This window comes from Saccopteryx leptura, chromosome 1, assembly GCF_036850995.1.
Source record: "Saccopteryx leptura isolate mSacLep1 chromosome 1, mSacLep1_pri_phased_curated, whole genome shotgun sequence".
Classification (NCBI taxonomy): domain Eukaryota; kingdom Metazoa; phylum Chordata; class Mammalia; order Chiroptera; family Emballonuridae; genus Saccopteryx; species Saccopteryx leptura.
This window is the reverse complement of record NC_089503.1, coordinates 176412451-176473398: the sequence shown is the minus strand read 5'-3', so window position 1 is coordinate 176473398 and position 60948 is coordinate 176412451. Positions and strand designations below refer to the sequence as shown.

Genomic DNA, 60948 nt, shown 5'->3' with positions numbered 1-60948 from the left:
GGTAAGCCTGGTGTTTTGAACTGGCGACCTCAGAGTTCCAGGTCTACTCCCTACCCACTGCACCACCACAGGTCAGGCTTTCTTTCTTTTTTTTTTATGTAATGGACATTTTAGTCTTTAAAAGGGCAAAATGAAATAATGATGGTTCTGGACTTTTGTGTCAGGCAGTTAAAAATGTTATGATTAGTTGTGTGATATTTGTGAGTTCTGTTTTCAAAATGTCAATTGTGGCCCTGGCCAGGTTGCTCATTTGCTTAGGGTCCCCCCCCCCACACACACAGGCCCAGTTTGCAGCTTCCACCCCCAGTCAGGGCACACACAAGAGGCAACCAAAAATTGCAAGACTGAGTGAAACAACAAATGCTTCCCTTCCCCCTCCCTTCTCTCTCCTTTCTTCTTTCGGTCTCTTTAAAAATCAATAAAAGTTAAACTCTTGGCAATAGCTCTGGAGCAACTTCCGGAGTGGGGGTGTTGCGGGTTCCATTCCTGGTCAGGGCACATACAGGAGCAGAGGTTCCTGTCTTCTCTCTCTCTCTCTCTCTCTCTCTCTCTCCCTAAAAAAAAAAAAAAAAAAAAAAAAAGTCATTTATGATTTCTTTCTCTTTCTAAATACTCACTTTCCTAACTTTTTGGTTGTAATTATTTTCCTTCATGCGGGCTCCAATTCTGTGAGCTTGCGTCCGGCAACTTCAGGATCTGCCAGTTTACAATCTCAGAGAAGCCACTGAATTTCTCTGCTGTATCAGTTTCTTTTTTTTCAAATGAAGTCTTTGCCCTGCATTTCCTGAGTTGCTGGAAAGACTATGTGGAAACTGAGTTGGGCAAGAGTTCTGCTAACCAAACTCCACAGATAGGAAGAGCATGGCGCTTGCCTTTACAATCACCCTCCCTGCAGACAACACGCAGGGCTGGTCCGCCCCGCCCCGCGCGACACCGAAACCGCGGGACAGAGCGGAATGGCGCGGGCGGCGAGGAGGGCGTAGCACGAGACCCCCAGGAGTTCGAGTTCCTCCTGAGCTAGGGGTGTGTGGCGCGTGGTTGCGGAGGCGACAAGACTGACGGCACAGTAAGGGCGGGGCAGCAGGATTCGGCCCCTTTCCGGGAGCCCTGAAGCCCTCTTAACACCGGAAGTTCCGGTTTCGGTAATGGAGGTCAGAGGTTAGCAGGAAGTCGATACGTGGCCGCCGCCTGTCCCCGCTGAGGAGGCGCAGCAGCCGGAGATGGCGACGGTGCTGAGCGCAGAGCGACTCGAGGTCTCTGTGGACGGCCTCACGCTAAGCCCGGACCCGGAGGAGCGGCCGGGTGCGGAGGGCGCCCCGCTGCTGCCTCCGCCGCTGCCGCCTCCTTCGCCTCCCGGGGCCGGCCGAGGCCTGGGCGCCGCCGGGAAGCAGCTGGAGCCCGGAGAGGCGGTGGCTGGGGGCGCGGCGGAGGAGGCGCGGTGGCTGGAGCAGCGCTGGGGCTTCGGCCTGGAGGAGCTTTACAGCCTGGCGCTGCGCTTCTTTAAAGGTGAGCCCAACGGGCCCCGCCGCCCCTACCCGGCCCGGGCTGCGGTCCCCAAGAAGGGCTGGACCCGTCTCACCCTCGCGGTGCCGGGCCGGGGCCACCGTAGTAGTGCTGCGTCCTTGGGGGCACCCGAAGTTTGTCACTACCTGCTTGGCCGCTGGGTCACGCCCCTGAGAGGCCTGGAACCTTGGTTTAGACGTCCGAGTCCCGCCTCCCTGAGGTTACCGGGGCATTTTACCTGATTTACTTTCTCGGGTTTCTGTGAGCCAGGATGGAAGAATGAGGCTTCTCTCTCCCAGAGGATCCCATTCTGGATTTTTTTTTTAAAACTATCGCATTCCTTTTTCTGTTTATTGTAGCTGGGCATATTACAACCCACCCATTTTTACTCTTTTGTTGGTTGTGGAAGAAGTCTTTCCGTAGGTTCCTACATGCCCTTTCCAGTTGTTCTGGGGAACTGTGCACTGGAATAGGGTTTGATCACCGGGCAGTATTGATGTGGCAGGAAGTATTAAGCTAACACGTTCCCTCTGGCTTGTCAAACTCTAAAGAGAAGGGATGCCTGCTATGTCCTTAGTAACTTCTAGGTGAGCATTTTACCTTGTAAAGTATGTGACGAGTGAATTCTCTAAGGTTTAAAAGTGCCCTCTGTGCTTCTCGCAGAATTGTAAAATATTTGTCTTAGAGCAAGATTGTGGTCTGTGGGTTTTTTTAATTGGGTGATTCACTTAAATGGTGGTGATACCAGTCACATGACCTTGTCAGTGGGAAAGACTGATGAGAAGCCCGTTAGTTTGATTCTTAGAGATATTTAGATCTCGTGTTGACTGGATGGGCAAGGAGAGACATCAGCAAGTGGTTGCTAGGTTCCCTATACATTCGAAAACGGCATATTTATGACGTTTTCCCCAGAGGGAGTATCTTTTGGAGTACATATTTTACTAGCTGAAGTTGAGTAGTTCAGTGTAGTGGTACAGCCAAAGGTTACTTGCTTTTTCTCAAAATAAACTTTTAATTGTGCACACGAATGAAATCCTCTTTAATAAATTTTCCAGAACAGTTTTGATTATTCCATATTCATTGCACTTGGTGTTAAAAAGTTTACCCTTGAGCCTGACCAGGTGGTGGCGCAGTGGATAGAGCATCGGATGACCCAGCTTCAAAACCCCAGGGTCTCAGGCTTGAGCATGGCCTCACCAGCTAGAGCGCAGGGTCGCTGGTTTGAGCGTGGGATCATAGATGTGACCCCATGGTCCCTGGCTTGAGCAAGGGGTCACTTGCTCTGCTGTAGCTCCACCCACCCCCATCAAGGCACATATGAGAAAGCAATCACTGAACAACTAAGGACCTACAAGGAAGAATTGATGCTTCTCGTCTTTCTTCCTTCCTGTCTGTTCCTCTCTCTCGCTCTCTGTCTCTGTCAAAAAAAAAAAAAAGTGTACCCTTGAAATAGTCAATTGTCATTGCCCTCTGTGCTCTACCAAGCTTATGAAAGTGGAAATGGATAATGGGTTTTGGATCGCTTGACCCCTGAATTTAGTGTTTCCTGTAGTGGTGATATATTATCACATATAAAATTCTGGTGGTTTCTGCATAGTTCTTCTAACTATATTTTACCTTGTTTTTATTCTTAGAACTTATTTTTCTGGATTCAGTAAGGTTAAAGTATCTTGTAGCAGAAGTATATAGGAATAGAAAAGAGCCAACTTTTTTTTTTTTTTTTTTGTATTTTTCTGAAGTGAGAAGCAGGGAGGCAGAGACAGACTCCCACATGCACCCGACTGGGATCCACCCGGCAAGCCCACTAGGGGGTGATGCTCTGCCCATCTGGGCCGTTGCTCCATTGCAATCGGAGCCATTCTAGCGCCTGAGGTGGAGGCCATGGAGCCGTCCTCAGTGTCAGGGCCAACTTTGCTCCAGTGGAGCCTTGGCTGCAGGAGGGGAATAGAGAGATAGAGGGTGGAGAAGCAGAGAAGCAGATGGGTACTTCTCCTGTGTGCCTGGCCAGGAATCGAACTCAGCACTTCCACACACCGGGCTGACACTACTGCTGAGCCGACCCACCAGGGTGAAAAGAACCAACTTCTAATCCTAGCTTTTAAAATAAAATGGATGATTTCATCTTCTGAGCTTGTTCGTGTGTGTGTGTGTGTATGTGAGAGAGAGAGAGAGAGTGTATGTGTGTGTGTGAGACAGAGACAAGAAGGGAGAGAGATGAGAAGCATCAGTTCTTCATTGCGGCACCTTAATGTTCATTGATTGCTTTCTCATATGTGCCTTGACTGGGGGATTACAGCAGACTGAGTAACCCTTTGCTCGAGCCAGCGACCTTGGGTCCAAGCTGGTGAACTTTGCTCAAACCAGATGAGACCGTGCTCAAGCTGGCAGCCTCGGGGTCTTGAACAAGAGTCCTCCAGGTCCCAGTCTGACGCTCTATCCACTGCGCCACCACCCCTGAGCCTGTCTTATTTGAATATCTTTGATAGATTAAAACACTATAATGTGCAGTAACCTTAGCATTGATTTGGAATCAGGAAGCCCTGGGTTCCATTTATTCTGTAAACTCCTAGACAATTACCTTTTCTCTTCCAGAGTATGTTTCTATCCATGCATATATATGGAGCTGTATTAAATGAAATTTGATGCCTCGGATTTAAGGTTTAGTGATCTAAACCTAATACTGTTTTGCTGATGGTAGGACTCCTAGGGGAACCTGTAATTTGAGAGCCTACTTATCAGTCATCTTAGAGGAAAAAGCTACATTATGGGAAGTGGGTGACTAATGTGTTGCTACCTTTGTTTTAATGTGTGAATTTTTCCAGTGAGTATTCCAGTGAGGCATTTTTATCAGTCTTGTAAGGACTTCTAATAGATCACTATTTTGTGGTTTTGTACTGGTGTCTCACAAGAATTAGAAATAGCACTATACTTTATCTTCTACTGTGGAATAACTATGAATCTTAAAAGATTGGATATCTTTTTCCATTGGAAATAACTTGAATTGGGAATTAGGTATCGTGGTTCTCATTCCATTCCTGTCACGGTGATAGGCCAGTGACTGGAACCGATTATATCAACTACCTACACTTTTGTTCTTATGAAGATAAAAGTAAAATAATAGATGAACTGTAGGCAAATGTAGGTTAACATTTCACCACTTAAACTTCAGACATTACTGAGGCCTTATGGATAAAGTTCCATATTAAGTTACCACTATAAATGAATCCTATATTCCCTTTTGCTATTAAGGAATTTAGAGGCCAAAGGAGGAGTTCAATACCCAGTGACAACTGCAGTGCACTATGGAGGATCCAGGGAGCAAATGCCATTGGGGGGGGGGGGGGTGCCAATAGCCATGCCTGTGAAGGGCAAGGCATGTGTGTTTGGGAAATGGCAGAGAGGAAGTAGTTTGGAGAGAGCTAGAGAGGAGAGTTGTCAGAACCGGGGACTGATTTGAATGTCATTGTAAGTAGCCTTTTTTTTATTGCACAGTGAGGAACCATTGAAGGTGTTTAAAGGAAGGAACAAAGTTGCCCAATTCTAGTTTAGCAAGACTAAGCTGGTTTTCTTATCTCTGTGTAAAGCAGTACTAAATTGGTTGGCTTTATTATAGCCTTCATACATTTTGGATGGAGTTAACTTGGGGAGTTGTATTTTCGTTTTTAGAATTCTTAGGGGTGATTTTTTTCTCTTCTCTAACACTTTATTACCTCATCACATTAAGCTGGTAGAAGGTTAATTTAAAATTAATTTAAAATTGCAGACTAATAATTGCCACCAGTTATTGAGCAGATGTTCACTAAAAGGCAGGTACTATTTTGAGAGCTGTATATTCACTATTTTGTTTAATCCTCCACAAACCCTTCAGGAGGGTATTATCCTGATTTCTTAGTTGAGGAACTTGCCCCAGGCCACTCAGTTATTATTAGTAAGAGGCTGGGTCGGTTCTCAGGCTTTATGATTCCAAAGACAGTTCTTTCCACAACCAGAGATGAACAGCAATTAGGAACCCTGGTTTCTGGTGGTGGTCTGAGGAAAATATTCTATTTTATTATTTATTGATTTTAGAGAAAGAAGAGAGAGAAAGGGTAGGGCAAGGAGTAGGAAGCAGCAACTCACAGTTGCTTCTCATATGTGCCTCAAACCAGCGACCCTAGTGTTCCAGGTCAGTGCTTTATGCATTGCATTACCAAAGGTCAGTCTGAAGACAATATTTTAAAGTTATTACTCTCTTGCCTTATCACATCTTGGGACTTTTTTTTTCCTTTTATTGAATTTATTGGAATGACATTGGTTAACAGAACTATATAAGTTTCAAGTATACGACTCAACAAAACATCATCTGCACCCTGCATCATGTGCCCTTCACCCAAAGTAAAGTCTTTCTCCATCCCTGTTTATCCCCCTTTTGCTTTTTTCTACCTCCCCCAATCCCCTTACCCTCTGGCTGCCACCATACTGTTTGTATATGTATGTGTTTGTTGTTGTACATATATATTTTTTCCTTAATCCTTTCGCCTTTATTTTTTTATTTTTTTGGAGAGAGACACACACACACACATACAGACAAGGGAGAGATCCCACAATGATCCCAACTCAAGCCGGCCCTTCCGCGCTCAAGCTGGTGACCTCCGGGTTTTAAACCTGGGATCTTCGTGTCCTAGATCGATACTCAATCTATTTTGCCACCACCTGTCAGGCAATCCTTTCACCTTTTTTCATCCAGTCTCGCAACACCCCTTCCTGGAATTTATTTACTATATTTGCTTGGTCCTGGTGGTGTAGCTCGGTTGGTTCGAGTATCATCCCAAAGTGCAGAGGTTGCTGATTCGATCCCTGGTCAGGTCCCATACAGGAACAGATTGATATTTCTGTCTCGCTACCCCTCCACCCCCCACGCCCATAAAATCTTAAAAAATAAACTTTTGAATACTCACAACTGTAAACCTACTTTTGCCCACCCGTGTGTGTGTCGGGGTGTGGGTGTGTTTTTAAAGATTTTATTTATTGATTTTTATGCCTGACCAGGTGGTGGCACAGTGGATAGAGTGTTGGCCTGGGACACAGAGGACCCAAGTTCAAAGCCCAGAGGTTGTCAGCTTGAGCGAGGGGTCAAGGCACATATAAGAAAGCAATCAATGAACAACTAAGGTGCTGCAACAAAGAATTGATGCTTCTCATCTCTCTCCCTTCCTGTCTGTCTGTCCGTATCTGTCTCTCTCTCTCTGTCTCTCACCAAAAAAAAGCTATTGGTTTATAGAGAAAGTGGAAGGGAGAGGGAGAGAGAGAATGCGAGAAGCATCAATTCATGATTGCTTCACTTTAGTTATTCATTGATTGTTTCTCTATGTGCCTTGACTGGGCAAGCCCAGGGTTTCAAACCAGTGTTCCAGGTCGACACTATCTACTGTGCTACCACAGGTCAAGCTCTCGTGCGCGCGCGCTCTCTCTCTCTCTCTCTCTTTCTCTTTCTTTCTCTTTCTCTCTTTCTATATATATATATTACACACACACACACACACACACATATTTTTATAAGTGAGAGAAGGGGTGGCAGAGAGACAGAATCCTGCATGCACCCCAACCGGGATTCACCAGCAAGCCCACTAATGCTCTCCCCATCTGGGACCGTTGCTCCACTGAAACCAGAGCCATTTTTTAACGCCTGAGGTAGAGGCCATGGAGCCATCCTCAGCACCTGAGGCCAACTCACTTGAGCCAATCAAGCCATGGCTGCGGGAGGAGAATAGAGAGAGAAGGTGGAGGGTGGAGAAGTAGATGGTCACTTCTCCTGTGTGCCCTGACTGGGAATCAACCAGGGACTTCCACACACTGGGCTGATGCTCTACCACTGAGCCAACCAGCCAGGGCTGACTCAAACTATTTTTTAATGTAAGTGGTTTTAATTAACATTTGCCTGAGGCCTCTCCTTCATTTACTACACATGCAGAAAATACACAAATTTTAAGTCTATAGCTTGATAAATTTTCACAAAGCAAACATATACTGGTGACCAACACACAGGAGGAGATAATGTTTACTTTTATCAGTTAACTAAAATGAGGGCTACCCTGGCTCAGTATTTAGGAAGTTGAGCTCTGTAGTCAACATTACCTGGGGTACTTACTCTAGTTTTTCCACTCAGTTGTTTAAATTCTGTGCCTTCCTTTACTCAAAAGGTTTTAAGAATTATAGGAAACTATATATATAAACTCATAGCACAATATCTGGCAATTGGTATTCTGTGGCTGGAGAGATTACTGAAACTTATTACTGAGTGTGTTGACTTAATGGGGGAAAAAGTCAACTTTTATTAAGCACTTTGTACATGCTAGGCAGTTTCCAGTGTTTTATATTCATTGACTAAAATATTGCATTGTTTTATAAGTAGTGTAAGAATATATCAATCAGGTTTTTTCTCAACCCAATATAGGAGAGATGTGGTTTTAATTTTAATATTTCTAAAAGATGAGCTTTATTCAAAGTACATTCTCTGTGAGACAACGGCATGATAAGGGCCATGAAAGAAATGGATTTGGTTAGACTGCTATGATAGAAATATGGTATCCAGGATGGGGGTAGGGGAGATGGTCTTGCTCTCCTCTGCACAAATCAGGCAATCCCTGGCTGCTCCTTTCAGTTTGCAGCATCATCCTTTAGGGTTAAAGACAAAATGGAACTCATTCAGGAGAGAGCAATTTGTACAGTGTGGGAATTCAAATCCCTGCCCTCATTACCATAAAGGCTGCTCTTTAGCCAGTGTGTGCTCTATAGGCACTATATCAAGACTTTGGAGTGTGTTATTTCCAGCCCTCGCTAGAACCCCAAGGACAAGTTAGTATATCTCCCTTTTATTGATAACAACACTGAGGCTGGGGAAGGTTACCTAATTTGTCTTTGTTATATAGTTAGTAAATAGCGGAGCTGGAATTTAGTATGTAGGATTGATAAGGCTGTGGATGTTTGGCCTAGAGAACTAGAAAACTCAGAACATGATAGGTATTTTGTAGCCTTTTTGAAGTCTAATCTGTTAGTGTGTTTTATTTAATGCTGAGGATTTAGGAATAAATCCTGTAGATGGAGATGAGAGAGATCAACTCAGAAAAAAAAAGTGAAAATTACACTTACTTGATCAGTGGTTCCCAACCCCCGGGCCGCAGACCGGTACTGGGCTGTGGGCCATTTGGTACTGGTCCACAGAGAAAGAATAAATAACTTACATTATTTCTGTTTTATTTATATTTGAGTCTGAAGGATGTTTTATTTTTAAAAAATGACCAGATTCCCTCTGTTACTTCCGACTAAGACTCACTCTTGACACTTGTCTCGGTCACGTGATACATTTATCCGTCCCACCCTAAAGACTGGTCCGTGAAAATATTTTCCTTTTTTTTTTTTTCCATTTTTCTGAAGCTGGAAACAGGGAGAGACAGTCAGACAGACTCCCGCATGTGCCCGACCGGGATCCACCCGGCACGCCCACCAGGGGGCGATGCTCTGCCCATCCTGGGCGTCGCCATGTTGCGACCAGAGCCACTCTAGCGCCTGAGGCAGAGGCCACAGAGCCATCCCCAGTGCCCGGGCCATCTTTGCTCCAATGGAGCCTCGGCTGCAGGAGGGGAAGAGAGAGAGACAGAGAGGAAAGCGCGGCGGAGGGGTGGAGAAGCAAATGGGCGCTTCTCCTGTGTGCCCTGGCCGGGAATCGAACCCGGGTCCTCCGCACGCTAGGCCAACGCTCTACCACTGAGCAAACCGGCTAGGGTGAAAATATTTTCTGACGTTAAACTGGTCCGTGGCCCAAAAAAGGTTGGGGACCACTGTATTTGATGATGGAATAGACTGCTTTGGAGCAATGAATTACCATCACCAGAAAGTGTTCAAGCACAGACGAGCAGTTACTAGGTGGATATGCTTTGATTCTTTTTATCTACTACAGATTTTTTTTCTTTGTGATTACCATGAGGTTTATATAAAATATTTTATAGTTTTGCTAGTTGAAGTTCATAACTTCTGCAGCATGCAAAACTCTATACTTGTACTTCTCCCTCCTCAAAGTTTAGGTTACTGACATTACAGTTTACAACTTTATATTGTATATCCAATGACATTACTGGAGGCCAAGCAGATATGTAGGACAGATTTGAGCTTTGATTGTGCAATTCAGTCACCTGTCTTTAATATCCTTTCCAAACCATATATTTTATGGCTTTAATTTCAGCAAATAAAGGCTAGAAAGGACATTAAAATAATTTGTTACATCTCTCTACCTTTACCTCCAGACAGAAGGGGAAAATACTATTTTTCCATGAACTTTATCAATTGAAGTGTGAAACTAGTAACTTTGTGTATGATTAATTTCAGGTGTAAGGAACTTAATTTTAATCTTTCAGACCTTTGGACTTGGTAACTGATTATAATGCTGCTATCAAATTATTTATGCTGTCATATTAGAACTGTAAAGTTAAATAAATATTAAGTTAACATAATTGAAGTTATTTATAGGGTTTTTTTTGGTGTTTTTGTTTTGTTTTGCGCAACAGAGACAGAGAGGGCCAGATAGGGACAAACAGGAAGGGAGAGAAATGAGAAGCATCAAGTCTGTTGCGGCACCTTAGTTGTTCATTGATTGCTTTCTCATATGTACCTTGACCAGGGGGCCTACAGAAGAGTGAGTGACCCTTGCTTAAGCCAGCGACCTTGGGTTCAAGCCAGTGACCCCGTGCTCAAGCTGGTGAGCCCATGCTCAAGACACAACCTTGGAGTTTCAAACCTGGGTCCTCTGCGTCCCAGTTCAACGCTCTTATCCACTGTGCCACTGCCTGGTCAGGCTAGAAGCCATTTATACTTTTAATTGCTTGGGAAAATGTGTTTTATGTATTGTTTTGGTTTCTATTGCTCCTATAACAAATTACCAGTGGCTTACTTAAAACAAAGGACACCTCTTCTAACAACTGTTGGGGTCAGAAGTTCAAAAGCGGTCCCATAATATAGACATATATAGACAAGCAATCCTAAGAGAGAAATTCATAGCATTACAGGCCTACCTAAGAAACAAGGAAAATCTCAAACTATCTAACTTTATTACTTAAAGGAACCAGGAAAAAAAAAAAAACAACAAAGCCCGAACTGAGTAGAAAAAAGGTAATAAAGATCAGAACACAAATAAACAAAATGTAAAACACAATGCTTCACCTGACCAGTGGTTGCTCAGTGGATAGAGGTCACTGGGTTGAGCAGGGGGTCACTGGCTTGGCTTGAGGCTCCCCTCTGCTCCCTCTTGGTCAGGGTGCATTTGACAGTCAATCAGTGAACAACTAAAGTGATGTAGCTACAAATTGATACTTCTTAATTTCTCTCCCATCCTGTCTCTCTCTCTCTCTCTCTCTCTCTCTCTCTCTCTCTCTCAAAAAAACACATAATAATAATAAACAAGGTTTCTTAGACTGAAAACCAAAGCTCCCGTTTTTATCTAGATTCAGCTTTTAAAGAACCTAGAACCTGGCCCTGGCCAATTGGCTCAGTGGTGGAGTGTCGGCCTGGCGTGCAGGAGTCCCAGGTTCTATTCCCGGCCAGGGCACACAGGAGAAGCGCCCATCTGCTTCTCCACCCCTCCCCCTCTCCTTCCTCTCTGTCTCTCTCTTCCCCTCCCGCAGCCAAGGCTCCATGGGAGCAAAGTTGGCCCAGGCGCTGAGGATGGCTCTGTGGCCTCTGCCTCAGGCGCTATAGTGGCTCTGGTTGCGGCAGAGCAACGCCCCAGATGGGCAGAGCATCGCCCCCCTGGTGGGTGTGTAGGGTGGATCCCGGCGGGCGCATGCGGGAGTCTGTCTGTCTGACTGCCTCCCCATTTCCAACTTCAGGAAAAAAAAAAAAAGAACCTAGAACCTTGAATTTCTGAACCTTTCACTAAATTGGCTTCCTTACTCTTTTTAGTGGGGTTTCATTGAGGATCAGAGGTAATTGTGTATGTTCAATCCACCATGTTTAACTGGAAGTTGTATATGTGTGTGTGTTTTCTTTTTATTATATTTTAATTTTTTTGAATATTTGGTTATTCTTGACTACTTCCTCTAGTCCAGGGTCAGCAAACTTGTCCTGTAAAACGGCCAGACAGTAAATATTTTAGGCCTTAAGAACTGCATATGCTCTGTTCACAGCCTTTGTTTTTATTTATTTGGGTTTGCTTTTTAGTGGTTTTACAACTCTTAAGTAACATAAAACCATTCTTAGATCATAGGCCTCGAAAAGATAGCTCTAGCCTGACCTGTGGTGGCGCAGTGGATAAAGTGTCGACCTGGAAATGCTGAGGTCGCTGGTTCGAAACCCTGGGCTTGCCTGGTCAAGGCACATATGGGAGTTGATGCTTCCAGCTCCTCCCCCCTTCTCTCTCTCTCTCTCCCTATCTGTCTCTCTCTCCTCTTTAAAAATGAATAAATAAAAAAAAAAAAAAAAAAAAATTAAAAAGAAAAGATAGCTCTAGGCAGAGTTGGTCCAGTTTGCCAGCTTTAGTCTGTCCCCTTTAAGTAAAACAGATTTTTAACCTGACTTGTATTGGTCTTCAATTTTATGGAAAATAAATTTTTTTTTAAAAAGGTTGCTGGACAGATGCCAACAAGTGAGTTCTTTCAGTCAGTTTAGTTGAGAATGGCTTTATAGTCAGACACTCTTCTGGATTGTAGGGATAGTCACTTTCTATTTATCATTGATGTCTTTTTACACACGTGTTCCTGAAAAATAGCTCTGCAGCTTCTTTCCAAGCCTAATTTATGTTTGTCTTTTAGGTTGCTATAGAAAGCAGAATTATAAAATTGATTGAATTGAATAACTTTGTGATAATTAACTCCATGAGTACAGGAACCTAGGATGATGCCTGTATTATTCCTTTCTGTCAGGACTGAAAGAGAACTCTCTTTTGGAATAGAGTCCTGTTTAAAGAATTTGGAGTATTAGCAAGGCTTTTTTTTCCCTTCTATTTATGCAATTAATAATAGCTGCAACTTTTTTCTTGCTATGTTTAATGCTTGTGAAACTAGAAATAATTTAGAATAAAATTATTCTCATCTAACTAAAAGAATTGAACAGAACAAACCCTGTGTGATGTGTAAACCAGAACCGTCTGAAAATTAAGAGAAGTGACATTTTTGTAATACCATAATAGTCTGCCTAGTGATGCAGATTGTGAAGTTTTCATTTTCTGTTTTATTTTTAATTTTTATTTATTTTTAGGGGCGGGGAGATATCAACCTGTTGTTCTACTACTCATTAATGCATTCATTAATGCTGATTCTTGCATGTGCCCCAACCAGGGACTGAACCCACAGTGTTGGTGTATCAGGATGACAGTCTAACCACCTGAGCTGCTGAGCCAGGTCTGTGTTTCGTGGTGTTTTTTTGTTTTGTTTTTAAGTTTAGAATGTCAACACAATGAGGGCTGCCCTGTACTAAAGGTGGTTGGTATCATTAGCACACATATTCCTGGGTATTTTATATTCCTCAGGAGAGACTTATTAACTTTGTTTCAAAGGCTGAAAGATAAGTTACCTAGAAGTTTTTTAAAAAGTACATATGCATATTGAAGAAAATTTGGAAAAATAAAAAATGAATTTAAAAAATCTATAATTTGGTATTTGAGAAATAATGTTTAATATTAATGTTTTGCTATTTTCCTTTTCTCTTTAATGTGAGAAAATTTGATCCCCAAATAGAATATAATGATTAATTTGAAGATTCAGTAATAGGATTTAAAGGAAGGATTATAGAGCAATTCTTAAGACTAACAAGTACGTAAATGATTCTGTGGAAATGCCAGTAGAATTCACAAGAATGGATGTACTGTTTTGTTCATTTTAACAGAAATTGACCTGTAACATCAGTGTTGTCTTTAGTGAGATTTATTAGTTGTGCTTTTGTGATGAGTGTCTGTGAACAAAGTATGATGCCAAGTGTTGGTGTTCATGGTGGTGAACAGATTTGACAGCTTGGATCATAACTAACACTTAGATATATTTTCTTCTTTTGAAAAATTCTTTATGGATTGGCAGTATATTCTTAGTTCTGTCAGGTGTAAAAAGGGCAGATGATAAAATGATACCCTAAAATCCTGATTTTTTTTTTTTTTTTTTTCTGTATTTTTCTGAAGCCGGAAACGGGGAGGCAGTCAGACAGACTCCCGCATGCGCCCGCCCAGGATCCACCTGGCATGCCCACCAGGGGGCAATGCTCTGCCTATCTGGGGCATCGCTCTGTTGCAACCAAAGCCATTCTATCGCCTGAGGCAGAGGCCACAGAGCCATCCTCAGCACCCGGGTCAACTTTGCTGCAATGGAGCCTTGGCTGCGGGAGGGGAAGAGAGAGACAGAGAGGAAGGAGAGGGGGAGGGGTGGAGAAGCAGATGGGTGCTTCTCCTGTGTGCCCTGGCCGGGAATCGAACCCGGGACTCCTGCACGCCATGCCGACGCTCTACCACTGAGCCAACCGACCAGGGCCTAATGTTGTTTGATCAGTAGCAAAGACAGGTGGGGATCCACCGGTCACTGGATTGTTTCAATTTTTATTAAATAAAAAGGTCAGTGCCACACTTTTGTCTTTTTAAAAAAAATACTATTTTTGAGTTTGTTCTTGTTGAAAAAATATTCAGATAAATAACCCAGCATCAACCTGGAATGCTGAGGTCACAGGTTCAAAACCCAGGGCTTGCCCGGTCAAGGCACATATGACAAGCAAGCAAGGAACAACTAAAGTGAAGCAACTATGAGTTGATAGTTCTCACTCTCCCCTTCTCTGTAAAATCAGTAAGTAAAGTCTTCCAAAAAAAAAAAAAAGATTCAGATAAATAGAAATATATATATAAATGGGAAACTACTCTTCAGTCCCCACCCGCTGATTTGCCAATCACTTCCCCAGAGGCAGTACCTCTTAACAGTTCAGTTCTACACATTTTCCTTTGAAAATATTGAAATATTGCAACTAAGGTTTAAATTCTCTTTGATAACCACTCCTAATCATAGCCTTCTCCCATTTTCTCATTTTCATTTATTTAGTGTGACTCTTTTTAGACCCTTTTCTTTGCTTTTATATTTATGTAAATGTATCTATCAAATATATATTTACTGCACGTTGTATTTCATCAGTTAGACTTAGTTTTATTTTATATACTATTAAGAAAGGAAAACTGTCAATTATAACCGTAAAATATCATAGATTGTAATACCCAGTCTGATTGTAGAGATGTAAAATTGATGAAATACGTTTTGTGTACTATGATTATATTTTATTTTCTGCAGCTTGCCTTTTTCACTTAGCAATATTTCCTTTACGTGTTTCATTTATGCCACAGTCGGAATATACCGGTTTATTTAGCTACTCCTTTGGTGATGAACTTCTTAAGTTCACAGTAACAAGCAAACAGTACCCCTTTGGTGATGAACTTCTTAAGTTCACAGTAACAAGCAAACAGTACCACAGTGACTATCCCTATGTCTGCCTCCTTCTGTGTATTTGTAAGTGCTTATCAAGGGGAGATAATGAGAATTGGAATTACTGGATCATAGAGCATGCACATTTATAGTTTTGAAATATATTGCCAAATTGCCCTCTATGATAACTATAACAGTTCATACTTTCAACACTAATATGTGAGAGTGGGTGCTTCAGATAATTGTTATTTAACTTTTTTTTTTTAACCTTTCGGACAGCAGATGGGGGTCTTGGTATTTAATGGTTTCAGTTTCCAATTCCTTGATTAGTGAGGTTGAGTATCTTGGAATAGTTTTCTCAGTTTCCTGAGTTATAACCTTTAACCCATATTCTTCTGTCAACGTCAGTGATTTTATTTTGATGATTGTGTGTACATGCATGAAATTTGTAAGCGGTATATACTACTTCTCTCTTTTTTTTTTTTTTTTTTTTTTTTGAAATTTGAAATTAGCCCTGGCCTGATAGCTTGCTTGCTTAGAGTATCGTTCTAGGTCACACAGGTTGCTGGTTCAATCCCGGTCAGGGCACATACAGGAATAGATTGATGTTCCTGTCTCACTCTCACCCCCTAAAAATATAATAAATAAAAATTAAGCCTGACCTGTGGTGGCACAGTGGATAAAGCGTTGGCCTGGAATGTTGAGGTCACCAGTTTGAAACCCTGGGCTTCCTTGGTCAAGGCACATATGGGAGTTGATGCTTCCTGCTCTTCCCCCCTTTTTCTCTCTCTCTCTCTCTCTTTCTCACTCTCCTGTCTCTAAAAATGAATAAATAAAATCTAAAAAAATAAAGAAAAAATAAGTTGAAATTAACCAACCAGTAATTAATGCTACCTAACTTATCAAAGAAGCAGAACTATTCTCTAGGGATTTCCCATTTTATTAGTACCCGGTTTCACACTACATTTGAATGTTGGTGGTAGTTAACGCTTTACAAGTCAAACTAGCAGAGCTAACCATAACATGAAGAAAGGAAAGGATCGAATAGTTATTACTAATAATAATACCTATTACCTCTGAAGTACCTGTGGACTCCTTTATTTATTTATTTATTTATTTATTTATTTATTTTTTTGTGGCACAGAGAGTCAGAGAGAGGGACAGACAGGAAGGGAGAGAGATGAGAAACATCAATCTTTGTTGCAGCTCCTTAGTTCATTGATTGATTTCTCATATGAGCCTTGAGGGAGGGGGGGCTACAGCAGACTGAGTGACCCCTTGCTCGAGCCAGCGACCTTGGGCTCAAGCTGGTGAGCCTTGTTCAAACCAGATGAGCCCGTGCTCAAGGTGGCAATCTCGGGGTCTGGAACCTGGGTCCTTCACGTCCCAGTCCGGCGCTCTATCCATTGTGTCACCACCTGGTCAGGCGACTCCTTACTTTATTGATGAATAACTTTTCAAAGTGTGTGTATGATCATATTAAAAGTGATTGATAAAAAATTATTTTTTTAAAAAAACTTAAAAAGTGATCGTTGAACGTGTTTAATGGGTATAAAAGATGTCAGTGGTACACCTGTGTGTGTGTGCCTGACTGTAGCTTAACAGATTGGTTTCTCTGTAGTAGTTTTAAACTAAATATTGGTACTTAACTTCATTTTTTAAAAAATTTTTCATTGATTTAGAGTGAGAGAGAGAAAGAGAAACATCAACTTGTTCCACTTAGTTTTTCCACTTAGTTGTGTACTCATTGGTTGCTTCTTGTATGTGCCCTGGCTAGGGATGGAACCAGCAATCTCAGTACACTGTGACAGTGCTCTATCCACTGAGTAACCTGGCCAGTGCTCCTCCCGGTGTGCCAAGGTCATGGGTTTCATTTTTGGTCAGGGCACGTATGAGAAGTAATCGATGAGTACACAACTAAATGGAACAACTAAGTTCATTTAGTTCATTTAGTTGAACTTTCCTCCTTCTCCCTCTCTCCCCCTCTTTCCTCTCTTTCCCCTCTTTCCCTCTCTTTCCCCCTCTCTCCTTTCTTCCCCTGCTCCTCCCCCTCCCCCCTCTCATTTCTTCCCTCTCTTCCTTTCTCCCCCTCCTTTCTCTCAATCAATGGGGGAAATTTTCAATCAAAATAAAGGCTATTAAAATTTAGTATTTGAAAAAACTCTCACTACAGTAGTGTTTCTGTCACAGGCAGTTTGTGACATACCTTATAGCAAAACTTCAGCATACAGTGCTGAAAATTATATATTATTCCAGTACTAATTAATTTTTTTGTTTTTCTTTTCTAACAGAAAAAGATGGCAAAGCGTTTCATCCAACTTATGAAGAAAAATTGAAGCTCGTAGCACTGCATAAGCAGGTTCTTATGGGTCCGTATAATCCAGACACTTGTCCTGAGGTTGGATTCTTTGATGTGTTGGGGAATGACAGGAGGTAAAAACAGTGTTTTGTTGTATAATTAATGTAATGAGAAATGTGTGGAAAATGGTACAAAGTAAATTGATTAAGAAGTAAATAGCTGGTTCATTAGTTTAGAAGTGAGACAAACGTTTTTGCTTACTGCTTCTGGAGCCTTCCGATGTTTATTTGTTTTTGGCTTGGGGATGTTTATAGCTAAATATTGTGGAAGGAGTTTATTCATCTGATTATGAACTAAGACAAGTGTAGCTTCATTTGAGTCTTCTTAATACCATAAAAGCAGCTATTTAAAATATGTAGTAATTGATTCCCTTATTGGCGCATATAGAGAGCTTTGACAAAAAAGAATATGTTGACTATTTTATTCACTGAAAGCTAAAGTATAAGTAAAACAGAACTTACCTACATTTTCGCTCTATAGAAATTATCAGCAATTGGTTAAATTTTAGTTTGTGAAGTAAGTTTGGACAGTACGTGGTATACCTAATTTAGTAAGTCAGTACATGGCGTTGACACTGAAGTTTTGAGCCTTTTGATTATATATAGTACAGTAATTCTTCATTTTAGTTATGATTGAGAATTGTTCATATTTAGGTTTCAGTGAAATCAAATTCTCATTTTCTTAAGAAAATAGGTAACTTTTCTTGTTATTCCTTACAGGAGAGAATGGGCAGCCCTGGGAAGTATGTCTAAAGAGGATGCCATGGTAGAGTTTGTCAAGCTTCTGAATAGGTGTTGCCATCTCTTTTCAACATATGTTGTATCCCACAAAATAGAGAAGGAAGAGCAAGAAAAAAAAAGGTGAAGTTTGAGGACACAGAACACTTTTATCCTTTTACAGCCCAGTATACTGATGCTTTTGCTTTATGGAGTGTTCTAGATCAGGTATCTAACTTCCCTAGGATCCCCAGTGATGACAATTGCTCAGATTCCCTGATGTGGGCAGATATTTATGAGTTTTGGGGGAGGGGAGCTTGCTGCCTCTGTCTGGCTATACCACCCATCCATTATGGCAGCATTCCTTTTGTGTCGTTACTCTAAATTTAGAGCAAGCACCATACATTTAACCACCCTCTCCTCCTAACCTCTGGTCTGAGACACCCTTTGCTGCTGTCTCCCTCAAGTTTCTAGAATATTCATACTCTGTATCATGGTTATCAATTACACTACATAGTAGGCCTTATATAGATATTCCATATTGGTATTGGCCTCCAGGTGCCTTATTCCTTATTTCCAGAGGCTGGAGGGGGAGCTGCTGAATGCGCTGTTTATATTTATGGGATTCTCTGTCATGGTTTTGAACACAGCAGAATTACAGTTAGCATCTTATTTATCTAGAGGTTTTATTTTCTCTTTTCTTTTTTTCCTGTCTTTCTTGCCTATCTTTTCTTTTTTTTCTTTTCTTTGTGTCTTGTGAGAGGAGGGGAGATAGAGAGACAGACGCCTGCATGCACCTTGACCAGAATCAATCTGTCAACTCCCATCTGGAGCCAATGCTCTGCCCATCTGGGGCCGCTGGCAATCAAACTATTTTTAGTGCCTAATGAGGAGGCTCAGCAGAGCCATCCTCAGCATCTGGGGCCAATGCGCTTGAATCGATTGAATCATGTCTGCGGGAGGGGAAGGGGGAAGGGAAAGTGGTGGAGAAGTAGGTGGTCACTTCTCCTGTGTGCCATGACTGGGAATCGAACCTGGGACTTCCACACACCTGATTGACACTCTCCTGATGAGCCAACTGGCCAGGGCCTGGTGGTTATATTTTCAGTAACTTTGACTAAATTTTCTATGTAATAAAAATGATGCTATAAAACCAATTTTTCCCCCAGATTATATTACACTTACTTTAGAAACAGTTGATTATCTGAAATCTCACCTTAACCGGATTGGAAATAATAGATGAAAGAGAAAAATAGCCTGATATGAGGGAGAAGCCAGAAGCCATGAAAAGTAGACACAAGAATTAAAGAAGTGTGGCAGTCAGGGGCCATTTAATGTAAGGGTAAACTTCTCCATCACTGTATTATGACACATATTTTTTATGTTTGTAGTTGTAATAACTCCTAAGTCATCAAAAGACAGGGCACTAGATATAATTTATTCCTGTTTAAGAGGATAGGAAGTAGCTTAATATATTTTCAAAAGTTATTTTTAAAGTTCCTTTTTATTTTTTTATTTGAATTTTAAAATTTTTATTTATTGATTTTAGCAAGAGAGGAAGGGAGGGAGAGAGATAGGAACAACTATCTTTTCCTGCATGTGCCCTGACCAGGGATCAAACTGGCAACCCCTGTGCTTTGAGACAAGTCTCTAACTAACTGAACTATTCAGTCAGGGCTTCAAGTTCCTTTTTAATGATAAATGGAATATATAAATTACTATTCAACATATAAAACTGAATTTTTAAAAAAAAAATATACTTCTGTCGTGAGATGAAGTTTATATAGAATTCTTTTAAAGCAGTTAAAGACTAGACTTCCTCTATCCTAAAGCTGAAGCTCTGGCTTGTGGAACATCTTGCCCTGTGTACTAGCTGTGAAACATTAAAAGTAGGTCATGGTATTACTATATTTTGAACCTTGGCTGTTATCAAGTGTGTTGTTAATTACTCAATGAGAGTTTGCGGGGAAAAGGAGGGTAACCCACAAGCTCATGGTAGGACCAAGAAATAGTGTCTTCAACTGGCTGGATAGCTCGGTTGGGTAGAGCATTGTCTCCAAGCACAGGTGTTGCCGGTTCAATCCAGGTCAGGGCACATACAAGAACAGATTGATGTGGTCCTGGCTGGTTGGCTCAGTGGTAGAGCATCAGCCTGGTGTGCGGGGGACCCGGGTTCGATTCCCGGCCAGGGCACATAGGAGAAGCGCCCATTTGCTTCTCCACCCCCCCCCTTCCTCTCTGTCTCTCTCTTCCCCTCCCACAGCCAAGGCTCCATTGGAGCAAAGATGGCCTGGGCGCTGGGGATGGCTCCTTGGCCTCTGCCCCAGGCGCTAGAGTGGCTCTGGTCTCGGCAGAGCGACGCCCCGGAGGTCGGGCGCATGCGGGAGTCTGTCTGACTGTCTCTCCCCGTTTCCAGCTTCAGAGAAATACCAAAAAAAAAAAAAAAAAAAGAACAGATTGATGTTTTTGTCTGTCTCTTTCTCTGTCTGTCCGTCCCCCATTCTCTCTCTGAAATCAATTTATAAAAAGAAAAAATAGCCTGGCCTGTGGTGGCACAGTGGATCAAGCGTCGACCTGGAATGCTGAGGTCACTGGTTCAAAATCCTGGGCTTGCCTGGTCAAGGCACATTTGGGAGTTGATGCTTCCTGCTCCCCTCCCCCCTTCTCTCTCTCTCTCTCTCTCCCCCCTCTAAAATGAATGAATGAATAAATAAATAAATATATAAATAAAAATAAAAATCTTCTAAAAAAAAGAAAAGAAATAGTGTCTTTTCTGATAATCCTCAGAAACCTCTTTCATCCTAGCTCCAGCCTCCCTGGACTCTGCACTGCACTTTGGCATGAATGGCAGCTGTTTCTAGAGCCAAGTCTCTCCTCCCTTAGGTAGGGGGGTGAGGGGTGAGACCTTGAAAAGGGCTGCACCCTGATTTCCAAGTATGCTTTTCTTTATTACACTAAAAGGTTCACAGTTATTTTTAATTTCAGAAATAATACATAAATGTATACAGTATAAATTATTGCCATATATGAAGCACAAACTGAAAACCTTCCTTCCCACCTTTCCTTTAATCTCAATCTTCTCTCCATAGGTCATTGACACGTGTAAGATGTGTTTTTCCAGACCTTTTTCTGTGTCTTTACCTGCTTTTTACATTAAATATGTTTAATGTCTTGACATATTAGACCATTTCTAGCTTTCTCTTATGACTGCATGGCATTTCAGCGTGGATCATTCATTTCTCTATGAATCTGTTGACTGCTTATTCTTTCCAGCACAGTGTTAAGCCCGGAGAATGTAGTGGTGTGAGATAGGCTGTTTCTGCCCTTAAGTAGCATGTACTTTCATGGGAAAGGCAGATGTATTGCTGAATTTATCACACAACTTTAATTGCAATTACAGCAAGTAGCGTGAAGGAAAAGCTTGTGGTGCTGTGAGCATATATTAGAAGGAAACCTTAGGGCATGGGTGCATCAGCATGATTGGAGTTGTATCTTACTGATGGACACCTTTTTCTATTGCTGTGCAACAGTAATTCTTGCCCTGATCTTGTATATTGTATGATTAACTCTATATGATAAGTATACATTTGAGATTTTGATAATAGTATCACATGGTTCTCAGAAAAAAGTTATGTCAGTTTTCACTGTGAAATGAAGCCTTGAGTGATTTTTAAGCAGGATTCTTTGTATAGGACTCATTCACTCTGTCCTGTGTTTGTAGGAAGGAAGAGGAGGAGCGAAGGCGGCGTGAAGAGGAAGAGAGAGAACGCCTGCAAAAGGAGGAAGAGAAACGCAGGAGAGAAGAAGAAGAAAGGCTCAGACAGGAGGAAGAGGAGAGGAGGCGACTAGAAGAAGAGAGACTTCGATTGGAGCAGCAAAAGTGAGCTTGTCCTGTGGCTTATGTGTATGAGTGGGAAGTGTGCTGCCACACTGCTGGGACCTGATTCTTGACCACATGTGCCTTAGAATAACTTCTGATTTGTGTAACTGGGAGGTAGACCAACAGTAGCTACTCTCCATTTATACTAATAATATGTTACCAAAGAGGACCTCATCTTAAGCATCGCCGGGTTGCAAAGAGAATATGAGTGTACTGGAAGAGTTTGGGACTCGCTCCCAGAGCGCAGGGACTAGAACAGTTCCTGAGGTAGCTTGTGTGCTCCCTGCCTCCAAGTCCACGTGATCTCTTGTCTTTGCTTCTCAGCTTATGTCTCAGTCTCCGTCTTCCTGTTCTCTGCAAAATGTCGCTGTCACTTTGGCATACATGGGCTAGTCCAGCCTGGATTTAGGTGCCTTTTGTTTTCATGCATCTGACCAAGACTGGTTGGAATCTGAGAGACCTGGTTTCAGAATCCCTGGCCAGGGAATCTAGTTGGTTTAGCCCATGTTGGGTGTCCTCTAGTACAGGACTTAGGAGCTAAAACTGTTTCTTAGTAAGGGCTGGGAGAGCAACTGTGTCAGAAGCTACTGGTTTTTCAAGAGGGAGCTACAGATATAAGGAGGAAGGGACTGACACCCATAAAACACAGTGAGAAGAGGTACTGGGGTCCTAGGGGTGGTATGGCAAATGGATTAAACCAGAGAACATTAGAGTCCTTGGATTTCTCCTCATTTATTTCTGAGTTGTTCCTCAGAAAAGCTTCCAACCAGCCCAGGACCTCATTTTGCTTTGGAGAGAGATTATGACTACTACCCTCACGGGGAGCGGGTGTCATGCTCTGTTCAGGAATCTGTGAGACTTTGCGTTGTTATTTATCTATTAATAGATGGCTTTGAGATCTCCTAAGTTGGTTATATAACTTAAGCATGTGGTTCCTCGGTGACAAAAAATAGGGTTGTAATAGTTTACAGAAATTAGTATCTTTAAACCAAGCATGCCAGATATTATTTTCAATGTTCCTTTTTAAGGCTGGCTTTAAATTAAATGCCAAGGACCCTCAAATTTTCACTAGCTTTATTTATACTTACCAGGGCCACCTATAACATCTTTTAGCTCTTCTGCCTCTTACTGCTTTTCATGTGTTCGGTAGGGAAGCTATGGCCCACAGCTGACTGCCTGAGATGGCAGTCCATCCTCTTACAGCATCATGGTTAGAATACTTGGGCTAGAGCCAGTCCGCCTAGGCTAAGTCCTGACTCTGCCATCTATTGGTAGGGTGATCTCGGGCATGTTACTAACGCTGCCATTCCTCCTTTGTAAACCCCAGCCTCCAAGGGTGGGTCAGTACATGGAAGTGCCCTGGGCTCTGCCTGAAACAGTGAGGGCTCATAAATGTTCACAACTGTGATTATGATGATGATGATGAGTTTATTCTCTTTCCATCCCAACTTGCCCTGGAAGCCCTAAATAAAAAAATTGAGACCAAGTTTATTTTCTTAAATCTGGGCCTGGGACACATGCTCATTGGTATACATTACTAGCTTAGTCATTTGAATGTACTGGGATGACATTGGTTCGCAAAACCACACAGATTTCAAGACAGCACCATCTGCACACTGCATTGTGTTAATACCTAGCTTAGTCATTTTTAAGAGTTATAAACTATAAGAATAAGTAACAAGGACATTTTATTTTGTCATGACCAATCTCCTGTAGTCAGACTAGTATATATGTTTTAATGTTTTTAGGCAGCAGATAATGGCAGCGTTAAACTCGCAGACTGCCGTGCAGTTCCAGCAGTACGCAGCCCAGCAGTATCCAGGGAACTACGAACAGCAGCAGATTCTCATCCGCCAGTTGCAGGAGCAGCACTATCAGCAGTATATGCAGCAGTTGTACCAAGTCCAGCTTGCACAGCAACAGGTATGATAGACAATTCAGCAGTCAGCCTTAGAGAGGGTTTTTAGTTTCACTGGAACCCAAGTTCTTTTTTAACAGTTGCTAATGAATTTTGCATTAGCCTCTCAGGTATAAAGTAACTTTTAGGTGACCTTTATTAAGGGAGACTTTAGTGTTGCACTGACAATTATGAAAGAAAATATAGGATCCTGAAACAGTAGATGAAATGGCCGCTATTATATTTTCCTAGGTATATTTGGGAATTGTGTGGACCAAGTGTCATTCCAGTGAGTCTGAAGTAGATTGTCATAGTGGTCCAGGAACTAGGAGGACTTGGGTAACTGGCATTTGTTCAAGGATGTCCTTCAGGCAGTGTAGTGTCATAGGCCCAGACAGGTTAGACTGTCGGCTGGTTCTGCAGTGCTGGCTTGGGTCCATCTTGACTTTCGTGTTAAGTACAGTAGCTAGACAGTGTTTCCCTACGACACATTGGTGGTCCTCTTCCACCTCCTCCACATTGGTGGTCCTACCCCCAAATAGTTTGCTTCCATATGTGAATAGGTAGTTTAGGGGAAAGAACGTGGGACCAGTATCAGAAAACACTTGGATTCTATCTTGGCTTTGCCATTGTTTTGTTTGACCTCGGACAAGTTACCTACTGCTCTGATTTTTCTGCCTTTCGCCCAGTCAGTAAGAGTGGGTTAGGAAATTCTGGTACCTGTTCTGTTAACTTCACAGGACCATCAGAAGAATAAAATAAGGAAATAACTACTCTGTGGAAGTGTTTTATACATTTCAAAGGTAACTGATAATACCTTTTTTTTATATCTTACAGAGGCATAAAATGCTTCTCTAAACTTAATCTAGCTAAGTTACTTATTAGGTAATTTTCACTTTTAAAGCGGTTACCACTTGTCAAAAAATCTGAGTGAAGAAAAGTGTCATCTTGCCCTGGCCAGTTGGCTCAGTGGTAGAGCCTGGTGTGTGGATGTCCCGGGTTTGATTCCCAGTCAGGGCACACAGAAGAAACTACAATCTGCTTCTCCACCCCTCTCCCTCCCTTTCTCTCTCTCCCCCTCCTGCAGCCATGGCTCAACTGGTTCCAGCAAGCTGGTTATGGGCGCTGAGGATGGCTCCATGACCTCTGCCTCAAGTGCTAAAAAAAAATGGCACAGTTGCTGAGAGCAATGGAGCAATGGTCCCAGATGAGCACACCTAGTGGGTTGCTGGGTGGATCCCGGTTAGGGAGCGTGCGGGAATCTGTCTCTGCCTCCTCTCCTCTCACAAACAAACAAACAAACAAATAAATAAGAAAAGTGTCATTTATTAGTTGCTCAACATTTCTTGTTAGATGAAGTAATCTTGTTGTTTTTCCAAGCTCTTTATAAATTCCTTGAAAATTAAGGCTCTTACCTTTTCCCCTGAGTCTTTAACATTAGTGATCAGTTCAAAAGCATTGCTGGGTTTGTGTGACCAAAGAGAAGAAGAAATGGATCAGGATGTCACCTCAGAGCTTATTCAAGTTAATGGGGTATTTTTGAGGGATTTCTTTCCTGTCGTTTAAAGCCTGTTTCTACATTAACATATCACTCCCTTTTTTCTGCTTTTTTGATGGACATTGACATGATTTTTTAAAATAAGATAGCTCTAGTACATTGTCCTGTCCATTGGTTGCTATCACTTAATGAGAACAAAGTTGCCTGACCTATGGTGGCACGGTGGATAAAGCGTTGACCTGGAAAGATGAAGTTGCCAGTTTGAAACCCTGGGCTTGCCTCGTCAAGGCACATGGGAGTTGATGCTTCCTGCTCCTCCCTCCTCTCTCTCTCTTCTCTCTGAAATGAATAAATAAAATCTTTAAAAATAAATAAATAAAAATTAAATGAGAACAAAGTCAAGTAGGGCAAAGCCAAGAAGCTTTGAAACATAACTGGAAAGCCATAGTTTAGATTACAGTGCATAGCCTGGGTTTGTCAAGTTGATTGGTTGTCTCTGGAGAGAGAGAAGAAAAGGGACGTCAGCCCTGTTAAGTGTTACTTTTTATATAAATACTGAACAAAATGACAAAATGGGAACGTCTTGTTAATTTGGGGGTGTAGTTACATAAGTGTTTGTTACATTGTTCCTATACCTTTCTGTGCTTTTAAAAACTTCCCAAAATACAAAAGAGAGATTATATATGTGAATAATTACTATCTATTACCTGTAATTGATGCATATTCATGGGCAGTGTAGTCCCAGGGAAAGGAGTTTCTGCTAGGGAATTTCAAGAAAGACTTAGTGGGGAGGGACTCTTATTAGACCAGTTCATCGATAGAAATGCTTTTTTTGCTCTCCTGTCATACAGTGAATGTTCTGAGTGTGCTGACTTTTTTGGGTTGTGTGCACTTTTTTTGGAAACTGGTACTCTTTATAGAAAACACACGTGGAAATCTAGGCCTCAGAAGAAGGTATTTTACAATCTTAAGTGTGTTACTAGCCTGCACTACAGCAGAGAGAGGTGTTGCTGTTTAAGTAATTAGTTTGTAAATAAGTTAAATGAAGTGTGTATACAGATATGCCAAAATATGTCATTATCACTAAACCATGAGATTACAAAGGTTTTTTTCCACGGTTTTTTTTTTTGTTTTTTTTTTTGTATTTTTCTGAAGCTGGAAACAGGGAGGCAGTCAGACAGACTCCCGCATGCGCCCGACCGGGATCCACCCGGCCCAGCGCCCGGGCCATCTTTTGCTCCAATGGAGCCTCGGCTGCGGGAGGGGAAGAGAGAGACAGAGAGGAAGGAGAGGGGGAGGGGTGGAGAAGCAGATGGGCGCTTCTCCTGTGTGCCCTGGCCGGGAATCGAACCCGGGACTTCCGCACGCCAGGCCGACGCTCTACCACTGAGCCAACCAGCCAGGGCCAATATTTTTTAACTATTGTAAGCATATCCTCATTTATATTTAAAGAGTAATGCTTACATGCCCAACTATGCATCAGCACTAGAATGGATAAATGAATTTTGTATTTTCACAATGGAATATTCTATAGCAATGCAAACCAATAAAATGCAATTAATTGTGACCTTGTAGATGAAACGTCACAAAAATAATGTTGAGTGAAAGAAGCCAAACATCAAAAAGAGCATATATTATACAACTCAATGTATGTGAAGGTCAAAAGTAGACAAAAACGCCTGACCAGGTGGTGGCGCAGTGGATAGAGCGTCGGACTGGGATGCGGAAGGACCCAGGTTCGAGACCCCGAGGTCACCAGCTTGAGCGCGGGCTCATCTGGCTTGAGCAAGAGCTCGCCAGCTTGGACCCAAGGTCCCTGGCTCCAGCAGGGGGTTACTCGGTTTGCTGAAGGCCCACGGTCAAGGCACATGAGAGAAAGCAATCAATGAACAACTAAGAAGTCGCAACAAACTGATGATTGATGCTTCTCATCTCTCTCCATTCCTGTCTGTCTGTCCCTGTCTATCTCTGCCTCTGTAAAAAAAAAAAAAAAAGATTTCCTTCTTTAAAAAGTAGACAAAGGCCCTGGCTGGTTGGCTCAGTGGTAGAGCATCAGCCTGGCGTGCGGAAGTCCCGGGTTCGATTCCCGGCCAGGGCACACAGGAGAAGCGCCCATCTGCTTCTCCACCCCTCCCCCTCTCCTTCCTCTCTGTCTCTCTCTTCCCCTCCCGCAGCCAGGCTCCATTGGAGCAAAGATGGCCGGGGCGCTGGGAATGGCTCCTTGGCCTCTGCCCCAGACGCTAGAGTGGCTCTGGTTGCAACAGAGCATCGCCCCCTGGTGGGCAGAGCGTCGCCCCCTGGTGGGTGTGCCGGGTGGATCCCGGTCGGGCGCATGCGGGAGTCTGTCTGACTGTCTCTCCCGGTTTCCAGCTTCAGAAAAATATAAAAAAAAAAAAAAAAAAAGGAGACAAAAACGTCTCTGGTGTTACAAGACAGAATTGTTGTTCCCTTGGTGGGGAGGGGCGTGTAGAAAGGACCACCAGGGACAGTTCTGGGATGTAGCTAATGTCTTGATCTGGTTGTTGGTTACATGGGTGTGTTTGATTTATGAAAATTGATCAAGCTGCACATTTGTGATGTGTATACTTTTCTATATGTGTGTTATAATGTCAATTTAAAGTTTTTCCCAGTTAGTAAGGTTACTTTGGTATTTCTAGTAGTAGTTATATCTATCCTCTTGATAAAAGAGAGAGATATCCCAAAATACTTGTCCTTTGGATTTATAATGTATTTACTCTCCCATTTTGACTCAGAGGACATTTTATTTCATGTTTATGAATATACATATTTTAATCATACATATTTTCATTGAGAAAGTATTTTGAGTTCAAGATCCATTTTATAAGCCTATTTAAATTAGACCAAAATATTTTACATGATTCACAGTTTTCAGTTTACTTGTGGTAAGAATTTTTCTTTATACAGTTCACAGTGAGTACTTCATTTGTTAATTTTTATACATATTTGATTTGTTGGTTACTTTGGAGGCCAGTATCAGATTTTACCAATAATAGTTTTTGCCTTTGTGAATTTTCTTCTGTGCCCATTTATTTCTACCAAGTTTCCTTTCCTGATTCAAAATTTGTGTATCTGAATTTTATCAAGAAGATTTTCTTATGTCAATTTTAACAGATGTTACTGGGTTCAGTTTTTACTCTTAATAATTTTATTTTGGGTTGATTATTTCTACCTACTTTAATTTTGCCTCATTAATTTTTCTAGTGATCCTCAGGTAACAAAAATGTGATTCTCAGTCACAGTTTTTCATTCATGTGGATTTTTTCTGTATCACTTTTAGTTGTTGGTTAGATATTGTACTATTAATATTCATTATAGATAGGGTGAAACTGCCAAAGTTTATTAGTAATTTCTTAGTGCTCTAGTAGGGTAAAAACATGGGTCAGCATTCATTCCAGGGCAAATGTCTTATCTGTTAGCCTTCCTGGTCAGCATATCTTTACTTTTTCTTGACTTGTAGGCAGCATTACAAAAACAACAGGAAGTAGCAGTAGCTGGGGCTTCCTTGCCTACATCATCAAAAGTGAATGCAGCTGTACCAAGTGATATGGTGTCGGTTAATGGACAGGCCAAAACCCACACTGACAACTCTGAAAAAGAGCTTGAACCAGAAGCTGCAGAAGAAGTCCTGGAGAATGGACCAAAAGGTATGAAATTCAGATGTTGTAATTCAGACTTCATGAAAAGTCAAAGTCAAGAAGTCAGGTTAACTAACATCTAGGAGCAATTACATATTTGCAAGAGTTGATTGTGTTTTCACTCTTTTAGTCTGAATCTGATGCTTCTGGTAACCCTTAGAATAGTGTAGAAAAGCAAATCAGATGTCTGTTGGACACTTTGAGTTGTCTTATTTATTGGTTGTTGCTGTGTGACAGATTGCACCCAAATCTAGCAGCTTAAAATAGTAAAAACATTTATTACCTTGTGCAGTTTCTGTAGGTCAGAATTCAGGAGCAGCTTGGCTAAACTGCTCATGAGGTTGCAGTTGAGATGTTGGCTGGGACTGTAATCACATGAAGGCTTGACTGGGACCAGAGACTCTGCTTTGGAAAGAGTTCCCTCACCTGACTGGCCAGTTCAGGCTGGCTGTTGGCAGGAGGTCTCAGTTCTTCCCCAGTGAAGCCTCTCCATAGAGCTGCTTGAGTGCCCTCAACACAGTGGCTAGCTTCCTCCAGAGCAGGGATCTGAGAGTGAACAAAGCTGAAGTGGCAGTGTCTTTTATGCCCTAACTTTGGAAGTACCACGTCAGCATTTCTGCTGCATGCTATTGGTCATACATACCAACCCTGATACATTTGGGTGGTGACCTCACAAACACATGTATAACTGGAGGTGAGGATTGCTGGGAACCATCTTGGAGGCTGGCTACCATTTATAACAGTGTGTTTTTTTAGACTAAAATACCATGTTACCCAGATCACTTAGAATTTTCAGAGGTCTACTAGCTTTTCATAGACAACTTACTTGTTCATTCAACAATTGGTTGAAGATTTCTGTGTGCTAGGAGTACAGTGGTGAGGCAGAACAACATGCCTAAATGTAGACTGTGGCTGTGATGAGTACTGTGATGGAGAGAGAGGCACATTGTAGAGTGAGAGCATGTAATATAGGGGCTGTAACCACTCAGAGGTCACCAGAGGCTTTCCTGGGGGTCAGCTGAGCTGTGAAATCTGAAGCAGGGTAAGAGCTCAGTAAGAGGGAAAAGTGCTTCATGATCAGAGATGGTGGCTGCAGAGATCTTTTCTGTCCTTTTTTTTTTTTTTTGTATTTTTCTGAAGCTGGAAACAGGCAGTCAGACAGACTCCCGCATGTGCCCGACCGGGATCCACCCGGCGCGCCCACCAGGGGGCGATGCTTTGCCCATTGGGGCGTCGTTCTGTTGCGACCAGAGCCACTCTAGTGCCTGGGGCAGAGGCCAAGGAGCCATCCCCAGCGCCCGGGCCATCTTTTGCTCCAATGGAGCCTTGGCTGCGGGAGGGGAAGAGAGAGACAGAGAGGAAGGAAAGGGGGAGGGGTGGAGAAGCAGATGGGCGCCTCTCCTGTGTGCCCTGGCCGGGAATCGAACCCGGGACTTCCGCACACCAGGTCGACACTCTACCACTGAGCCAACCGGCCAGGGCCTTCCCTGGCCAAAAATAGTTTCAGGAAAGACCTTGAAATGCTTTGGCTTACACCTCCCCTTTTTTTTTCTTTTCTTATTAACAGCTTATCAATATTTTCTTTCTTTTTTTTTTTTTTTTACAGAGACAGAGAGAGAGTCAGAGAGAGGGATAGATAGGGACAGAGAGACAGGAATGGAGAGAGATGAGAAGCATCAATCATCAGTTTTTCGTTGCAACACCTTAGTTGTTCATTGATTGCTTTCTCATATGTTCCTTGACTGTGGGCCTTCAGTAGACCAAGTAACCCCTTGCTCAAGCCAGCGACCTTGGTTTCAAGCTGGCGACCTCGGGGTCTCGAACCTGGGTCCTCCACATCCCAGTCCGACGCTCTATCCACTGTGCTACCACCCGGTCAGGCGCTTATCAATATTTTCAAGTGAATATTTGTCTAAAGCTCTGTGAGTAACTGGAAAACCCATTGAGTAGTCCAGTGCACGTAGGTACTGCTCAGGAACAAAACTTGATTCCTTTTTACTGAGTCCCTAGCTGTTCCAGTTCTGTCCGAGTTCTTCTGTTTCTTTGAGTTCCTTTAGAATAAACAGCTCCTGGAACTTTGGGGTACTGAGAGGTCAAGACTTTTCCAACAGAGAGTCTGAAGTCAAAGCCCAGCTTTCTTTGTCCACATCCAAAAATGAATTTACTTCTAAGTCCAGATCTTTTTTTTTATATAGATAGAATTAAAAACTGAAAAACTGCCTGACCAGGTGGTGGTACAGTGGATAGAGCGTCAGACTGGGATGCGGAAGGACCCAGGTTCGAGACCCCGAGGTCGCCAGCTTGAGCGCTGGCTCATTTGGCTTGAGCAAAGAGCTCGCCAGCTTGGACCCAAGGTCGCTGGCTCCAGCAGGGGATTACTCGGTCTGATGAAGGCCCGCAGTCAGGGCACATATGAGAAAGCAATCAATGAACAACTAAGAAGTCGCAATGCGCAACGAGAAACTGATGATTGATGCTTCTCATCTCTCTCCGTTCCTGTCTGTCTGTCCCTGTCTATCTCTGCCTCTGTAAAAAAAAAACACACACACAAAAAAAACTGAAAAACCTTCAACTGGGAAGTTTCCAAGGGCATTCTTAAATCCTTATATGTAACTAGAGTGTTGAAAACAAATCACTGGTAAGATATTACAGATCACATGTCTTACTTTAAGTGGTATGATGACCGCTGAACACATGTGATACTGTTCAGTAACTTTGGGGGAGACCTTCACAGGGAGGCTTTTACGTTCCTCTGAGTCCTTGATCTGGGGTAGATCATGTTGCACTTGGTTGCATTAGTGAGGCTGGGTGGGCAGTTCTGCCCAGATGGTGTTGACCGCAGGTGAAGGCTCATCCTCTGTAGTTTTTAATTCCCATTTTCAGAATCTCTTCCAGTAATCGCAGCTCCTTCCATGTGGACACGACCCCAGATCAAAGACTTTAAAGAGAAGATTCGGCAGGATGCAGATTCTGTGATTACAGTGGGCCGAGGGGAAGTGGTCACCGTTCGAGTACCCACCCATGAAGAAGGATCATATCTCTTTTGGGAATTTGCTACAGACAGTTATGACATTGGGTTTGGTGTATATTTTGAATGGACAGACTCTCCAAACACAGCTGTCAGCGTGCATGTCAGTGAGTCCAGCGATGACGACGAGGAGGACGAAGGTAGAGCCATTGGTCCATATTCAGTAGCTGCTGAGTTGTGTGTTGTCAAAAATGGCAGCAGCCCTGGCTGGTTGGCTCAGTGGTAGAGCGTCGGCCTGGCGTGTAGAAGTCCCGGGTTCGATTCCTGGCCAGGGCACACAAGAGAAGCGCCCATCTGCTTCTCCACCCCTCCCCCTCTCCTTCCTCTCTGTCTCTCTCTTCCCCTCCCGCATCCAAGGCTCCACTGGAGCATAGATGGCCCGGGCGCTGGGGATGGCTCCTTGGCCTTTGCCCCAGGCGCTAGAGTGGCTCTGGTCGCAACAGAGGGATGCCCCGGAGGGGCAGAGCATCGCCCCCTGGTGGGCAGAGCGTCGCCCCCTGGTGGGCATGCTGGGTGGATCCCGGTCGGGCGCATGTGGGAGTCTGTCTGACTGTGTCTCCCCGTTTCCGGCTTCAGAAAAATACAGGGGGAAAAAAAAATGGCAGCAGTTCAGCCTGACTAGGCGGTGGTACAGTGGATAGAGCGTCAAACTGGGACACAGAGGACCCAGGTTCAAAATCCCGAGGTCACTGGCTCATCTGGCTTGAGCACAAGCTCACCAGCTTGAGCACAGGGTTGCTGGCTTAAGCCCAAGGTTGCTGGCATGAGCAAGGGATCATAGACATGACCCTATGGTCGCTGGCTTGAGCCCAAGGTTGCTGGCTTGAACAAGGGGTCACTCACTCTGCTGCAAACCCCCAGTCAAGGCACATATGAGAAAGCAATCAATGAACAACTAAGGAGACTAAGGAGCTGCAGTGAAGAATTGATGCTTCTCATCTCTCTCCTTCCTGCCTGCCCCTATCTGTGTCTCTCTCTGTCTCTGTCACACATAAAAAAAGGCGGAAGTTCAGAGGTCATCAGCCTTATGCTTTCTGATGACCACCTCTCGGGCAGGGAAGACTCTCTTCATGAGTGAGGCCTTGGGCTGGATAGTCTATAGAGAGGCCAGCCTCCTGTAGGGGACTGGTGCCTGAAGATGAATATTTTTGAATGCCAAGTTCTGTTTGGCCATTTGTTTTCTGAATACTATTTTACTTCCAGCCTTTTGTGTTTGAAAAGCTAAATGTACAAGGTCATTTTGAAAAAAAAAATTTTTTTTTAATTTATTTATTGATTTTAGAGAGAGAGGAAGAGAGGGAAAGAGATAGCAACATCCATCTGCTCCTTTATGTGTCCTCACTGGGGATCAGACTGGCACCCCTGGCGTATGAGGATGCTGCTCTAACCAACCAAGCTATCCTGCCAGGGCTGAAAAAATTTAAAGGAACAAGCAAGAAATTCTGTCTAGGAAGGGAAGTGTTTGTACATGTGCACAAAGTATTATACTTCTGAAGAGCTTGATAAATAATTGAGAAGAATTCTCTGTCCAGAGGAGATAATGAATTTCTCCTGGCTTGCCTGCTGGAGAGCTTCTAAAAGGAGGTTACTTCCTAGTCTGAGATCTCAGCTGTTTCCATTTCTGGGTTAGTGCTGTTGGGAGGAGCACTGGTAAAAATGGCTGGGGTCCATGGACCTGCCTAGAAGTGAGAACCCTGACATCCTGAACCTAATCTATAATACCTCTCAAATGGAAAATGGCAAGTTGTATCTCTGTGCCATTTCGAACCTTAAAACAATTTGCAGCTAAAAAGTAAAAATCCTCTGTATCAACAGTAACCACAGTGAACATTTATTGCACCCATGAATTGTTTGCTAGGAGCGAGCACAACTTTCTCTTGTTGGAAGATGTAGCTCACAAACTGCATTGGGTGGTCCATATGCATACGCCTCCTATGGAGGTTGCTGAGCCAGCATGTCTTGTCCACAGTGTGGTTTATGGGGATTCTTTTAGCTTGGCAGATGGAAGAGGGGTCCAGTTTTTTTGTTTATTATTTTGGTTGTTCTCCATTAGGTCTGACAGACAGAGGAGTTTGTTTTCTCTGAAGGATTGTGGATGGATGGTAACCTATCCTTCTGTAACTCTCCACTTGTTTTCAGGTCCCAAGTCTTTGCTTAAATTGATGAAAGAAGCATTGTTCATTTGTCCTAATAACCTTTAGTTTTACAGATTTTGAACAAAATTTGGATCTTGAATTAATGGACTTAAGAATCTGTTTCATGGGTATCCTTACAGTCAGTAGTGTACATTTTGAATGACTCTATGTTTCTCATTTGTAGATGAAGGACATTTAATTTTAAGTATTGCTGTAACCAAGCAAATCTGATTTGGGCTTATTTATAAGTGTCATCTACTTTTTTAAATGAACTTTTTATTTTAGAATAGTTTTAGACTTACAGCAAAAGTTGCAAATAGTACATGGAATTCCCATATTACACCCCATCCTCACCCAGTTTCTCCAGTTGTTAATCTCTTATATTGTACTGTGGTATATTGAACCAATATTGATATGTTATAGGTAACTCAGTACATATTCATTCACATTTCCATAGATTTTACCTAATGTTCCAGGATCCCATCCAGGATGCAACATTGTCTACAGTTCATTATCATATCACCTTAAGCTCCTCTAGACTGCTGAGAGTTTGTCAGACTTTCCTTGTTTGAATTCCTTATAGTCACCGTTGACAGTTATTACACAGTTAACTCAGTCACCAGATTCAGTCTGCTATGGTATAACCTGAAAGTTCTTCATCTTCCATGCTGACTATTGCTGTGATCTATTTTCCTTGAGGCTGTTTATATTTAATATGTTAAACTGGGACTTTTAAACTGGATCATAATTTTCTCGTTTTTATAGGTATTTTCCCCCCAACCCTATATCATGACAGTTCAGAAAACTATTGACTGGAGCAGACTTAGAATATTTAAGATACATAGAAAATAATAGTCCTCATAGGTTCCCTTCCTTCCTAAAACAGAGAGGACTGCAGATTATTGAGGATTTCTGTGGTCTTACTCAGGTGAGTGAAATTCTCTCAGGAAGAATTGGGAATTTAACAGATGTAGAAGGAAAAGGTGGGGCATAGAAATAGGAGCAATGATAAGATTTTTAAAAAGCTAAAAAAATAAAAGAAATAAGAGCAATGATCCGAGTACAGAGAGAGATAGGATGCAAACGCCCCTACCACCAAAGTTCACCACTGGGCACCCAGGGCCCAGGCAGGGCTTGGCACATAGCAGTGGCTCAGATGTATGAATGAATGAGTGAACCACTTAACCAACCAATACATGCTCAAATGCACATGAGTCGTAGAGTGGAATAAGTGGATTTTTTTTCAAGTAAATTTTTTTAAGATTTCATTTATTGATTTTAGAGAGAGGAGAGGGAGAAAGAGAACGAATGGGGGGTAGACAGGAAGCATCACCTTGCTTCCTATAAGTGCCTTGACTGGGCAAGCCCAGGGTCTTGAACCAGCAACCTCTGCATTCCAGGTCGATGCTTTATCCACTGCACCACCACAGGTCAGGCCTTCAAATGAATTTCTAATGAACACTTTGTGAAAGAAAGGATGGAGTTTCAGTGCTTGATGCAAATGTGGTTTTCCTGGTCTGTTCATGACTTGTCTCTGTTCTTTCTCACAGAAAACATCAGTAGTGAAGAGAAAGCCAAAAAGAATGCCAACAAGCCTGTGCTGGATGAGATTGTGCCTGTGTACCGACGGGACTGTCATGAAGAAGTGTATGCTGGCAGCCACCAATACCCAGGGAGAGGAGTCTATCTCCTCAAGTTTGACAACTCCTACTCTTTGTGGAGGTCAAAATCAGTCTACTACAGAGTCTATTATACTAGATAAAGATGTTACTACAGTCTGGAGTCTAGGGTTGGGCAGAAGATGGCATTTAATTTGGAAATTTCTTTTGACTTTTGTGGAGCATTGTGGAGTCGGTGTTTACCCTGTTGGTTTTGGTCTGATGATTTGTGAACTCTTGTTTCGGAATCAGGATTTCTTTGAGAATCTTTAGCGTTAATACTTTGGGGTTGAAAGGATTCCTTAGACTCATCCAGCACTTGGGTGCTGACCAGCAGAGTCACTAGTGGTTACTGAAGTTACACGAGCTACGTGTTAAATCTTTAAAGTCAACAAAGTAGACATCCCAGGTTTGCCCCCAGTTGGCTGATGGTTAGCCCATGCTGCCTGCTTGATGTATTTTCTGAGAGCCCACAGTTACAGTGCCCACTCATTTGAAATCCTTATGTTAATAGTCTACGTGAGGTACAGCTGACTTTGAAGATCACCATTTTTAAAACTTAAAAACTTGAAACCTCACAGATTATAATAGGAAAAAACTTGCCTCGGTTTGATCTGGTTGTGAATGAGCCAGATTATTTTTTTGCTTTGGGAACAGCTATTTAGTTCAGAGTTGTATTACAGAGTCGTTTTCTGAGATCATCTTAGAATGTCCAAACCTGATTGCTAATTTTGAAGCATCAGTATGCACAGAGCACCTCAAACATCCATTTAAGCAAGCCTCCACAAACTCGCACTTATTTTCTCTTCATTTGGTATTTATATTACCGGAAGCAAAGCAAAAATAACTCGTTTTTGTCTGGATTTGGCTCAAATCTTAACTTTTCTACACAAGCATTTAGTTAGGGATTTTATAAACTCAAATTGCCACTTACTGAATTAAAATACATAAAATCATTTAAATATAATTCATTGTATGAAGAATAACATTGCACTAATATAGAAATCACTGCCAGAGACAGTCCATTTTTAATTTGGTATGACTTAGGCACAAACCCTACACGATTCCAGTTTGAATTCCTTACTAGAGAGAATTGGAAGTGCATATGCCCCTGCTTAAATTTTTTATAGCTTTAATCTATATTATGTCTATTGATGGGAAGAGGTGCACCTTTGTTTTCTTTACTGAAAACAAATACAAATTATTGAATTGCCTCAGATGTGTAAGTGACTGATTAATCTACTAGTTCTTGTTTTCTGAAGGGAGGGTAGTTACTGATAGAGAAGGACAGGATGGCAATATACATGTAATGTTACTATATGTTGTTACTGAAATACTTAGAGTTTTTAAATTTCAAATCATCAATCACATGTAGGAGGGTTTCCGTTGATTAGCTGCAGTATTACAGCATTCACTACATGAGGAAGGGGGTGTTTGTTTTTGTGTGCTGCGTTTCAGTTTTTTAATACCTGGTTTTGTACATATCTAACTCTGTTTTCTTTTGTTACTTAGAAACTGGATTATTTTTCCTAAGAAGTGCTTAATCTGTGTTTTTTTAATTCATTTTGATTCAGTAGTCCCAGCGTATAGATGTCCCTACTGTCACATCAGAACACTTATCAGGCTGTCTGTCAGTGCTGTGTATATACAACATAGAAACCATGGGGTTAGGCACTTCTGGGCTTTTTTTTTTTTTTTAAGGAGAAAATACTGTATTTAAAATGTAAAATAAACTTTTAAAAAGCAGGCACTAATATATATTTCTTCCAGCCTTTGATTACGGACTTGTCCTTACACAGGTTAAGATGAATTATCTTCTAAAAATATCATTGTTCTTGAGAGTAGTGTGTGACTTCACATAGCAGCAGTTCCTGTCACGTGTCCATGTGAGAACACTTCGGGTTTAAACTTTTATATTGCCTTTGGCTGTTGGTTAGTACAGTTCAAATGCAATTTCAAAAAGATCTTTAAAATAATATATTTAATCGATTAAAATGTTTATCTGTAACTTGTTGATGTTTCTTTAATATAGTTCCTCTCTGGAGTGTTAGTTCTGCATTTCATTGCTTGGGTAGGACAAGAAGAAGTGTTTTAAATTATCTTTTTTGTTTTAAAAGGTTAAAGAAACAACGAACTATTTCTGGTTGATTATTTAGTTTTTTTGTTGTTTTGTTTTTTTTGTATTTTTCTGAAGTTGGAAACAGGGAGGCAGTCAGACAGACTCCCGTATGCGCCCGGCCGGGATCCACCTGGCATGCCCACCAGGGGGTGATGCTCTGCCCATCTGGGGCATTACTCTGTTGCATCCAGAGTCATTCTAGCGCCTGAGGCAGAGGCCATAGAGCCATCCCCAGCGCCCGGGCCAACCTTGCTCCAATGGAGCCTCGACTGTGGGAGGGGAGGAGAGAGACAGAGAGGAAGGAGAGGGGGAGGGGTGGAGAAGCAGATGGGCGCTTCTCCTGTGTGCTCTGGCCGGGAATAGAACCCGGACTCCTGCACACCAGGTCAGTGCTCTACCACTGAGCCAATCGGCCAGGGCGATTATTTAGTTTTTGCTGTGAATTACTTCAGTAAGTTAAAATAGACTAAAAATTTTCAGACTTCTGGTGGACAGGAAAGCAGTGACTTTTTCTTACTGAAAGTGACTTCTATAAAATTGTTTCCCCTTTCCCACTATGTGCATAGCATGCACCGTAGCGTGCTCCTTGAGATGCATGGAGGTGCCTTTCTACTGCAGAAAGGCCCTGAGGCATGGCACCTGCTAAGCAGCCCTGAGAGAAGTGTCCCCTGTGTGATGTGGCTGGGGTGTCAGAAACTATTCTAACAATGACCCCACTGAAAGGCAAGGTCTCAGACATTACAAAGTTTTTTTGTTTTCTTTTGAAATTTGGAGAGACAGGATGAAGTGACTGTATTGACTTTTTGCTGTGCTAGGGACCATGAAGGCAAATCAGAGACAGTTCAGGAGAGCTGTTGCTGTGTGAGTGCCTCTTGGAAGCCATGCTGCTCTGTCTGAGCTGTCTGTCTCAGAGAAGAGGAGACGCACCAGTTCAGGATAGTAAATGATTGCTAATAATTTCTTGGGGCTTAGAGTATAACCAAAGCCAACTTTGTGCCTGTCCCCAACTTTTTATTTTTATTTTTTTTAGATTTCTTTTTTAATTGATTTTTAGAGAGAGGCGAGAGAGAGAGAAAAGGGGGGAGAAGCAGGAAACATCAACTTGTAGTAGTTGCTTTTCCTATATTCCTTGACCAGGCAAGCCCGGAGTTTTGAACCAGCAACCTCAGCATTCCAGGTGGATGCTTTTTCCCCTGCGCCACCACAGGTCAGGCATACCCCAACTTTTTCTCATTTCAGCACTTCTCTCAACGACCTAAACATGTTTACATTTGTATCTGCCTGGGGTAGAGCAAATCTTCATTTTCATTTATTACCTTTTCAGAATGTGAAGGAGATTAGTATTGGACTTTTATCTCACATATTATTTGCCTAGGATTCTTCAGCTTTCTAATTGAAAGCTTTTAAAAACCAAGTTGCAGCCTAACCTGTGGTGGCACAGTGGATAAAGCGGCGACCTGGAAATGCTGAGGTCGTTGGTTCGAAACCCTGGGCTTGCCTGGTCAAGGCACATATGGGAGTTGATGCTTCCAGCTCCTCCCCACCTTCTCTCTCTGTCTCTCTCTCCTCTATCTCTCCCTCTCTGTCTCTCTCTCTTCCTTTCTCTCTCCTTTCTAAAATGAATAAATAAAATTAAATAAAAAAATTTAAAAAAACCAAGTTGCTTATTGTCCTCTTTAACATCCTTGTTTATTAATTACATTGTCATTATTTCAGGCACTCATTATTTTGCTTGATTTGTTTTGTAATGAAAAAGGGGAGCATTAGCCCCATTTTTATTAGTTGACATGCCACTTGGAAGTTGTGATGTGATTAGGGTACTACTTAATTCAGTATCAGGAAACTTAAATGGCTGACTTTTCCAAAACTGACATTGGCATTTGGACTCAGGCCATTAAACAAGGGGGCAGAGTTATTATTGGAGCAGCTAATCATCTCGTAGCGAGAATGAAAGCTTGTGTGGGATTGCTCAGCTCAACCCTACAGTGAGGTGACTGCAAGTCTATTTATGAAAGAGCAAGAACAAGTTCAATTATAAATGCCAATATTTTTAAAAGATTTTATTTATTGATTTTATGGAGGTGCAGCGAGAAGTATATCAACTCATAGTTTCTTCACTTTAGTTATTCACTGGTTTCTTGTCATATGTGCTTTAACCGGGCAAGTCCAGGGTTACAAACTGGTAACCTCAGCATTCCTCAGCATCCCAGGTCGATGTTCTATCCACTGCGCCACCACAGGCCAGGCACAAATGCTGATTTTTAAAAACCTTTCTTTAATGGCACATCTATAAAATTATATAAGTTTTTACCCTTTGCCAAGATTAATTTAAATACCTCTAGTTGTAGATATATACGGGGGGGGGGGGGTACATGACAAAATACAGAAATGTAAACATGCTTCATAAGGTCTACATTTTGCAACTTTTCAAATTCCAGACTTAGAATTTTTCCTGTAAGTATATGTGTTCTTTAAGTCAACTGTGTGTTTGTCTGTAGAGTGGCTCTTTGGCCATTTTTCTGTTATTGGACATTTTAGGTTACTTCTGATTTTTTATTAGAAATGGTGTGTTGTACTCGCTTTGGCAGCACATATACTAAAATTGGAACGACACAGAGAAGATTAGCGTGGCCCCTGCGCAAGGATGACACGCAAATTCGTGAAGCGTTCCATATTTTAAAAAAAAATGGTGTGAATACCCTTTTATATGTTTTTCTGCAAATCTGCATGAGCTTTTCAAGTGTAGATGCTAAGAAGTAGAGTTGCTGGATCATAAGTTCTGTGCCCCTTTTTTTGAGAGAGAGGAAGAGGGAGAGACAGGAACTCCTGTTGTGCCCTGACTGGGGAATCAAACTGGCAACCTCTGCTCCAGGATGAAGCTCCATCCAACTGAGCTAGCAACCAGGGCTCATTTTTAAGTTTAATAGACCTTGTGTCCTCCATAGTGACTAAACTAATTTCCCCTCCCATTGGTGGTGTAGGAGGGGAAAAAAACTTTTTCTCTGTGTTTATTATCAGGCTTAAATTTTGGTCAATATGATGGGTAAAAAGTGAAATTTCATTTGATTGTGTGTTTTCCTGACAAGATTAAGCATCAATTTTTTATTGGTCATTTGTATTTCCTCTCCTATAAATTGCCTGTTTGTGTTCTTTACCCATTTTTCAATTGGGTAATCTTTTATATTGATTTATTGGCATTTAAAAAACAGTTTGTATACTAATCATACATAGAAGTATATTCTCCCACTTAAAAAAGCTAGCCTGCTTATTTTGTTTGTGGGGTGTGTGTGTGTGTGCTTGGTGATAGGTGTTATAAACTGTTACCAGTTTTATTCAATTTTTTTCTTTATGATTTTTGTTTATTTCCACATATATTTGAGTCTGCTTCTAAATTCTGTTCCATTTGTCTGTTAATTCTACACTTTAACTTACTATAGTTTTAAAATATATTTTGATACACACAAATCTCCCTTGTTCTTTTGATGCTTTTTCTTGACTGCTTTGTACCTTCCATATGAATTTCATCATTAGCTTGAGATATTTCATGAAAAATTTTACTGGGATTTACTTTGGAATATTGCATTAATTTCTAGATTAATTAGTGATTTTAATATGAGCTTAAGTTGGCTTTTTAAAAGGTTGATCTGCCCTGGCTGGTTTGCTCAGTGGTAGAGCGTCGGCCTGGCGTGCAGGAGTCCCGGGTTCGATTCCCAGCCAGGGCACACAGGAGAAGCGCCCATCTGCTTCTCCACCCCTCCCCCTCTCCTTTCTGTCTCTCTCTTCCCCTCCCGCAGCCAAGGGTCCACTGGAGCAAAGTTTGCCCGGGCGCTGAGGATGGCTCTGTAGCCTCTGCCTCAGGCGCTAGAATGGCTCTGATTGTGGCAGAGCGACGCCCCAAGATGGGCAGAGTATTGCCCCCTGGTGGGCATGCCGGGTGGATCCCGGTTGGGCACATGCGGGAGTCTGTCTGACTGCCTCGTTTCCAGCTTCGGAAAAATACAAAAAAAAAGGTTGATCTTCGATGGTATTTCAGTGGAAGAAATGGAAGGTACATCCCTTACGTGCCCAAAAAAGGCAAGTGGTGCTGGGGAGACGGGCTGCACAATTTCATGACGTGGGTGGTTGAGAGCCCAAACTTCTTTAATTGTGTTGGTCTACCATCCTAAGGTATGGTGGTGGTTTTATGTTCTTGGTTAGAAGCCAACTTACCAGGATCACATACCTGGTTCAGTCAAGGTGGGTAGGAAGCCCAGTTTTAAAGGGAAATCCCCTTTTCTGTTCCTTTTCCGTTAACAAGTACTTAGTCCCCTCTTGCTTCAATGTCTCTTCCTGGGCAGTCATATGCCAGCTAAAATAGTGGGCAGTCAGCAGCCAGCATTTTTCAGGAGTTTAAAATATATAACTCCCATGCCTGACCTGTGGTGGTGCAGTGGATCAAGTGTCGACCTGGAACACTGAGGTCGCCAGTTTGAAACCCTGGGTTTGCCTGGTCAAGGCACATATGGGAGCTGATGCTTCCTGCTCCTCCCCCTTCTCTCTGTCTCTCTTGTGAGCATGCTTGCTCTTCTCTCTCAAAAAAAAAAAAAAAAAAAAAGAATAAGGAAAATCTTGAAAAATAAAATAGATAACCTCCTCCCCCCCCCATTACATACCCATTTGTTGTAGAAAACTTAGCATATGTAGGTGAAAAGAAAACTAGAAACCTACCACTAAGAAGAGTTATCATTTGGGAACTTACCTTCTGGACTTGTTTTCTAATTTTCAATTAGATCTAATTCTAGCATGCAGGAAAGTCTAGAGCATAAAATAAACCTCACGTACTGACCACCCACATTGATCACATTTTGCCTTATTTACTTCAGTGCTCCTCTAATTACCATATTTTTCACTCTGTAAGATGCTCCTGACCGTAAGACACACTTAGGGTTTTAAGGAGGATAATATGAAAAAAAATGTTCTGGACCAAATGGTGTGTTAAAATATTTAATACTGTATTTTTTGCTCCATAAGATGCATGGGCATTTTCCCCTCCACTTTTTTTTTGGTGTGGGGGGGGGGAGTCTCATGGAGCAAAAAATATGGTAATAAAACCATATTTGGAAGTTTAAACCTAGTGCACCTTTTCCTGATTACCATTCTTCATTCTTCATCCCAAAGATGATTATTTGTGTGTGTGTGTGTGTGTGTGTGTGTGACAGAGACAGAGGGACAGACAGAGCCAGTGACCTTGGGCTTAAAGCAAGCAACCTTTGGGCTCAAGCCAGCAACCATGGGGTCATGTCTATGATTCCACTCAAGCTGGTGAGCCCACGTTCAAGTCGTACTATCCCATACTCAAGCCGATGACCTAAGGGTTTCGAACCTTTGTCCTCTGCATCCCAGTTCAATACTATTCACTGCGCCACTGCCTCATCAGGCCCAAAGATGATTGTCTTGATTTTTATGTTTATCATTCCATATGGTGTTTATAACAATATATATTACCAAAAAAGGAGATCATCTGGTTCTGCAGAATGCTTTTGAATTGTATATAAAATGATATATACTAAAAGATTTGACAGTCTTTTTTTCTGATCTACTTTGTTTTTGGCGATTAGCGTCATATAGCTGTACTACTCTCACAGTAGTCCATCATGTGGATAGCACCCTGTCATTCTGTTCTTGGACATTTAGGGTTTTTCTCAGGTTTCCACATTTATTACAACATTCTTGTACATGTCTGTTTATATTCATGTGCAAGAGTTTCTCTTATATTTATCCAAAGAAATAGAGTTTTCATAAGCCTTGTAGATCTTCAGCTATTCTAGGTAGTGCAGAATTGCTCTTCAAGTGATTATACCAGTTAAACTCTCAAAAGCAATATACTAGAGTTCTTGTGTCCCACATCCTCACGACAGATTTTGTAATTTTACCAGTTCAGTGGATATAAAACAGAATCTCATCTGTGCTTTAATTTGTATTTCCTTAAGAACCAGTGAGGGTAAACATCTTTTTGTGTTACTGGCTTTCTGTGAATGGCATGTTTTGTATAGTTTATCCATTCTGTTGATTTTCTTGATTTGTGAGAGTGCTTTATCTGTATATTATAGGGTTTTATTGGTTATATTCATCACCAATAATCGTTGCCACACTTTGGGTTTTCCTATTGTTTATTGTAAAGAAATTTAAAAAATTTTTTTTAGATTTTACTTATTTTTAGAGAAAGGAGAGAGGGGAGAGAGAGAGAGAAAGGGGGGAGGAGCAGGAAGCATCAACTCTCATACGTACCTTGACCAGGCAGCCTGGAGTATTGAACCAGTGACCTCAGCGTTCCAGGTCGATGCTTTATCCACTGTGCCACCATAGGTCAGACTATAAAGAAATTTTTTGTTTTAATTTAAATGGATTAAACTTTAATGCTTTGTGTTTTTAATCTCTTTAATAATTTTTTTCTCCCCTGTATTTTTCTGAAGCCGGAAATGGGGAGAGACAGACAGACTCCCGCATGCGCCCGACCAGGATCCACCCGGCACGCCCACCAGGGGGCGATGCTCTGCCCCTCCGGGGCGTCGCTCTGTTGCGACCAGAGCCACTCTAGCGCCTGGGGCAGAGGGCCGAGGAGCCATCCCCAGCGCCGGGCCATCTTTGCTCCAATGGAGCCTTAGCTGTGGGAGGGGAAGAGAGAGACAGAGAGGAAGGAGAGGGGGAGGGGTGGAGAAGCAGATGGGCGCTTCTCCTGTATGCCCTGGCTGGGAATCGAACCCGGGACTTCTGCACGTCAGGCCGACGCTCTACCACTGAGCCAACCGGCCAGGGCCAGATAATTTCTATATTTTAAAATGTGCCTTGCATTTAGGTCTCAAGTAACCTGGAATTTATTTTTGGTGTGAGGTAGGCGTTTGATATTACTTTATTTTGTATAAGGATAACTAAATTTATTCTACCATTCATAAGCTAGTTACCCTTTATACAGAGATATTTATATTTTTTATATACAAATATGCAAAGGATATTATATACCTTTATGTACTAATGAGTCACATGTTTGTGTGTGTGTGTCTGTGTGCGCGCATGCCTGTTTCTGAGTGCTTTTTTTTTTTTACAGAGACAGAGAGTCAGAGAGGGACAGACAGACAGGAACGAGAGAGATGAGAAGCATCAATCATCAGTTTTTTGTTGCAACACCTTAGTTGTTCATTGATTGCTTTCTCATACGTGCCTTGACTGTGGGCCTTCAGCAGACTGAGTAACCCCTTGCTCGAGCCAGCGACCTTGGGTCCAAGCTAGTGAGCTTTGCTCAAACCAGATGAGCCCGCGCTCAACCTGGCAACCTCGGGGTCTCAAACCTGGGTCCTCCACATCCCAGTCCGACGCTCTATCCACTGCGCCACCACCTGGTCAGGCTGGGCTCTATTCTGATGTTATTTTTTGTCTACTCTTGAATCAATGTTGCACTGTCTTAATTACTCTAGCTTTAAAGTAAGTCTTAAGTCCCTTATAGGATTTTAAAATCCTGTGGTAAACACTGTCTTTGTGTCCTATTAATATGCTCTGAATACTCTTTCTGCCTAAGGATTGTATACTTCTGTAGTCTCTTGGGGAGAATCTTTATATTATACAACAAGGCATTGAGTATGCAGATAGCCAGCCAATCCCGGGAGATTACATAACATGAAAGTGAAGGTTTTTGTTTCATCTGGCCCAAATAGTGCTGCCCACACAGTCTGGTGAACTTTCTGGCTTCAGGTACTAATTGCTAGTGTCTGTCTGGGCGGCCTCCCTCTTTTCTCAGTTCCTGTCTTAGTAGGACTGCCCCCAGTGTGGAGGGCGAGCACTGCCACCAACTGTGAGGTTAATAAGACACTTGGCTGCTCTGGGCTGGACTTTGTTTCCTACATGTGAAATGGGAGTGTTGGACCAAATGAACTGATCTCAGAGGTGACAGTAGATGTGAATCCTTGCTCAGAGCAGACATCATTCCTTTGTTACCCCTGCTGTGAAGATCTCTGTCCTGGCCAGAAACAGCCCCAAATTCGGGGGACCTGTTTAAAGAATGAGTGGCTAAAGCAAGCCCCAGACTTATCACAGTTCCAGTGAGGCAGATGGGGGACCACCAACCTGAGCCCAAGACTTCCAAGCTGAGAGTCTGCAGCCATCTTGGTCCACCCCTTAATAATAAGTAGGAAAAAACAAGGAAATGCTGCACCTATCAAAAAGCATAGAATCGTTTGCAGTAGAACCAGACTGGGCTTGGAGTGACCCAGTCATCTTACAAGGAAACTTCATTTCCTGGGTTTCCCCCAGTCACTTTTGCGGGGCCCCAATACATATGCCTGATTAGGGCAGGACTCTTCTACCTGTGAAGATAGGCCTATGAGCCCCTTTTTATTTGTTGCCAGTTTTTTGTTGGCTTTTATGGAGCAGTTTTCCTCTATGATCCATGTGTTTTATTCTTAAAGCTGGCCCTTGTGAACCCATAATACTGACAAACTAGGGACAAGACTGACACCTCCGTAAAAGGGTTTGCAGGAAAAAAGCCAAACCCTTGGACCTATTGAGACATTTGGGCTGATAAAGTGCTGCTGGAGAGCATCACCTGCTCCTTCTCCAGGGTCCTGGTCCCGGTCCCAAGAGCCCCATCCTCATTAGCTTTTGCTCAGTCTCCATTTCATTACACATGCAAGCTACCTGGGAAGAGGTCTGAGGCTCCTGTGTCCTCTGTCTTACCACTAGGCTGGCTTCTGCCCCTTCCAAAGGTCACCAGCAATCTCTGGTTAAAGCCATGGATACCTTTGCTCCCTGGGCTGCCCTGCTATATTTGACCCTATTCACTGCGTCCTTCTCAAAACCTCTGCCCCACTTGACCTCCAGCCACCTCTCTGGTTTCCCACTGGCCTCTGGCCTCCCACCCTCTCCTTGGCTTCCGCTCCCCCGACCTGTCTCCTACAGGCCGGTGTTCCTGGGATTCTGGTCACAACCTTCTACTCCCTGCACCAGGCGAGGCCCCATACTGGTTCATGGACTTCCTCTTTTGTATTCCGGGAAAAGGGCTCCTCTGGGCTCCTGTGGGGCTTCTAGGCAGGTTTAATGAGGTCATGCGTGTAAAACGCCTTGGACAACCAGTAAGTAGTGAGCAGTGTTTACAGATGATAAGAGGATCCGGAAAAAAGAGGCTCCTGATTTGGTGCTGGACCCACGGATAGATTGATGACACACGGACCCCCAGGAAACTTTTATGCAAGAGTTGGACACATGGGCCTTTTTCTCAGCTTGCACCCTGTTTTCAAAGGACTTTGTAACCAAAGAAGTCAACGCTCACTACTCTGCGTCTGGACGACCAGCCTCCCTTGCTGGAGAGTCGAGTTGGAGTGGGCAGTTCCCTAAAAGGAGCGTCATTTCTCCAGAACAGGAAGCGGAATGCCCTTTGGCACCGGGACAGGAGAGGTGCCATAGATAAACTGGCCCGAGCTCAGACTGCTTGGGAGGGTGCAGACTGCCTGCCCAGGCTGTGCCAATTGTGTGTGCACAGAGCATTGTCGGGAGTCTGTCCATCGCCAAGGGTGACACTGGATTATCTCACCCTCAGCCTGACACCTGTTACTAGGAGCTGTCTTTAGGAACTGGGCTATTGCCAGACTGCCCACCAGGGCTAGGAAGCAGTTTGGACCAGGGGCTCTACAGCACTCAATTAACAATTCATTGAACAAACAGTCCTTGTCACCTACTCCCAGTGCCAGACGCTGGTGATCTTCAGGGCATCTGACTTCAAGGGCCCTGCTGTTGGACAGCTGATGTCTTTTTGGGCAGAGACAGACCCAGTAAACAAGGGAAGGAAACAATGTCAGACAATGAAAGCAGTGAGGGAATAAAGGTGATGTACTGAGGCTGGGGCCATTCAGCTCAGAGGTCAAGATCAAGAAAGGCTCCCAGCCTGACCTGTGGTGGCGCAGTAGATAAAGCGTCGACCTGGAAATGCTGAGGTTGCCGGTTCGAAACCCTGGGCTTGCCTGGTCAAGGCACATATGGGAGTTGATGCTTCCAGCTCCTCCCCCCTTCTCTCTCTCTGTCTCTCTCCTCTCTCTCCTCTCTAAAAATGAATAAATAAAAAGAAATTTAAAAAAAAAGAAAAGAAAAGAAAGGCTCCCAAAGTGGGAATTTTATCTGAGGCCTGAATAATAGGCTCCCCCACCCCCGTGAAGATGTAGGGGGCAGAGCCTTCCAGGGAGGGAACAGCAAGTGCAAAGGCTCTACCATAGGAACCAATTGTGTTTGAAGGAAGACTGCCAGTGTACTAGAAGTGAAAGCGGGGTTAGAGAGTAGTGGGACCAAGGTTAGAGGAGCAAGCAGGTACAAGTCAGGCAAGCTTTGTTGCTGGGCAAGGGGCTTAGATTCTAAGCCAGGTACAGTAGGAGTCATGGCAGGAACAGCATTAAACAGAAGAGTGACATGATCACTCTTCTTTGAAAAGATATCCTGGGGCTTGCCTGGTCAAGGCACATGGGAGTTGATGCTTCCTGCTTCTCCTCTTCCTCTTGCTCTCTAAAGAGAATAAATAATAATAATAATAGAAGACAGTTAAGAGACAATGGTACGCCTGACCTGTGGTGGCGCAGTGGATAAAGCGTCGACCTGGAAATGCTGAGGTCGCCGGTTCGAAACCCTGGGCTTGCCTGGTCAAGGCACATATGGGAGTTGATGCTTCTAGCTCCTCCCCACCTTCTCTCTCTGTCTCTCTCTCCTCTCTCTCTCCCTCTCTGTCTCCCTTTCTCTCTCCTCTCTAAAATGAATAAATAAAATTAAAAAAAAAAAAAAAAAGAGACAATGGTACTAGTCCAGGTGAGGCAGTAGTGGCTGGAACTAGGGTGGTGCAGGAAAGCTGGGGTTTGAATTCAGAATAAATTTTTGAGATACTGCTGTCACTGGACAAAACCTGTCCTGAGCGGTATGCAGAGGTCTGTGGGGCGACAATTTATACCGAGGGTCGCCCCACCTGACATGGAAGGGCCCTGAGCAGGGTGAGCAAGTTGTTGGGGTTCTCCACTGGAAACCAGGACTTCTCACTGTAGTCCTCCCCGACTCGGGCCACTGCAAGCACTTTCTGAACTTGTGTGAACTAGAAAGCACCCCCTCCTTTTGGCTGTCATGGCCTGTCTCACAGCCTGAATTTCAACCCCACCTTGGCCAAAGCCCTTGGGCAGAGCTCACCAGTAGTTCGTGGCTGGCCCAACCCAGGTGTTGAAGGGAGACAGTCCACGACTTAGGAGAATCTTGTCCTGTGTTGTAGAAGCTAAGGAGTCACAATGCTGGAACCTCTTAGGCAGCAACTGGGGCTCTGAAGCCAGAGCTTCAACTTAACTGACTTTGGCGCCATCTACTGGGCACATCTAGGCCTGCATGGACCACAGCCCTTTCTGGCCCAGAAGTAAAACCTGCGTAGACACGTTAGTCTGGACTTGGAGTCTCAATCTACAGCCCAGCCACAGCTGCCACCACCACCACCCTTCACCACCACCCCTGCTCAGCATGCACAGCAGGAGGCCTGTTCAACATGATGTCAAAACACCTTCACCTCAGACCAATAGGGACTCAAACGGGGACTTCCCCTTGACTTACAGCCTCTGTACTCTGTGCACAGAAGTGGATATTATAACAGCAGAATGCAGCAAACCCAAACGGCCATCAAGATAGTGAACTGCCCTGGCTAGGCAGTTCAGTTGGTTCGAGTATCATGTCCATACACCAAGATTGGGGGTTTGATCCCTCTGGTCAGGGCACATATAAGAATCAACTAATGAATGTATAAATGAGTGGAACAACAAATCGATGTTTCTTCCTTCCCCTCTAACATCATTTCTTTTTTTAATTTAAAAGAAAGTGGCAGCCTGACCTGTGGTGGCGCAGTGGATAAAGCGTCGACCTGGAAATGCTGAGGTCGCCGGTTCGAAACCCTGGGCTTGCCTGGTCAAGGCACATATGGGAGTTGATGCTTCCAGCTCCTCCCCCTTCTCTCTCTCTCTGTCTCTCCTCTCTAAAAAAAAAAAAAAAAAAAAGTGGCAAACACTGACTGCAGGATATTATGTGCTGTGTGTTATAAGCAAGCTGGACTAGAAGCATCTCCAACAAGCCTGTTAAAGAACAATACTTACAGAATGATTCCAGCCACTAAGAGAAACAAACCCAAACCTAACCTATTATTCACGTATAAATTTGAAAATATATGAGGGGAGGCCCTGGCCAGTTGGCTCAGCAGTAGAGCATCAGCCCAATGTTTAGAAGTCCTGGGTTCAATTTCCAGCCAGGGCACACAGGAGAAGCACCCATCTGCTTCTCCACCCTTCCCCCTCTACTTTCTCTCTGTCTCTCTCTTCCCCCCTGGCTGCCACTGGAGCAAAGTTGGCCCGGGCGCTGAGGACAGCTCCATGGCCTCCACCTCAGGCGCTAGAATGGCTCCAGCTGCAATGGAGCAAAGCCCCAGGTGGGCAGAGCATCACCCCCTGGTGGGCATGCCAGGTGGATTCCTGTTGGGCATATATATATATATGGGGGGGGGGGGGGAGTTGGTCAGAATACCCACCTCTGGGGAAGGAGGGATTGGGAAAGAGTGAAGGAGGCCTTTCCTTTTACAAAGCCTTACTGTTTGCCTTTTTAAGATTTTAAGACAAGGGTTAATTAAACAACTGAGACCCAGCTCTGACTGTGGCTGTCATCCCCCCCACACACACCATCATCTCAGCCTTAAGGAGGAGCTGGGGGGTAGTGGAGCCCACTTATCTGGTCAAACGTGCTGGTGATGTGTTGTTTGCACTTACTGTAGTAAACTGCCGCCTTCATAAGCAGTAAGCTTGAGAGCTCATTTCACTCAGCCCTTCACTCCATCCTGGGAGGGGCCACTGACAGGAACGCAGCCCTCCGCCACCCCTCCATCTCATCCCCACCCGGCCACTCTTCTCTCCAAGGAGACCCAGTCTGGAGCCGCTGCTTCTCCAGGTGGACCCTCGCTGCCCAGTAACCCCCTGGGCTCTTGCCAAGCTGAAAAAAAAGTCCCCTCCGATCTTTCTAGCCCTCTCTGCTCAGCCAGAGCCCACCAGCTCAAGTCGCACCTCTGTCATGCAGCAGATACTAGATATTGAGGACCTACCACGTGCCAGGTGCTGGAGAGTGCAGAACCCCTGGTGAGAGGCGCTCTAACCCCCACCCCCATCTTTCAGCTGCCCTTCCAACTTAAGTGCCTGTGGTCTCAGGCCAACACCTGGGAGCAGCAGCAAATTCCTCTTTCTGTTCTGATTCCACAGACCGGGAAGCAGTGCCTCTGGCCAGCCTCTGCAAAGAACAGCGATTTTTCAAACTCAGGGTGCTAAGATTAATGCAGCAAACTTTGTTCCCCACAGCGACCCGCCCCTGACCTCTGGGCCTCCGCCCGCGCAGGTAGGGGGGTTGCTAGCGCAGCCAGAGGGGCTGCGCGGGGAGGGGGTGGCGCGGGGGCGAAAGGGATTATTGTTGGGTTAGGGTTGTGACTGTGCTGGGTGACCTGGAGCCAGTGCCCTCCCCTCCTAGTGCGGGCTTTCTCGTCTGGGGAAACGGGCGATGACGCCTCTGCTTTCTCAGCCGCGCCGTATTGGCACAGGGTGGGCCCTGCAAAGCCGCAGCGGGCCTCCGGCGGGGCGTCAACCGTGGACAAAGAGGGGCGCCCCCCCACAACCCGTGCGGTTTCTCCTCCCACTCCCCACCGCCCCCGTGGGGTGGGGCCCCGCGGCCGCGCCCTCGGTCTCCGGTCTGGTGGTGGAACCTGTTCTGCCTCGACAATAGCCACCACTTCCTCCCCGCGCTGCTCCCCATCGCTTCTCCCACCAGATTGGGGCGGGAGGGCTTTTCTCCAACGCTTTAGCGACCTGGTGTCCCTATCGATTTTATTGATTTTACAGATGTTCGGTTCCACCACCAATATGCTTCCTATTAGTAGGAAAAAACCGCGGCTGCGAGCAGGGGTCCGTTGTCACTGTCGCCCCCGCCTGGCTGCGAGCCCGGGGACACACGGCTCCCGGCTTTACGCGCAGCGGCCGCCAGAGGACGCCCGGGCTCTGTCCCCTCAGACTCCTGCTCATCGGCTGCAGAAACATGACCAAGCACGGAACCCAAGCCCTGGCCGGGGGGCCAAAGGTCCTCAACGCGCCTGCCACCCCAACCCTGCGCAAGGCGGCCTGGGCCTGCTGGCGGAGGTGCGTCTTGGCAGGGAAGGCCCGGGTTGTGTGTTTGTGTGTGTGCGCGCGTGTGCATGTGTGTCTCGGGGGGGGGACGGGGACAATAGAGCAGTCCCTGGCCCTGGCCCCAACCTCCAGATGCCACCAGGCAGAGAACTCAGCTGGATGACTCGTGTGTGTGTGTGTGTGTGTGTGTGTGTGTGTGTGTGTGTGTGTCTCTCCTCGGGCAGGCCTGGCCCTCCCTGTGCCTGTGTTTCGGTCTGTAAACAGAGAATGTACACTGCCTGTCTATTGCAGCGTGATTCCGAGGCTCCCAGGAGCCATATCACTGTGTTTTAAAATCAAAAGGCATTTGGGGATGAGAGCCATTGCTCTAATTCCCAAGTGTGCCAGCTCCCAACTCTGAGATTTTTGTCATTAATCAGCACAAACCTGGGATAGAATGAGTAGCCTGTCCTTTTAAGCATCTTCAGTAAAATCTGGCCGACTCAGGAGATGTGTCCCTGATAAAAATTCCCCTATGGCATTACTGAACTCGGTGGGGTATTTCTGTGGATGGAGGAGATGGCAGCTCGTGTTCCAGGACTCCATGTGAAGTGGGGACCACATCTTGGTTCACCAGCCCCAGGCCACCCTGAAGCAAGGGAAGGCTCAACCATTCTCCATGATTAGGGCTGATTGATCACACAGCCTTGTCCTCCCCTGTGCTGTTTGGTACTGGGCAGGGACACACCGTTAACAGATACCACCAGCTCTTAAGTTCCCTGAACTTTGAGAATTTTTCATTAAGTGTGAAGAGCCAGTGGAACACACAAGCTTACTGGCCTTGGCTGCAGAGGAGGCAGAAGTCAGTGGATGCTGGGGTTTGGCTGGGCCCACCTTGCTCCCAAGGTGGATGGCTCCCTCCCCAGCAGCCTGGGCCTCCTCTGGCCTCGATGCCTGCCAAAACCTGGGAAGCCTGTGGGGAGGAACTCAAGACCTGGGACCTCAAGTGGGAACCAACTGGCTGCCTCCACTGCAATCCTTCCTTCTACTGTCCCCCATTGTGACCCCCACAACTTGGGAGGACTCAAAGCCCATCAGGAGAGTTGAGCTCTATCCTCTGGGTGACCTGGGCAGAAGACACCTCATGCAGCACTCTTTACTTAATCTTCATTTATTTGTGCTACCCACAGTTTCTGAGCCTTATTTTGAATCAGGCTCTCCAGTAGAGGTAGGGTGGGACATAAAGACATATTTTTATAGGATCAATGGAGAGTGCTTCTAACTTCCTAATCTGTAGTAATAAACTGCTCACCAGCTGTGTGACCTGGGGCAAGTCACTCAACCTCTCTGAGACGCAGTTTCTTCATCTATAAAGTGAGACCAAGGGTGTCTTGCCTAGAGATATTCACTGTGAATATCTCCATCGGGCTGTGACAGGTTCCAGGGGGACTTTTTCTGGCCATAGCAGAAAGACAGCCTGAGGCTCTGGTGGCTGTGGAGATAGCGTGGACATGCCTCTCTAAAGCTCCTTGGTTTTTCTTCCATCTTCCCTTGCCCACCTGGGCTCCTCCCACCCTCTGGGCTTTCTCAGCTGCCTCTTCCCTGGTGCCTGGTGATCTCCAAGGGCGTGCTGCCTCTATGACTGGTGACTGATTGACTGAATGTCGCTGCGGACTCCTGTCTGGGACAGGAACAGATATTCCACAGGAGAGAAAGGGTTCCCTCAGCCCACCAAGTAGGAGGCCCCTGCTTGTCCCAGCTCTAACAACGGCTGCTGTGTGCTCTCTCTTGTGGGCCTCACCCCTTCCAGAGAGGGCCTGCTTACACCCCCCTTCAGTCAGCCATCGGTCAGGAAAAGGTGTTCTGCTAACTACTGTCCTCCCCACTCCTCTAACCTCCCCACCCCTGACAAAGCAGCCCACCCAGCAGCTGGGCTTCCTGACCTCAAGGTCCTGGCCCCTGAGAAAGAGGAGACACCTCCCTCCACCACTACCCTTAGCCCGTTTTCCCTTCTTTCCTCCTCCACAGTAGGCCAAGGTCAGAGGGAGGACAGATACCACAGAGCGTCACCCCTCCCCCTCCGCAACCCTCATTACCTGATGAACCTACCCAGAGGCCAGTGGGCTTACCCACAGCCTTGCCCAGAGTGGGGCTGGCACCACGAAGAAGATGTGTGGTTCAGCTCGCCCACACTCATCATCATTCTTCATGGCCTCTCTGTTAGTGTCACGGGCATCCTTAAAGAACCTTGTAGCTGACAGTGAATGCCACCCCTCAGGAAATGACATTCTCTTGCTGGAACAGAGCGCCCTATGAGGAAGACATTACCCTGACCAGCTTGATTGGAGGGTGAGCAGGCCTTTGGGACACTCAGAGAGGACAAGGCTTAATGACCCTCCAGGCTCAAGAAAGGGAGAAGCTCTATGTCACAGAGAGACAAGATGCACATGAGGCCACAGCAGCTGTCCCCTCCGGGTCAGCCAGAGCCATGAGATTGAGAAAGGGAGAGTCAGGACACTACCTTGTCTTGGGCCCAGGACTAGGCCTTAGGAAGCGCTCAAGCACCATTGAGAAAGTCAGGCTGCACTTGATGGTGGAGACCAGGCATCTGAGGCTCATGCTCTCCCAATGAGATGGCATCCCCGGCCCTGGGCAGGCAGGGACACTGTCACAGCTCTCCAGTCCCTCATTTCAGGGGCTTCTCGGCTAGTCCCAGGCTTCTAACCCACCTTGGTCTCTGCTGGTTCATTCTCTCTCACCTGTGCTCTGCCCCAGGCAGGACACCTCTTCCCTTCTTCCATGTCAACTTGTCAAGGCCCAGCCTCTTAGAAAATATACCAATGAAAGGACTAAAGTGTCAAATCCAGGCAAGGTTCTGTGAGCCGGCACAGGCTCCAGTGGCGATAGAATTGGGGGGCTGGGCGGAGGGCACAGGGAATGGGAGGAGCAGGAGGGGGAGACAGAAGCGGGGAAGCCAGGGATGTCCCTTCATTCTTTGGGGCCTTATGTCTGCCCACCCACACTTCCACCCTGACAAACCTTTTGCTCCTCCTAACCTCCTACCCTTCTTGGTTAGGGTACGGGGGAGGGGGTGTGTGTTGGCCTCCAGCTGGTCATTTCCCTGGCTCCTTCCCCACCCACCCTGACACCTGAGTGTCCTGTATGTGAGAACCATGGCCCTGTGATCTCTTTCCCCAAGGCCTGTGCAGTGGACTGCTAAGGACATTAGTGGAGAGAATTGAGAAGGCCATGTTGAATTGCCTTGGGAGCACCAGTCTTCATTTTTCTGTGAGGGCCTCAGGTCCTAGCACAGGCATCCTTTTCAGCCATGGGAAGAAGGGACCTAACACTGCTTGCCAATGACCTCACATTGTGGCCACATAGGATAAGAGAGGAAGGAGGGATTGGGCCTTTATTTTTTAAATTGATTTTAGAGAGAGAGAGACAGGAATATTGATCTGTTCCATATGTGCCCTGACTAGGGATCGAACCAGCAACCTTTGTGCTTCTGGGTGACACTCTAACCAACTAAGCTATCAGACCAGGGCTAGGTTGGGCCCTTTTCATCAGTGAGCAGTCTTCCTGACATCCTGGGTGGTCTAGAAGGATGTGTGCACAAGGCTGCACCACTGTCAGGGGACATCAAAGAGGGCACTAGTTCCCACACATCCTTGGCTGAATGGCAAGCCTTGCCTGCATGCGGGAGATACAAAGGGTCTGGTGAATGGAAAAGCTGGCTCAGATTTGGAACAGTGCCTGAACTTTGAATCTATCCCCCTGATCTACACACAGTCCATCAGCAGAGCGTGGAGCCTTACTGGATCAAAGTGTTTGACCACAACTCTGACTGTTTGCTGTATCAGGGGGACAGCCTCTAGAAAGGAGGTTGAAAAATTAAAATGAGAAGAAAAAAAAACCAAGGAGAGCCAACAGCTGCTGCATCCTGTAGGGACCCTGTAGGGAGGCAGACTCCACAGTTATTCCAAGCAATCCAATAAACAAACAAAATCAAGCAAAATCAATAGCAAATGAGGTCAGTAGAAACTCGGTGAGGGAGCCCAGATGTTGGACTTTGCCTCTCTCCTTCCCCCCTTTTCTCCCTGTTCCAATATCCAGGGAAGACAACTCTGTTTGGGCCAGGTGTCCACCCTGATTCCTGTCAACTAGGATAGGTAGGTCGGGGGACAGAGAAATTCTGTAATGTTATTGCAGCTAGAAACTACCTTCTTGACCTATGGATAATGATCCTTTCCAGAGAGAAAAGAGGTCATCCATTTCAGTCTAGGTAGTGTTAAAAAACAAACAGGCATATTGCAGATTTTAAGAGTTTATTTCAGCAAAAGTCGGTTTGAATGGGGCAGCGCCAATCCAGCCTTGGTTTGGAGTGCTGCCCCAGGAGCCAGGGGAAAGACTTATACCAAGGAAGTACGGAAGCAAAGAGAGGAAATTACTTGCTTGCCTCTAGCTGAAAGCCTCATTGGCTATTTGAGACGAGTTGTCTTTATTGGTATGATTTACAGGCTTAGATTTTGGTTTGCTTCTGCGGGGCCCCCATGCATTAGAGCCATATCAGTCTAATGGCCTCCTTGTCTAATTAATTAACCCTAGATACCCCCTAAAGGCATCTGCCACCCTGACTTCTTTCTGAAAAGGTGAGCAGAGATGCCCCCAGGAGCCCAAGGCATTCAGATTTGTTCCCTCCCAGCAGAGGGCATGTCTGCTAGCCATTTCCTCAGCAGGTGCTTTGCAAACATCCATTCTCCCCCTGGGCTGTAGAGAGCTGGAAGGGGGAAGGGTGGGGGAAAAGCACTCATCACCCCTAAGGTCCTTTTTAGTTATCCTGTCTTAGAAGTGGTACCATCCTTCTATTTCATGTAAATTGCATTGAGAGAAATGGTTGTTGGGTCTTCTTCATTTTCTTCCCTCTGACTAGGGATCTGTATGTGTTCCGGCCAGTGATCAAGCCTGGCAGTAAGGCCACAGGACATGGGCGGGAGCCCTGACGATATCCAGGGGATATTCAGGGTGGGCCCCATGTGAAATGCAGCTCCCAAGTTGCAAGGTGGAGACAAAGGAGCCAGGAACAAGAAAAATAAAAGGTATTAAAATAGGCTTAGCTACTTTGGGGTTTTCCTTTGTATTTATTTTTAGCAAGGATTGTGTGCCTAACTGCATTAAAATAGCTGATGCCACCAGTCATTGTTCCAGGCCCTTGCACACTGCAGCCTGGCAGGCTTTCTGCAGCCAAAGTGAAGGCAGCTGGCAGGGCCAGGCCCACCCAAGCTGGAGAAACGACATTTGTTTCAAGAACCACCCCTTCCCAGAAAACTCAGCGGAGTGAATGAAAACAAGAAGCAGGACACTTTTCATCCAACTCAGGACTGGGGGAAAGCTCACCAGAGGCAGCCATGCTTGAGGACCAAAGCCTCCAAATAGCCTCCCTCCCTGACTGTAGACAGCAGAGGGCTGACATTCCGCCACTGGACCACCCAGCCTGGCAACCCTGGGACAGAGGTGGCAGCCAGCTCTCTCTCCTCATGCTCCATTAGGGCTTTGCTTTGAGTATCTTTCCTAGTGGATGGCAGTCAGAGAAGACTTTCTTAATCAGCAAGTCCTAAATGCCTGAGTCTGTTACATCCTTCCCTCCGGTCCACTGTCTAGTGGAGCTCCGGCCACCTGGGAGAAACACATGTGGCTGGCGTGCTGGTAGGAGGGTAGAAGGCAGAGAGGACCAGAGTGAGAAGGTTCAGGAGATAAACTTTGGAGTCTGTGAGCTCCCTGCAGAGTGAGACAGAGTCCCCTAGCAGAGAGCATCCTGAGCAGGAAGGTCGCCATAGTGTCTACAAGGGACTTGGAACTACTGTACTAGGGAAGAGACAGTGTGATGTGTGATGACTTAAATTTTTACCCTGGTTAGGAGCCCACACGCCAGAGGTTGCGATACCAACTCATCAAATATGCACGTGAGGGGTATTAAAAAGAACTTTTCTTTGGCAAAATGACTGGTGTTCCAGATGTGCAATTGGGTAGAAAGCCTGAGCAGGCTTTCCAGAGGTGAATGAAGGGATCATGGAAACCTGGCAAGCTCAGAGGTGCTCTGAGCCCAGAATCCTCCGTTTCTGTGGTTACCCTTAGAAGACGACTCTGTTGTCTGATACTACAGAAGAATACTGTTGCATTTGCTTACAGGGGACCCTTTCTTGTAAGATGTATGTAAAAAACCCGAAACCTTGACGGGTTCTCAGAGATAACATCCTGCTTGTAGATTGGAGATGATGATAACCTTGTGAGGTGGTTGTGAGACGTCTAGAAACTTTAAAGGGTCAAGTTTCTACTGCAGAGTCCTCCGGCAGTGTGGCCGAACCAAAGTCAGAAGGAACGCCCCCACATGGTAGGGTTCTGGGCCTCCCCGTCGCCGGCTCCCAGGGAGACAGCGGGGCTGCCCCTTCTGAGCCTGGATGCTCCCAGCGCCTCCTTTCCTTCCTCCCCCGCCCGCGCCTGCTAATCGCCGACATCTGGTGGCCGGGTGGCCCTCTCCGCTCCCTCTGTCGCCTCCGCTCCGAGAAGCCTGGATCTGGCGCCCTCGATCGCGTTGCAGCCGTGGGCCCGCCTCTTTCCCCGAGCGCGTCACTCCCCGGGACACCGGCCCGTCCTCGGGGTGCAGCTCCCGCCTCTCACGGAGGGGATGTGTCTGGGAGGCCCCGGGGCTGCCCCTCGGCCCCGCCGTTTCCGGCCTGCGGAGACAGCCGGCTACGCGCAGCAGCTCCCTCTCCCGCAGCATTGAACTTGGCCCTTCCCCCTCCTCCAGCACTTAGAGCAGCTGCCAGGAACTGAAATATTAGGCATAAACAAACTTCCTGGAAAAATTTTCTTCTTCAAGATAGGAGGCCCCGCCTTCCTCCACCAAAATAAAGAAATGAAGGGCAGCTGCGGGGCTGACCGGCAGGGGAGCTGGGGACACAAGAGCCGCGGGCTGGCGCGCGCTCGGCGGGCGTCCTAGGAGGGCTCCCCTTTGTAAGCGCTGCCCGGGCGCGCTCCCGCCTCTCCCCGCCGCGCCCGCGCAGAACGGCCCCGGGTCCCGTGGCCGCGCGCCAGGATCGGAGCGGCCCTGGCCTCTGTCAGCACAGTCCCTGGCGGCCGGCCAGAGGCGGCGATCCGGGAGGACTTACGCGCTGCTGTGCATCCTCGGCCGCCGTCCCCACCCTCGCCGCCCGCTGCCCATCGCCCGGCCCGATAGTCCCCTTTCCGGGACCACAGGTCCCGTGGGGTTAGGGGACAAGAGAGCGCTGTAGGGAAGGGAGGAAAGGCAGTCACGTGCCGCTCGTGCCCCTCCTCCCAGGACAAAGCCCGGCCCGCCCTCGCGCTCAGGCCTTGGGACATTTAACATTCAGGATCCTAAATATAAATCCACACCACCACCCCCATCCCCTTGCGGTTTTAAAACGAGGTTTGCTTTTCGGAGTTGATATTTGTGTCTCCTGGGATCTTCTGAGTCGAAGGCAATTATAGCGGAGGAAGCCAACCCGCCTGTTTCTTTCCTGGCCTCTGAGGAGGTGGCAGACCGGGAAGCCCTGCTCCACTGGATGCTTTTCCGGGGCTCCGCGGTTCCCGCGACCTCTCTCATGTTGCAGAGATAAAGTTCTAGTGCGGGAGGTGCCAGTGCCCGTCCCGCATCCCCTGGGCTCCCCAACCCCAGCTTCAGTCTTCTGAAGATCGAGCTGCCCCTGATTTGCTCCAGCTCTTCCCCTTGTCTGGAAGTCATTCGTTCATTCCTTCATTTAAATTTAAATTTTAAAGTTTACTGAACGTCTAGGTTCCAGGCACCATTCTAGACACTGCAGATAGAGCAACAAAAATCTCTGCCCTCCTGGGCCTTATATTGTAATAGAAGAGGCAGAACAGAAGTAAAATCAGCTGCTCACAAAAACTGGGGAATATTTCAAAATGAATATGAAGCGATAAAAAAAAGAAGCATTTGATTTTTTTTATTAAACAAGAACATCAGAAAAGCAAAGACAAGTCAAAGAAAGTTGCTTGATTATACAAATAAGATGCAAAACCAACTTATTTCATTGGTGAAAATGCACTAAAAGGTTGAAAGTACTGGAGTATCTGCACGGTCCCTGATCCCCTAATTTTTGTGAACAGTTATGTTAGATGGTAATAAGACACAAGAAAAAGAAAGCAGGGCAGGATGTGAAATGTGCATTTAGGAGAGGTGGGTTTTGGATAGGGTGACCAGAAAAGCCTCTCCAAGAAGACGGTGAGTTTTGAGGGAATCGTGTGAGCCAGCCATGCAGATGTCTGGCGACCTACTTTGTCCCAAGAACAGCCAGGAGGCCAGTGTGGAGGAGGTGTCCAGAACATGGGGACGGAGAGGGCATGGTCAGGTGTTGGAGCACCTTATGCACCACGGTAAAGACTTAGACCCTCCTCCTCCGTGACAGGGGAGCCTGGCAGCGTTCTCAGCAAAGGGAAGACACATCTGACTTTATTTAAAAGCAGCCTCTGGTTGGCGAACAGTTTCAGGGGCGGGCCAGAAGCAGCGAGACCAGTCGGGAGGCTCTAGCCGCAATTCGAGGAGATGATGGGGCGTGGCTTAGAGTGGTAGCTACGGAGGAAGCAAGAAGTGGTGGGATTTTGGAAATACTTTTAAGGAAAGACTGCCAGGATTTATTGGCAGGCCAGATATGAGGTAGGAGAGAAAGAGGAGTGAAGGAGAGCACCAAGGTTTTAGCCTGGGCAACAAGAAGAAAGAGTTCCTGTTGCCTGACCAGGCGGTGGTGCAGTGGATAGAGCATCGGACTGGGACGCGGAAGGACCCAGGTTTGAGACCCCGAGGTCGCCAGCTTGAGCGCGGGTTCATTTGGTTTGAGCAAAAAGCTCACCAGCTTGGACCCAAGGTTGCTGGCTCGAGCAAGGGGT

The 60948-nt window shown here is 44.9% G+C and overlaps 1 protein-coding gene and 1 non-coding gene across 3 annotated transcripts; both read left to right on the top strand.

Moving 5' to 3' along the window:
- The first annotated feature begins 1157 nt into the window (after window positions 1-1157).
- On the top strand, window positions 1158-37750 carry ACBD3 (acyl-CoA binding domain containing 3). Of its 2 annotated transcripts, XM_066381382.1 has the most exons (8): window positions 1159-1506; window positions 17207-17348; window positions 17994-18134; window positions 21712-21870; window positions 23619-23793; window positions 28744-28930; window positions 31805-32089; window positions 35635-37750. In XM_066381382.1, exons 1-8 carry the CDS (start codon window positions 1221-1223, stop codon window positions 35844-35846), a joined length of 1587 nt encoding a protein of 528 aa, XP_066237479.1. In that variant the 5' UTR covers window positions 1159-1220; the 3' UTR covers window positions 35847-37750. The 2 variants fall into 2 exon arrangements, with proteins under 2 accessions (XP_066237488.1, XP_066237479.1); XM_066381391.1 differs by lacking the exon at window positions 31805-32089 and having other exon boundaries at window positions 1158-1506.
- A 2683-nt stretch (window positions 37751-40433) lies between these two features.
- LOC136390215 (U6 spliceosomal RNA) lies at window positions 40434-40540 on the top strand. Its single transcript, XR_010748647.1, has one exon. It is a non-coding gene; the product is annotated as a U6 spliceosomal RNA (small nuclear RNA).
- Window positions 40541-60948: the final 20408 nt, after the last annotated feature.

Bases quoted from the DNA above. Each gene is read 5' to 3' on its own strand.
- ACBD3 (XM_066381382.1), top strand. From the start codon at position 1,221: ATGGCGACGGTGCTGAGCGCAGAGCGACTCGAGGTCTCTGTGGACGGC. The intron at 1,507-17,206 runs GTGAGCCCAACG...CTTTTCTAACAG, and splicing joins GGCGCTGCGCTTCTTTAAAG to AAAAAGATGGCAAAGCGTTT. The intron at 32,090-35,634 runs GTAGAGCCATTG...TCTTTCTCACAG, and splicing joins TGACGACGAGGAGGACGAAG to AAAACATCAGTAGTGAAGAG.